At 55.6% G+C, this 68,717-nt stretch overlaps 5 protein-coding genes and 1 pseudogene across 5 annotated transcripts; 5 read left to right on the forward strand and 1 right to left on the reverse strand.

Moving 5' to 3' along the window:
* The first annotated feature begins 611 nt into the window (after positions 1-611).
* LOC134434207 (class I histocompatibility antigen, F10 alpha chain-like) lies at positions 612-5,357 on the forward strand. The gene is made up of 8 exons (XM_063182881.1): positions 612-709; positions 2,256-2,519; positions 3,383-3,658; positions 3,922-4,194; positions 4,280-4,387; positions 4,486-4,521; positions 4,641-4,673; positions 5,127-5,357. The coding sequence occupies exons 1-8, from the start codon at positions 643-645 to the stop codon at positions 5,138-5,140; spliced, it is 1,071 nt and encodes a 356-aa protein (XP_063038951.1). The 5' UTR covers positions 612-642; the 3' UTR covers positions 5,141-5,357.
* Positions 5,358-7,112: 1,755 nt separating this feature from the next.
* On the forward strand, positions 7,113-9,794 carry LOC134434202 (flotillin-1-like). Its single transcript, XM_063182876.1, has 4 exons — positions 7,113-7,300; positions 7,970-8,045; positions 8,132-8,222; positions 9,711-9,794. Exons 1-4 carry the CDS (start codon positions 7,258-7,260, stop codon positions 9,792-9,794), a joined length of 294 nt encoding a protein of 97 aa, XP_063038946.1. The 5' UTR covers positions 7,113-7,257.
* Positions 9,795-20,139: 10,345 nt separating this feature from the next.
* Positions 20,140-24,269, forward strand: LOC134434206 (class I histocompatibility antigen, F10 alpha chain-like; annotated as a pseudogene).
* A 2,678-nt stretch (positions 24,270-26,947) lies between these two features.
* Positions 26,948-39,402, forward strand: LOC134434205 (flotillin-1-like). Its single transcript, XM_063182879.1, has 12 exons — positions 26,948-27,082; positions 27,764-27,839; positions 27,924-28,014; positions 29,512-29,655; positions 30,842-30,961; positions 31,756-31,851; positions 32,809-32,961; positions 34,094-34,275; positions 34,906-34,951; positions 36,405-36,542; positions 37,356-37,511; positions 38,645-39,402. The coding sequence occupies exons 1-12, from the start codon at positions 27,040-27,042 to the stop codon at positions 38,732-38,734; spliced, it is 1,335 nt and encodes a 444-aa protein (XP_063038949.1). The 5' UTR covers positions 26,948-27,039; the 3' UTR covers positions 38,735-39,402.
* Positions 39,403-40,455: 1,053 nt separating this feature from the next.
* Positions 40,456-51,633, reverse strand: LOC134434208 (tubulin beta chain). The gene is made up of 4 exons (XM_063182882.1): positions 51,424-51,633; positions 47,165-47,273; positions 44,853-44,963; positions 40,456-43,085 (listed from the first exon to the last, which is right to left on the reverse strand). The coding sequence occupies exons 1-4, from the start codon at positions 51,478-51,480 to the stop codon at positions 42,028-42,030; spliced, it is 1,335 nt and encodes a 444-aa protein (XP_063038952.1). The 5' UTR covers positions 51,481-51,633; the 3' UTR covers positions 40,456-42,027.
* Positions 51,634-53,024: 1,391 nt separating this feature from the next.
* LOC134434204 (proline-rich protein 36-like) lies at positions 53,025-64,147 on the forward strand. Its single transcript, XM_063182878.1, has 8 exons — positions 53,025-55,900; positions 55,981-56,054; positions 56,299-56,536; positions 56,920-57,195; positions 58,320-58,505; positions 59,356-59,481; positions 60,767-60,877; positions 62,828-64,147. Exons 1-8 carry the CDS (start codon positions 53,276-53,278, stop codon positions 64,145-64,147), a joined length of 4,956 nt encoding a protein of 1,651 aa, XP_063038948.1. The 5' UTR covers positions 53,025-53,275.
* The last annotated feature ends 4,570 nt before the right edge of the window (positions 64,148-68,717 follow it).

The raw sequence follows: 68,717 nt of genomic DNA on the forward strand, positions 1-68,717 counted from the left end.
CACCCCCTTATCCAGCCGCAATGCCCCCCCCGAATCCCTTTCCTGGGCACAGGGACCCCCTGCACCCCCCACTGCCCTCACCCCCCTTACCTTGACATGGGACCCCCTGAACCTCCGTTCCTGGGCATGGGGACACCCTGCACCCCCTAATCCGGTACTGGGACCCCCTCCTGGACCCCCCTCACGTGTTCTGGGACCCCCCGCACCCCTCCCCGGCCCTCCCGTCCTTCCCAGATCCCAGACCCGCCCTTTTCCTTCACCTTTGCACCCCCAGATCTCCCAAATTTCCGGGTCCCCCCAGTTCTCCACTCCGGGCGCTTCCTTAAGGGGGTCCCAGGGGTTCCCAGGTGGTTCTCAGAGGGCTCCAGGGCGGTCGCAGCGGGATCCAGAGGGATCCAGAGGGATTCTCTGCAGTTCCCCCGTCCCCTCCCCGCCCCGCCCTCCTCGGTCCCTTTCGCTTCCGCGTCCCAACCTGCGAGACCGGGATCTGCCCGGCGACCGGTGACGTCACTGGCAGATCGGGCTGCCATTGGCGGGCAGGAAATAGCGGCACCAATGGCGGGGCCGGAGGCTGCTCTGGGGGCGGGGTCAGGGTTGTGGGCGGGGTCAGGTCTGTGGGCGGGGCGTCAGCGGAGCAGCGCCATGGCTGCAGCGCTGGGTCTGGGGCTGCTCTTGGGGCTCCTGGGGGACCCGGGGGGCGCGACCAAAGGTGAGTGGGAACCCCGAAACCGGGAACCCCCTGAACTTCCATTTCCGGGCACCGGGAACCCCCCGAACTTCCATTTCCGGGCACCGGAGCCCTCCTGAACTTCCATTACCGGGCACCGGGAAGCCCCCATAGCCTGTGGGGGGGTTGTGACGCCCACTTGATCCCCTCCCCCAGCACCGGAACCCCCCCTGACCCGCCATTCCCGGGCATCAGAATCCACTGAGCCCCCATTCCTGAGCACAGGGACCCCTTGAGCGCCCATTTCTGGGCACCGGGGACCCCCTGATCCCCCTTCCCCAGCACCGGGACCCCCTGAATCGCCATTTCCCGACACCGAGACCCACTTGAACCCCGAATTCTGGGAAGAGAATCCTCTGAACCCCCATTCCTGGGCAGGGAAAGCTCCTGAGCCCCCATTCCTGGGCACGGGGACCCCCCTGCACCCCCTTGTCAGGGACTGGGACTCGCTGCATCCTTGTCAGTGTTCTGGGACACCCCTGCATCCCCTTTTCGGGCATCCCGCATTTCCCAGACCCTTTGGATCCTTTTGTTGCCCTTTGGATCCTCCCAGATTTCCCAACTTTCTGTGTACTCCACATTTTACACTCCCACCCTTTCCCGAAATGGGGTCCCAGAGGCTCCCAGGGGGGTCGCAGGAGGGATCCAGAAGAGATCCAGATGAACTCCCTGGTGTTTTCCCTTTCCCCCGTCCCCTACCCGCGCATTTCCTCGGTCTCTTTGTCTTTCCTGTCTCCCAAGCTGCGTCCCCGGGATCCGCCCGCCTCTCCCAGCCCCAGACCCCCCTTCCCGTGACCCAGGGACCATCTGAACCCCCATCCCGCCTCTCCCAGTCCCTTCCCTGAACCTTGGACCCTTCCCGGCTCTCCCAGTTCCACTTCCCGATCCGTGGACGCCCCCAGACCCCCCAATCTCTGTGTCCCCCCAGTTCTCCACGCCCTGTGTGTCCTGCTGGGGGATGGGGGGCAGGTTCTTGGGGGTCCAAGAGGGTCCCAGGGGGAATTCTGGGCCCTGAGGCCCCCCTGAATTTTCAGTTTTGGGCACTGGGACCCCACTGCACTCTCTTATCCTGTACCAATCCCCCCCCTGCATCCTCCTTCTCATTCATCCCGCCTTCCCCAGACACCCCTATTCCTTGACCCTGATACCTCTTGGACCCCCATTTTAGCTTTTCTCAGCTCACAACTCCCTTTTCCTCTGCATAAAGGACCCTCAAGACTGCTATTCCCAGGTGCTCCCACCTTTTGACTCCTCATTCCTGGGCACGGGGATTCCCCTGGAACCCCCATCCCGCTTTTCCAGTCCTTGCCCGCCCCCCCCCCTCCCCTTCCATAACCCTGGAACCCCCGAGCCCCCATTTCTGGACACCAGGACCCCCTGCAGGCCCTTTCCTGTCCATCCCACCTCTCCCACCCTGCACACCCTTTCCTTGGCCCCAGGATCCCCAGACCCCTTCCCAGCTCTCCCAGTTCCCCTTTCATTGATCCGTGACCCCCTCAACCCCCCCCAAATCTCCGTGTCCCCCCAGTTCTCCACTCCCTGCATTACCTGCAAGTGGCGGTGTCAGAGCCCAGCCCGGGAATCCCCCAGTACATGGATATTGGGTTTGTGGATGGGATCCCCTTCACGCGCTACAACAGCGAGAGGGGCCAGGAGGAGCCGCTGACACAGTGGATGAAGGATGGAGTCGAGCCGGAATATTGGGAGAGGGAGACCCAGACTAGTGTGAGGAACCAGCACATCAATGCCAGGAGCCTGGAGAACCTGCGGGAGCGGTACAACCAGAGCGGGGGTGAGTGGGGGGAGCTGTGGGGCTGGGATGGGGTGGGATCTGTCGGGCTGGGATGGGGATCCATGGGGCTGAAATGGGATCCATAGGTCTCAGATGTGGACTCACAGGGCTCCAAGGGGCTGAAAATGGGGATCCATTAGGCTGGGATGGGATATTTTGTGATCCACGGGTTGGGATATTGATCCATGGGGCTGGGATGAGATCTCTGGGGCTGGGTTGGGATCTATGGGGTTGGGATGGAATCTGTGGGGCTGGAATGGGATCTGTGGGGCTGGGATTGGATCCATGGGGCTGGGATGTGAAATCATAGGGCTGGGATGGGATCTGTGAGGCTGGGTTGGGATCCATAGGGTTGGGATGGGGATCCATGGGGCTGGAATCGGATCTGTAGGGCTGGGGTGAGGGTCCGTGGAGCTGGGATGGGATCTGTAAGTCTCAGGTGTGGACTCACAGGGTTCCAAGGAGGTGAAATGAGAATTCATTAGGCTGGGATGGAATATCTTGTGATCCATGGGTTGGGATATGAATGCATGAGGCTGGGATGGGATTTGTGGGGCTGGAATAGGAACTGTAGGGCTAGGATGGGATCTATAGGTCTTCAATGTGGACTCGCAGGACTCCAAGGGGCTGAAATTGGGATCCATTAGGCTGGTATGGGATATCTTGTGATACATGGGGCTGGGATGGGATCTGTGGGGCTGGGTTGGGATCCGTGGGGTTGGAATGTGGATCCATGGGGCTCCAAGGGGTTGGGATGAGGCTCTGTGGGTCTCCCTCAGACTCTGGGGGTCCATAGGGCTGGAATGGGGCTCTGTGGGGCTGGGACACAATTCCATGGGTCTCTGTGGGTGCAATTCCCTCAGGTCTCCACACATTGTTGCGAGTTTATGGCTGTGAGCTCCTGTCCGATGGGAGCGTCCGTGGGTCCTGGCAGTATGGCTACGATGGGCGAGATTTCATCTCCTTTGATCTGGAATCCAGGAGATTTGTGCCGGCCGACAGCGCTGCTGAGATCACCAGGAGGCGCTGGGAACAGGATGGGACCATGGCTGAGGGGAGGACGAATTACCTGAAGCACGAATGCCCCGAATGGCTCCAGAAATACATCAGATACGGGCAGAAGGAGCTGGAGCGCAAAGGTGGGAGCAGAATTCCTGTGGGGATTTGGGAATGGAGGACTTGGGAACACAGTAATTCCTGTGGGAATTCTATGGATAGACCTCATCTCCATCCCATTCCTATGAAATTCCGTGGTCAGATTTGACTCCCATCCCATTCCCATGGAATTTCATGGTCAGATCTCCCCTTCATCCCATTCAATTGGGAATTCCAGGGTCAGATCTCACCCCAGTCCCATTCCTATGGAATTCCATGAATGTCTACCACCATTATCCCATTCCAGAGCCCCCTGATGTCCACGTGTCCGGAAGAGAGGAACACGGGACGCTGATCCTGTCCTGCCACGCGTATGGATTCTACCCCAACACCATCGCAGTCAGCTGGATGAAGGGGGGTGAAACCTTGGATCAGGAGACGGAGTGGGGCGGGATCGTTCCCAACAGCGACGGCACCTTCCACACCTGGGCCAGGATCGAGGCGCTGCCGGAGGAGCGGGAGCAGTACCGGTGCAGGGTGGAGCATCCCGGACTGCCGGAGCCCGGGATCTTCGCTTGGGGTGAGGCTGGGAATGTGGGGATTGGGGATTTGGAATTCCCAAATGGGGATTCCCCTCACCCTCCTCACTGTCCCGCGTTTCCCAGAGCCGACATCTGGCAGGAATCTCACTGTGGTGGTTGCTGTGTCCGTCATCGCTGCCATCCTCATCCTCATCGTCCTCATCGGATTCAGCATCTGGAAGCTCCAATCCGGTAACACATGGGATGGGGGTCAGGAGGGGACACGAATCCACCCGGCACTGTTCTGGGAAGCGTGTGCCACTGACACTGATCCCACTTTGTTTCCATAGGGAGGAGGGACAGGAATGGATACAACCCTGCAGCCGGTGAGTTCCAGTGGTGGATCCAGCTCTGGATCCCCTTTGTGCAGATCCCAGGATGGATCCTGGGGTTAATCCCACTGTGTGATCCGTGCTGGAATCTCATGGATATTCTCTTTCTGCAGGAAAAGACGTGGGAGCCAATGGCTTGAGCACAGGTATGGAGCAGGATGAGGGTGAGATTCCAGAGAGGGATCAGGGCAGGATGGATGGACTGGGATTGGGGAGGGATTCTGGATCAGGGCAGAGGTCCAGAGTGGGATCAGGTAGAATTGTAGAGTGGGATTGGGGCTGGATTCTGAAGCAGGATCAGAAGGGATGGATGGAGCAGGATTGGTGTGGGAGGGATGGAGTGGGATCAGGACCAAATTCCAGACAAGAATCAGGTGGGATGGAATGGGGCAGGATCAGGTTGGGGTTCCAGAAAAGGATTGGGGCAGGATGGATGGGGTGGAATGGGGTGGGATGGATGGAGCAAGATTGCAGCAGGCTTGGGGTGGGATCACGTGGGATTCTGTAGCATCTCCTGCTCTCCATGGGCTCCAGCCAGGCCAACCTGTGGAATGGGGACAGGGACAGGGTGACACCATGACCCTCTCTCATCCTGGCAGGAATCGCCGCCTGAGCAATCCATGGAGTTGGATCTGGCCCCTTCCCTCTTCCCTGGAAAGCTGAGAGCTGCCAGCAGAGCTCATCCCGCTGCTCCCACCCACCCCACAGCTCTTGCTAACAGATCCATTTCCCATTTTCCAATGTTTTAAAGGCAAGAACCGCAAATATTCACAATGCTTCGCTTCTGGTGTGAAATTATCCTGCTTTGGGCAATAAATCCAGGTTCCCTCTTCCAGTCTGGCAGTTCATCTGTGGGAGCCAGGAATGGTAATGGGGTCACTGGGACAGAGATGGAGACACTGGGAGCAGGGATGGGGACACCAGGAGCAGGATGGGGAGATCAGGAGCTGGACTGCAACACTAGGAGCAGCCACACCCGGCTCCATCTCCTGGGATTAATTTCCAGCTCCGTGTCCCATGTCTGAGGTGTCCCCAGGAGGGTTTGGCCACGTTGGGCTCCTGGAGGGACAGTCAGATGGGGGGAGGGGTCAGGCCAGGCCTTGTTGTCACCAGTGGTCCTTGAGTGTCCCAAAATCAGGGCTCAGGATCTCAGAGAGGTTCCCTGGCCATGACCACGGCCATGACACGAGCATGAGATGGCCGTGAGAATGACCATGAGTGACACAACCCTGAGATGACCATGACCATGGGATGACCATGACTGTGACCATGACCATGACACAACCACAACTCTGACCATGAGATGATTTGGACCAAGAGATGACCCTGGGTTGGCCATGGCACAACTGTGGGCTTGAGGTGACCCTGATGTGATCATGGCCATGAAGTGACAATGACATGATCATGAGATGACCATTACAGTGAGATACCCTGAGCATGAGATGATGGTGATCAGAAAATGACCATGACCATGTGATGGCCATGAGATGACTGTGATGATGAGATGACCACAATCATGACCCAACCATAGCCCAGAGATGACCATGACAAGATTGTGGCAAATGAGTTGAACATGAGATGATCATAAAATGACCATGACAATGCAGTGACCATGACCGTGACCATGACATAACCATGACCATGGGATGGTCATTACAAAGAGATGACCATGAGCATGTGATTATTCTGACCAAGAGATGACCAAGAGATGATCACAAGACACCATGGCCATGTGTGTTCGTGAGGTGACGGTGAGCTTACCGTTACAGTGAGAACCATGAGCTTAAGATGATGGTCATCAGGAAATGATCATCACCCTGAGGTGGACATGAGATGACTGTTACCATGAGATGATTGCGACCAAGACATGACCACAATGCAACCATGGCTGTGTGGTGATCAAGGCCATAAGATGATCATAACTGTGACCATAATACAACCACAACCATGAAATGATCAAGATCAAGATTCAAGAGCTGACGAAGACATAACGATGACCATGACACAACCACAGATGTAAGATGACCATGATGTGAGTGTGGCTATGAGCTGACCATGAGGTAACAATGAGATGATCCTGACATGACTGTGAGCATGTGATAGCTGAAACCAACAGATGACCATGACGTGACCATGACCATCATGTGATCCTGACCATGAGATGACCATGAGCATGAGACGATGGTGATCAGGAGATGACCATCGCCATGATATGACTGTCACCTTGAGATGATTCTGACCATGACATGACCATGGCTGTGAGATGACCGTAATACGATTATGGCCATGAGTTGACCCTGGGATGACCATGAGATGACCATAAGCTGACCACGACCCGGCCATGGTCTGGAGCTCCCCAGACCCCATCACTGCCCTCAGCTCCAGGTTCATCCCGAGCTGAAATTGTTCATTTCCCATAGATAGTACTAAAATCTGAGCACGGCGCAGCCAATGGAGCGCCGAGAAATCAGGGACGTCACTGGTTGCCAGGCAGAACAGATTTCCCCTTCCCGCCCTTGACGCGACAGCCAATGGGAGGCCGCGTGTTGGGTGACGTCACCGCGCTAATGCGGAAGTGTCGAGCGCGGGGGGTGCCGGGATCGGGGCGGCGGTCGCGGATCGCGGTCGGCTCCGATCGATCCCGATTGATCCCGATTGATCCCCATCGATCCCGATTAATCCCCATCGATCCCGATTGATCCCCATCGATCCCCGGCCCTCCCCGCCGCGATGTTCTTCACCTGCGGCCCCAACGAGGCCATGGTGGTGTCGGGTGACTTCGGGGGGCCCGGGGGCTCCTGAGGTCCCTCAGAACTCCCGGGAAACCCCAAATCCCCTCAGAATTTCCCGGGAACCCTCAGAATTCCCCAAAAACTGCCGAGAAAACCCAGAATCCCCCCAAAATTTCCGTGGACCTCTAAAATTGGTGCAAAACTCCCGAGAACCCCCCGAATTCCCCCCAAAACGCTTCCAGGACCCCCGCCCTTCAATCTCCTGGGAACTCCCGGAATTCCCCAAAACCTCCTGTGAACCCCCAGAATCTCTCCCCTCGAAATCTCCTGGGAACCTGCAAAATCCCCCCAAAACTCTCCAAAGTACCTCCAGAATTATCCCCAAAACTCCTGGGAACGCACCCCAGACCCCCCAAACCCACCCTGGGACCCCTCCCAACTCCCCCAAACCCCTCCAGACACTCCCCAAACCCCTCCCTGAGGGTCCCCCCCATCCACTTCGCCCCCAAGGACTCCTGGCAACACCTCCCAAATTATCCCCCAATTTTGTCCCCCAAATTCCCCCCTTCAAAACCTCTGGGGTCCCCACTGACCCACCCAGCCACCCCAAACCCCTCCTGGGACCCCCTCCAAACCCTCCCGGGGATTCCCGAGGGTGTCCCTGTGTCCCCCTGGGGTTTTGGGGTCCCCCAGCTCTCGGTGCCCCCCAGGTTTCTGCCGCAGCCCCCCGGTGATGGTGGCCGGGGGCCGGGTGTTGGTGATCCCGTGCCTGCAGAAGATCCAGCGGTGAGGAGGGGCCCGGGGGTTTTTTTGGGGTTCGGGGGGTGGGGGGGATCCCCAGAGATTTGGGGTGACCCCCCGGCCCCCCCCAGGATCTCCCTGAACACGCTGACGCTGCCCGTGCGCAGTGAGAAGGTTTACACCCGCCACGGGGTGCCCATCTCCGTCACCGGCATCGCACAGGTACCCCCAGAACACCCAAAACCACTCTGAAAATACCCCCAAAAATCCCCCAAAAAATATCCCAAAACAGCCCCAAAACACAAAAAAAAAAAAAAAATCGCTGCAAAAATCTTCTCCTGGACATCCCAAAATCCCCCATCAAACTGCCAAAAATCCCCTAAAAATCCCCCAAAACTTCCCTCCTGGACTGCCAAAAATACCCTAAAAATTCCCTCCTTGGCCTCTGAAAATTCCCCCTCTGAAGCCCCAAAAATCCCTTCCTGGACTCCCAAAACCCCCTAAGAAATCTCCCATCAAAACCCCAAAAATCCCTTAAAAATCCCCTACTAGATCCCCAAAAATCCTCCATCAGAATCCCCAAAAATACACCCAGGACCCCCCAAAATCCTCCCCGGGATCCCTCAAAATGTCCCTCGGTACCCCCAACCCGCCCCGGTCTCCAACACCCCACTGGGACCCCAAAACCCCCATTCAGAACCCCCCAAAATCTCTTTAGGATTCCCCAATATTCCCCTCTGGACCTTCCAAAATTCCCCCGGGACCCCCCAAACAAACCGCAAATATCCCACGCGGATGCCCCTAAAACCGCACTCTGTACCCCCGAAATCTCCTTGGAACCTCCCAAAAATGCTCCGGGACCCCCAAATTCCCCCCGTGACCCCCCAAAACCCCTCTGGTACGCCCCTGCCCGACCCAACCTGGGTGGCGTTGCCCTTTTAAGTGAGGTTGTGGTGGGGCCTACCTAAGCGCGTTCTTAAAGCGGCGATGGTAGCGGGAAGCGCAAAACAACGCGGGGGGAGGGGAGGAGCCCTATAAAGGGGGTTTGGAGTGGTGGGGCCCATGGGAAGCATTTGTAGGGGTTAAAAACGGTCCTAAAAAGGGCATTTACGGGTGAGGAATCCCTTGAAAGGAGCTCGAAGTTTTGGGGATCCCCAGACCCCTGGGATGGGAGGGGGAATCCTCCTTAAAAGAGGCTTGGAGTGGTGGGGACCCAAAAATTCCTTAAGAGGAGGAAAAACCCTTTAAAAATCCTTAAAAAAAACCCAATAAAAACTTAAAAAAATGTTTAAATTCCCTTTAAAGACTCTATAAAAACGTTAAAAAACAAAAAAGTTTTGTGATGGGGCAGCCTCCCTAAACCTTTCTAAAAGGATTCAAGGTCAGATTCTTGAGGGGCTTGGGGTGGTGGGGACTCCGAAATCCCACTGGAGGGTCTTGACCTCCCTTAAAAGGAGATTTTGTTGGTGGGGACCCCTTTAAGAGGGGTAAGACCTCCCAGAAACGGGCTGGGGCTGGTGGGGACCCCCAAACCCCTTCCAAGAGGATGAGACTCCATAAAAGGGCACTGTCCTGGTGGTCCCCACCCTGTCAAGCAAGCAGCCTCTTAAAAGGACAATGACACACCTACTCCTTAAAGGGGCCACACCAATTTTGGGAGGTCCCAGGGATGGCTGGGGGGGTCCCCAGATGATGCCAGTCCCCCTGTAGGTGAAGATCCAGGGGCAGAACAAGGAGATGCTCGCAGCTGCCTGCCAGATGGGACCCCCCTGTGCCCCTTCGCAACCCCGATAAACCCTGCACCCCCTTATCTGGGGCCTAGAACCCTCTGAACCCCCATTCCGGAGCACCGGGACCCCCTGAACGTCAATTTCTGGGCACTGGAACCCCCCGGAACCCGGGAAGGGAACCCCCCTGAACTCCATTTCCTGGGCACCGGGACCACACTGCATCCCCTTCTGCAGCACTGAGACCCCCTGAAACCCCATTCCTCTGCACCAAGACCGCCGTGCACCCCCATATCCATGAGTAGAAACCTCCCAAACCCTCCATTCTCAGGCACAGGACCCCACCCTTCACCCCCTTATACATCACGGGGATCCCCCTGCACCCCCTAATCCAGCCCCAATGCGCCCCCGAACCCCTTTCCTGGTCACAGGGACCCCCTGCAACCCCACTGCCCTCACCCCCCTTCCCTTGACCTGGGACCCACTGAACCTCTGTTCCTGGGCATGGGGACCCCCCTGGACCCGTTATCCGGGACTGGGACCCTTCTGGACCCCCATCACGTGTTCTGGGACCCCCCTCCCCCCTCCCCGGCCCTCCCGCGCTTCCCAGATCCCAGACCCGCCCTTTTCCTTCCCCTTTGCACCCCCAGATCTCCCAAATTTCCGGGTCCCCCCAGTTCTCCACTCCCGGCGCTTCCTTAAGGGGGTCCCAGGGGTTCCCAGGTGGTTCTCAGAGGGCTCCAGGGCGGTCGCAGCGGGATCCAGAGGGATCCAGAGGGATTCTCTGCAATTCCCCCGGCCCCGCCCCGCCCCGCCCTCCTCGGTCCCTTTCGCTTCCGCGTCCCAACCTGCGAGACCGGGATCTGCCCGGCGACCGGTGACGTCACTGACAGATCGGGCTGCCATTGGCGGGCAGTAAATAGCGGCACCGGAGGCGGCTCTGGGGGCGGGGCCGTGTCTGTGGGCGGGGTCAGGTCTGTGGGCGGGGCCTCAGCCATGGCTGCAGCGCTGGGTCTGGGGCTGCTCTTGGGGCTCCTGGGGGACCCGGGGGGCGCGACCAAAGGTGAGTGGGAACCCCGAAACCGGGAAACCCCTGAACTTCCATTACCGGGCACCGGGAACGCCCTAGACCTCCATTCCTGGGCAGGGGAATTCCCCTGAACCACCATTTTGGGTCTACTGACCCTCCTCCATCCCCTTCCCCAGCACCGGGAGCTCTCTGTACCCCCTCATGTGGCACCGGGACCCCCCTGAACTCCCATTCCTGGGCAGGGAAACCCTCCTGAACCGTCATTCCCGGGCATCAGAATCCACTGAGCCCCCATTCCTGAGCACGGGGACCCCTTGAGCGCCCATTTCTGGGCATAGGGACCCCCTGATCCCCCTTCCCCAGCACCGGGACCCCCTGAATCGCCATTTCCCGACACCGAGACCCACTCGAACCCCGAATTCCGGGAAGAGAATCCTCTGAACCCCCATTCCTGGGCACGGAGACCTCCATGAACGTTCATTTCCTGGCAGTGCGGCTCCCCTGCACTCCCATATCTGGCCCCGGGACCCACCGGATCTCCCATTCCTGGGGTTCAGGATCCCTTTAAAACCCGAATCTCGGCACTGGAACCCCCCTGAACCCCCATTTTTGGGCACGGGGCCACCCCTGAATCTCCATTTCCGGGCACCGGGACCCCCCCCCTGCTCCCCCTTGTTCGGGACTGGGACATCCCGCACTTCCGTCAGTGCTCCGGGAGCCCCCAGCCTCCCTTTTCGGGCATCCCGGTTTTCCCAGAGCCCAGACCCGCCCTTTTCGTAGAACTTTGGATCCCCCAGATCTCCCAACTTTCTCTGTCCCCCCAGTTTTCCACTCCCGTCTCTTCCCGAAACGGGGTCGCAGAGCGTCCTGGGGGTCCCAGGGGGGGTCACACTCGGGTTCAGAGGGATCCAGATGAACGCCCTGGAATTCCCGCTTTGCTTCTGTCCCCTTCCCCCGCGTTCCTTCGGTCTCTTTCCCGTCTCCCAAGCTGCGTCCCCGGGATCCGCCCGCCTCTCCCAGCCCCAGACCCCCCTTTCCGTGACCCAGGGACCCCCTGGAGCCCCATCCCTGCCTTTCCCAGCTCCCAGACCCCCCTGCCCTCAATACCGGGGATCCTTGGACCTGCCCTGTACCCCCTTCCCCAGCCCCGATAAACCCTGCACACTCTTATCTGAAGCATGTAACACCCTGAACCCACATTCCCGGGCTCGGAAACCGCCCTGAACCCCAATTTCTGGGCACCGGGACGCCCCTGAACCTCAATTTTCAGGCATCAGGACCCCTTGAACCTGAGAACCCGGGAAGGGAACCCCCCTGAACCCCATTTCCTGGGTACCATTATCTGACACCGGGCCCCCTGAACCCTCATTTCACTACACCAGGACCCCTCGAGCCCCCCCATTCCTGTGAACAGAGACCCCCTGCAGCCTTTCCACAGCACCAGATCCCAGCTAGGGCATTATCTGGCACAGGGACCTCCCTAAACCCCGATACCCGGGAAGGGACCCTCGCTGAACCCCCATTTCTGGTCCCTGGCATTCCCCGAACTGCAATTTTCGGGCACCGGGACCCCCTAAACCTCCATTCCCGGACAGGGGCACCCCACATAACCCCTATTTTGGGTCCTATGACGCTCCTCAATCGCCTTCCCCATCATCGAGACACCCCTGTACCCCTCATCTGGAACCGGGACCCCCCTGAACTCCCATTTCTCGTCACCAGCGCCCCTGGAAACGCCATTTCGAGCACCTAAACCCCCTCGAACCCCAAATTCCAGGAAGGAAATTCCCCCTGAAACCGCATTGTGCGACATGGAAATCCTCTGAAACCCAATTTTTGGGCACTGGGACCCCTCTGAACCCCCGTTTTTTAGCACTGGGACCCCCCTGCCCCTCCTAATCCGGGACTGGGATCTCCCCGCACCCCCGTCAGTGCTCCGGGAACCCCTGCACCCCCATTCCCGGCCATCCCAGACCCCAGTTCCCCCCTTTTCCTCGGCTTTTGCAGCCCCAGATCTCCCAAATTTCTGCGTCCCCCCAATCTCCATTCCCGGCGCTTCCTGGAAGGGGTTCCAGGGGTCCCGGAGGGTCTCAGCGAGGATCCAGTGGGATCCAGATGAATTCCTTGGAATTCCCCTTTTCCCCGTCTCACTTTTCCGTCTCCCGAGCTGTGTCCCCGGGATCCGCCCGCCTCTCCCAGCCCCAGACCCCCCTTCCTGTGACCCGGTGACCCCCTGAACCCCCATTCCTGCCTTTCCCAGCTCCCAGACCCCACTGCCCTCAACACCGGGGATCATTGGACCCCCTTTGGTGGGCACAGGGACCCCCTGGATCCCCCATCCCGCCTCTCCCAGTCCCTTCCTTGAACCTTGGACCCTTCCCGGCTCTCCCGGTTTCCTTCCCGACCCTTGGACGCCCCCAGACCCCCCAGTCTCTGCGTCCCCCCAGTTCTCCACCCCCTGCGCGTCCTGCGGGGGGTCCGGGCAGGTCCCGGGGGTTTCAGGGGAATTCCCAGGGTTTCCTCTGTCCCCTCCCGCTCCCCGCGCTGCCCCGGTCACTTTCGCGTCTCCCAAGCTGCGGCTCCGGGATCTGCCCGGGGACCGGGGACTGCCCTGGCACCGAGAGCCCCTGACCCACAATTCCCGGGAACGGGCACCCCCCGAACTTCCATTTGCGGGTGAACCCCCATTCCAGGGCACAGAGACCCCCTTGAATGTTCATTTCAGGCTACCGGGACCCCCCTGCACCCCCTTCCCCAGCTTCGATATCCCCTGCACCCCCTTATCTGGAGTCTGGAACCCGCTGAACCCCCATTGCCAGGCACGGAAACCGCCCTGAACCCAAATTTCTGGGCACCGGCTCACCCCCGAACCCCCATTTCTGGACACTGGAACTCTCCTGAATGTCGATTTTCCGGGCACCCGGGAAGGGAACCCTGTCGGGAGTTTAGTTCAAGCATGGCTTAAAGAAAAAGGCCATGAACATGGCTTAAAGAAAAAGGCCATGAAGCCATACAATTGAGAGAAAAGTAACAGGTAGCTGTGAAGCAGTTCCCAGCCTGACTTCTATAAACAATTAGACTCTTTCAGGCATCATTGTATAAACAATAAAGTTCTCAGGCAGTCTTCTCATAACAAGTGTAACACTCTCTCTGGGAAAAGATGGCACCCTGAGAACAGATGTGGAAGTTTTGGGAACCGTTCGCATCACAGTGAGAACACTGGTTTTGTTTTGTGTAAACAATCAACGGTGTAGTAAAACAAAAGGTGTGGTTAGAGTTTTCTCTGTTAGCCTATCATAAACCTGTATTACAGAATATGCATGAAGTTCGTTAACACTATTATTTAAGCTGACTGATCGATCAATAAATTGAGTTCGATGCATCACAGGATGGTCGTTCTCCCCTCATTTCAACAAATGGTGACCACCCGGACGTGATAGCGGACACGACGATCGCGACCACCACGGGGATTGCGAACACCACGAGAAGTGAGGACTGGTTCAGGCTCCGAAGCAGCGGGAGCGGCAAATAAGCGCGAAACCAAGGCGGAGGAAAAAAAAACCGCCGATACGCGCCGTGCCCTGGCGACCATATTAGATGGGTCCAGCTGATACGTGTGGCCGATGTCTGGAAATCGCTGCTAGGTAAAAGTGCGCACTTAAAAGAGGTATGGAAAGGCAAGCCACATATGAACTTTTTATTATGTTTTTGCAAAAAAGGCAAATTAAGGGAATAGACTTACGGAAGGAATTGCAAGGTCTTTTGGCTTATGGTCTGGAATGGGGAGTCTTCGTGAATCCCCACACAGTTTACGAGTTAACGGAATTGCGTGAATTCGGTGATTTATTGTCAGAGGCTGCTTTAGAGAGTGGTAAAACTGCCAAGAAGCTAAGCAGGCCATGGCAAGTGATATATGGTGGACTGTTTTACTATCTCTCTGAGTGCAAGACAGCGGCCGCAGCTCGCGGAGCTTGCGAGTCTGTGCTACTCCGAACTCGGCACGGGCGCTCCGCCATGGCGAGCAGCCGCGGCGAGCGACGCGGGAGCGGAGGCAGTGGCGGGGAGAGCGGAGCCGCCGCCGCGGGAGCCGAGCTGCGCCGCCCCGGGAGAGAGCGAAGCCGCCGCGGGGGGAGCCGCGGGTGCAGCGGTGGCTGCAGCGGAGTCAGCCTGCCGGTGAGTAAGCAAAGAGCCCAGCGCAGCGGGGGGGTTTTCGCCCGCTACGACACACGCACCACGGGACTGGAGCGCTTTTTGCAGCGGGAGCGTTTCTCCCTCCCCCCACAGCCGGCAAAAACTTCAGTTTAAGACCTAACAGCCTAATGGATGTAACTTTTGTCAACAAAAGGAAAAGATCCCTGTTGAAATTAAGAAACAAGTGATGGTAAACAAGGAAAGTTAAAGGCACTTTTGTTCTTCCTGGCAGAGACTATGAAACAGGAATCAGCGTACTGTATGCATGGGTCAAATTTCGGCCGATTTGGCTCGGCATTGGTTATGCTGTCTTGAAATCACCTGCATTAACAAAAACTTTAACATCAGAAGCCCGGATGGTTCAGTCAGTGGAACATCAGACTCTAAAATTATATTTTGAAAAGTTTAAAAATGTTAAGATGTATTGGATTGATTGTATGAGTGAGATTGTATGAGTGTGCCTTTTGGTATAAATGCTGCAGCAGAAACGTGAGAAAGGTTGTTTTGATTTAGTGTTTTGGAGTCAGGCCTGTGGGTGAGTGATAGTGAATGCTATATTTTATGTTTATAGTAAGTTATCTGTTATTAAGTAGTTTAAGTTAAATTATTTATTAAGTGCCGTTCTATTAAGGTTAAGTTTGTTAAGTTTATCTTCTGTTAAGTTCGAGGTCTGTTAAGTTTAAATTGTATATTAGGTTAAGTTAGATTCTGTTAAGTTTGATCTTACATTATTTACAAATAAGTCTGTTATTTAAAGTCAGTTAAGTTTTGTTATAGTAAAGTTTTATTAGAATTAAGAGATTTTACATGTAAGTTCTGTTGATTTAAAAATCTATTAAGTTTAAGTAAAGATAAGTTTAAGTAATGTTAAGATCTATTAAGTTTAAATATTTTAAGTTTAAGTATTTTAAGTATAAGTGCTATTAAGTTTAAGTGATGTTAGATAGATTTATGCTTTTACGATAGGCGTTTATTTTATGGCTTGTGTGCAAAGTGTTGTTGTGAACTTCAGAGAAACCTTGCTAGCTGAAAATACTATTTAATTATTAGAATTGCCTATTCTTATGTTGCAAAGAGTGTAACACAGCTAGCCCATAGAATTTTGAAGCCAGTTAAGTTCTGTTAATTTACAAATAAGTCTGCTAAGTTAAATATTTTAAGTGCTTTAAGTGTATACTATTTTCTCACCACTCCAAATCAACAAAGGACTGAGAATCGCCCAGCTGATGCCATTTCAGCCAAATGACTAAAGGATTACAGACTGTAAAACTGATTTTGAACTTTTCTGAGAGGCCTGGGGAAGGGGTGGATGTGAAAATCTCAAGGACAAAAAGGATTGTTTTCAGACTTGCCGTTCACCTCCTCTCTAGGTTCGCATGAATGAAAACAGCTAACAGCTGTCTTTTCTTAGTCCAATTACCATCTACCTTGCAATGCCTGATAAGGCCGGACATTGTGGCTCAGCTGGGGGTGCGTTTAACCCTTTGGGATAACATGCCGTTGCCGGACGACCAGAGAACTGATTGACATTATTGAATCATTATCATCTTTCCATATAAAAGGACCGGCAAAAGAGAACTGTCTTGAATGTCACAGCCCAAATTGTGCTGCTTGGGTTGCACTGTGTTGTGGGGGTTGTGACAGGACTTTTTGGGTGGATCAGTTGTCACATTTTCGTTTATGGTGTAATACCTGTAGTTATAGACTTACCTGGGAACATAATTGGGAGTGGGCACTATGGAATGAAACAGGACTAAACACTGCCTCAGCTTTAGCTCTTTATGAGTCACATGAGCACAAAATCTTGGCTTATTATCGGTGGGAGATACAGTGTATTTTGAAAAGGATTAAAGCTCAAAGTGCATCATATATTACCTTTGTAAGGTGTAGAAAACTGGTGCCTTTAACACAACATTCCGTTGTAGGGCCTATAAAAGGAGATCCCAATCAGGCATTAGACAACTGCATTAGAAGGCTACAAAGGTGTGGTTTTCAGGTCTCGGGAACAGTAAGGTTAAAAACTGATAAGAAGAAGAAGGTCAAAGTAAAACCAGAAAAATGAGGTTTCCTTTTATTATATTACTTGGTGTAGTGGTAGCTGAAGAATTAAAGGTAACACATTTTAGTCAACCTAGAGATAATGTATGGATAACACTTGCTAGGCAGATTGATCAGTCATCGCTTTGTCTCAGCATTGGAGGAGTTGCTAACCCCTTTCAAACATGTTTAGTAAGATTTCCAGTGTGGTCTCCTCAAGAATTCTGCAGTTTTATTAATAACCGTGCCTTATGTATGCGCAGTATGGTAAATATCAAATTGCCTAAAGGGTATACTGCCAGTCAAAGTGACGGCTATCATCAATGCCTGTTAATTCAATCACTTAATACTCCTTTGCATTCTCCACCTGAGGAGTTGGAGCTTTTTGGGAGTGCAAATGCTAGCATGACCAGCACTTCCGACGGTGGGTGGTTTAGCTTTGATTATTCTAATCCTCAAAAGCTGAATCCACATACACAAACGTGGGCTACCCTGGATTCAGCCCTAAAGCCAAACATAGTGCCTAAACAACTCTACAATCATTGTAAAGGCTCTAGCATCATAACACCTAAGAAATTACCTACGGGTATATTTCTAATTTGCGGAGATAGAGCCTGGAATGGTATACCTGCCCAGCCTCAGGGTGGACCTTGTTATTTAGGCAAGTTATCTTTATTCCACCCTAATATATCTGTGCTAATGCAATTAAGCCATAAGATAAGCAGGCAAAAGCGTAGCTTACATAATTTAGACTGTAGTCAAATAGGAGATCCATGGTTCTGGAGTAAATTTAAACAAGTGATGGTTTCAGCTCTCCTACCATGAGGTGCTGCAAGCAAAGCATTGACTCTAGCAAAGCAAATAGGGTGTTGGGCTAAGGGTGAACTGAATAAAACTTCACAGATATTAGATATGTTAACTTCAGATGTACAAAGTGTTAATCACGCTGTTCTGCAAAATAGAGCTGCTATAGATTTCTTATTATTAGCACAAGGCCATGGGTGTGAAGAGTTTGAAGGAATGTGTTGCATGAACTTATCTGATCATTCTGTATCTATTCATGCTAAGTTAAAAGAGCTACGGCTAAGATTTAACAAACTTAAAGAAGAAGAAAGATTAAGTATTGATGAGTAGCTTAAAAGTTTCAGATTGAGACCCTAACTAAGAAACCTTATAACATATGCTATAAAGATATTAAGAGTACTCTTTTTGCTTTTACTTATATTACCTTGTTTCTGTAGCTGTATCCAAAAGATGGTTAATAGGATGATAGAGAAAACCTGGCAGGCTAACCTCCTTTCTCAAAAAGAAAAAAGCGGGGGAAATGTCGGGAGTTTAGTTCAAGCATGGCTTAAAGAAAAAGGCCATGAACATGGCTTAAAGAAAAAGGCCATGAAGCCATACAATTGAGAGAAAAGTAACAGGTAGCTGTGAAGCAGTTCCCAGCCTGACTTCTATAAACAATTAGACTCTTTCAGGCATCATTGTATAAACAATAAAGTTCTCAGGCAGTCTTCTCATAACAAGTGTAACACTCTCTCTGGGAAAAGATGGCACCCTGAGAACGGATGTGGAAGTTTTGGGAACCGTTCGCATCACAGTGAGAACACTGGTTTTGTTTTGTGTAAACAATCAACGGTGTAGTAAAACAAAAGGTGTGGTTAGAGTTTTCTCTGTTAGCCTATCATAAACCTGTATTACAGAATATGCATGAAGTTCGTTAACACTATTATTTAAGCTGACTGATCGATCAATAAATTGAGTTCGATGCATCACAGGATGGTCGTTCTCCCCTCATTTCAACAGAACCCTCCTGAACCCCATTTCCTGGGCATCCCCTTATCTGGCACCGGGCCCCCTGAACTCCCATTTCACTGCACCAGGACCCCCTCGAGCCCCCCATTCCTGTGAACAGAGACCCCTCGCCCAGCCAGGCCATCATCTGGCACCAGGACCCCCCGAACCCCGATTCGCAGGAAGGGGCTCCCCCTGAACCCCATTTCCCCGGCACCGCCACTCCCAGAACCGCAATTTTTGGCACCGGGACCCCCTAAACCTCCAGTCCTGGAGAGAGAAACCCCATATAGCCCCTTTTTGGGTCCTGTGACCCCCCCTCAGTCCCCTTCCCCAGCATCGAGACACCCCTGTACCCCTCATCTAGCTCCGAGATCCCCCTGTACCCCCATTCCCGAGCACGTGGACCCCCTTGAGCGCCCATTTCCAGCCACCACGACCTCCCTGAGCCCTCCTCGGAACCACTGGGACCCCCCTGAACCCCCATTCCGCTGCACCAAGACCCCTGTGCACCCCCATATCCAGGACTGGAACCCTCCCAAACCCTCCATTCTCAGGCACAGGACCCCACCCTGCACCCCCTTATCCATCACGGGGATCCCCCTGCACCCCCTAATCCAGCCCCAATGCCCCCCCCCCGCACCCCCTTTCCCGGCCCTCCCCCTCTCAGACCCCAGTCCCCGCTTTTCCTTGACCCCGGCACCCCCTGAACCCCCACTCCTGCCTTCCCCAGCCCCCACCCATCACCTTCCCCAACACTGGGGATCTGCCCGTGCACCCCCTTTCCTGGGCACAGGGACCCCCTGCACCCCCCCACTGCCCTCACCCCCCTTCCCCTGACCTGGGACCCCCTGAACCTCCGTTCCAGGGCATGGGGACCGCCTGCACCCCCTTATCCGGGACTGGGACCCCCTCCTGGACCCCCCTCACACCCCTCTGGGACCCCCCGCACCCCTCCCCGGCCCTCCCGCGCTTCCCAGATCCCAGACCCGCCCTTTTCCTTCCCCTTTGCACCCCCAGATCTCCCAAATTTCCGGGTCCCCCCAGTTCTCCCCTCCCGGCGCTTCCTTAAGGGGGTCCCAGGGGTTCCCAGGTGGTTCTCAGAGGGCTCCAGGGCGGTCGCAGCGGGATCCAGAGGGATTCTCTGCAATTCCCCCGTCCCCTCCCCGCCCCGCCCTCCTCGGTCCCTTTCGCTTCCGCGTCCCAACCTGCGAGACCGGGATCTGCCCGGCTACCGATGACGTCACTGACAGATCGGGCTGCCATTGGCGGGCAGTAAACAGCGGCGCCTATGGCGGGGCCGGAGGCTGCTCTGGGGGCGGTGTCACGTCTGGGGCAGGGTCAGGTCTGTGGGCGGGGCATCAGCGGAGCAGCGCCATGGCTGCAGCGCTGGGTCTGGGGCTGCTCTTGGGGCTCCTGGGGGACCCGGGGGGCGCGACCAAAGGTGAGTGGGAACCCCGAAACCGGGAAACCCCTGAACTTCCATTTCCGGGCACCGGGACCCCCCGAACTTCCATTACCGGGTACAGGAACCCCCCATAGCCCCATTTTGGGTCCTGTGACCCTTCTCGTTCCCCTTCCCCAGCACCGGGACCTTCCTGAACGCCCTCATGTGGCATCGGGACCGCCCTGAAGCGCCATTCCCGGGCATCAGAATCCACTGACCCCCCTTCCTGAGCACGGGGACCCCTTGAGCGCCCATTTCTGAGCATAGGGACCCCCCTGATCCCCCTTCCCCAGCACCGGGACCCCCTGAATCGCCATTTCCCGACACCGAGACCCACTCGAACCCCGAATTCTGGGAAGAGAATCCTCTGAACCCCCATTCCTGGGCAGGGAAAGCTCCTGAGCCCCCATTCCTGGGCACTGGGACCCTCCTGAACCCCCTTGTCAGTGACTGGGACTCCCTGCACCCCCGTCAGTGTTCTGGGACCCCCCTGCACCCCTTTTTCGGGCATCCCGCATTTCCCAGACCCTTTGGATCCTTTCGTTGGCCTTTGGATCCCCCCAGATTTCCCAACTTTCTGTGTACCCCACATTTTACACTCCCACCCCTTCCCGAAATGGGGTCCCAGAGGCTCCCAGGGGGGTCGCAGGAGGGACCCAGATGGATCCTGATGAACTCCCTGGAGTTTTCCCTTTCCCCCGTCCCCTCCCCCCGCATTCCCGCGGTCTCTTTCTCTTTCCCGTCTCCCGATCTGCGTCCCCGGGATCCGCCCGCCTCTCCCAGCCCCAGACCCCCCTTCCCGTCACCCAGGGACCATCTGAACCTCCATTCCCGCCTCTCCCAGTCCCTTCCCTGAACCTTGGACCCTTCCCGACTCTCCCAGTTCCACTTCCCGATCCGTGGACGCCCCCAGACCCCCAAATCTCTGTGTCCCCCCAGTTCTCCACCCCCTGTGTGTCCTGCTGGGAAGGGGGGCAGTTCTTGGGGGTCCAAGAGGGTCCCAGGGGGAATTCTGGGCCCTGAGGCCCCCCTGAATTTTCAGTTTTGGGCACTGGGACCCCACTGCACTCCCTTATCCTGTACCAATCCCCCCCCCGCACCCTCTTTCTCATTCATCCCGCCTTCCCCAGTCCCCAGACACCCCTATTCCTTGACCCTGATACCTCTTGGACCCCCATTTCAGCTTTTCTCAGCTCACAGCTCCCTTTTCCTCTGCATAAAGGACCCTCAAGACTGCTATTCCCAGGTGCTCCCACCTTTTGACTCCTCATTCCTGGGCACGGGGATCCCCTGGAACCCCCATCCCACTTTCCCAGTCTCTGCCTCCCCCCTCCCCTTCCATAACCCTGGAACCCCCCGAGCCCCCATTCCTGGACACCAGGACCCCCTGCAGGCCCTTTCCTGTCCATCCCACCTCTCCCACCCTGCACACCCTTTCCTTGGCCCCAGGATCCCCAAACCCCTTCCCAGCTCTCCCAGTTCCCCTTTCATTGATCCGTGACCCCCTCAACCCCCCCAAATCTCCGTGTCCCCCCAGTTCTCCACTCCATGCATTACCTGCAAGTGGCGGTGTCAGAGCCCAGCCCGGGAATCCCCCAGTTCATGGAAATTGGGTTTGTGGATGGGATCCCCTTTGTGCGCTACGACAGTGAGAGGGGCCGGATGGAGCCGCTGACAGAGTGGGTAAAGGATTCAGCTGATCCGGAATATTGGGAGAGGAACACCCAGAACAGTGTGAGGAGCCAGCACGGCAATGCCAGGGGCCTGGAGATACTGCGGGAGCGGTACAACCAGAGCGGGGGTGAGTGGGGGGAGCTGTGGGGCTGGGATGGGATCTGTGGGGTTGAAATGGGAACTCTAGGGCTGGGATGGGATGGGATGGGATCTGTAGGGCTGGGATGGGGATCCATGGGGCTGAAATGGGATCCATAGGTCTTAGATGTGGACTCACTGGGCTCCAAGGGGCTGAAAATGGGGATCCATTCGGCTGGGATGGGATATTTTGTGATCTACGGGTTGGGATATTGATCCATGGGGCTGGGATGAGATCTGTGGGGCTGGGTTGGGATCTATGGGGTTGGGATGGAATCCGTGGGGCTGGAATGGGATCTGTGGGGCTGGGATTGGATCCATGGGGCTGGGATGTGAAATCATAGGGCTGGGATGGGATCTGTGAGGCTGGGTTGGGATCCATAGGGTTGGGATGGGGATCCATGGGGCTGGAATCGGATCTGTAGGGCTGGGGTGAGGGTCCATGGGGCTGGGATGGGATCTATAAGTCTCAGGTGTGGACTCACGGGGTTCCCAGGAGGTGAAATGAGAATTCATTAGGCTGGGATGGAATATCTCGTGATCCATGGGTTGGGATATGAATGCATGAGGCTGGGATGGGATTTGTGGGGCTGGGTTTAGATCCATGGGTTGGGATACAAATCCATGGGGCTAGGATGGGATATGTGAGGCTGGAATAGGAACTGTAGGGCTAGGATGGGATCTGCAGGTCTCCAGTTGTGGACTCTCAGGACTCCAAGGGGCTGAAATTGGGATCCATTAGGCTGGGATGGGATATCTTGTGATCCATGGGGCTGGGATGGGATCTGTGGGGCTGGGTTGGGATCCGTGGGGTTGGGATGTGGATCCATGGGGCTCCAAGGGGCTGGGATGAGGCTCTGTGGGTCTCCCTCAGACTCTGGGGCTCCATGGGGCTGGAATGGGGCTCTGTGGGGCTGGGACACAATTCCATGGGTCTCTGTGGGTACCATCCCCCCAGGTCTCCACACATTCTTGCAAGTTTATGGCTGTGAGCTCCTGTCCGATGGGAGCGTCGGTGGATCCTACCAGATTGGCTACGACGAAAGGAATTTCATCTCCTTTGACCTGGGATCCAGGAGATTTGTGCCGGCCGACAGCGCTGCTGAGATCACCAGGAGGCGCTGGGAAGAGGAAGAGGAGGCTGAGAGGTGGACGAATTACCTGAAGCATGAATGCCCGGAATGGCTCCAGAGGCACATCAGATATGGGCAGAAGGAGCTGGAGCGCAAAGGTGGGAGCAGAATTCCTGTGGGGATTTGGGAATGGAGGACTTGGGAACACAGTAATTCCTGTGGGAATTCTATGGATAGATCTTATCTCCATCCCATTCCCATGGAATTCTATGGCCAGATTTCACTTCCATCCCATTCCCATGGAATTTCATGGGCAGATCTTGCCCACTTCCCATTCCCATGGAATTCCATGGTCAGATCTCCCCTCCATCCCATTCCAGTGGAAATTCCATGGTCAGATCTCACCCCAGACCCATTCCAGTGGGAATTCCATGGATGTCTATCACCATTATCCCATTCCAGAGCCCCCTGATGTCCACGTGTCCGGAAGAGAGGAACACGGGACGCTGATCCTGTCCTGCCACGCATACGGATTCTACCCCAACACCATCGCAGTCAGCTGGATGAAGGGGGGTGAAACCTTGGATCAGGAGACGGAGTGGGGCGGGATCGTTCCCAACAGCGACGGCACCTTCCACACCTGGGCCAGGATCGAGGCGCTGCTGGAGGAGCGGGAGCAGTACCGGTGCAGGGTGGAGCATCCCGGAATGCCAGAGCCCGGGATCTTCGCTTGGGGTGAGGCTGGGAATGTGGGGATTGGGAATTTGGAATTCCTAAATGGGGATTCCCCTCACCCTCCTCACTATCCTGCGTTTCCCAGAGCCGACATCTGACGGGAATCTCACTGTGGTGGTCGCTGTGTCCGTCATCACTGCCATCCTCATCCTCATCGTCCTCGGATTTGGCGTCTGGAAGCTCCAATCCGGTAACACACAATCCGGGATGGGGGTTGGGAAGGGACACGGATCCACCCGGCACCGTTCTGGGAATCCTGTGCTACCAACGCTGATCCCACTTTGTTTCCACAGGGAGGAGGGACAGGAATGGATACAACCCTGCAGCCGGTGAGTTCCAGTGGTGGATCCAGCTCTGGATCCCCTCTGTGCAGATCCCAGGATGGATCCAGGGGTTAATCCCAGTGTGTGATCTGTGCTGGAATCTCATGGATCTTCTCTTTCTGCAGGAAAAGATGTGGGAACCAATGGCTTGAGCACAGGTATGGAGCAGGATCAGGGAGAGATTCCAGAGGGGGATCGGGGCTGGATGGACAGACTGGGATCGGGGAGGGGTTCTGGATCAGAGCAGGGTCCAGAGTGGGATCAGGTGGAATTGTAGAGTGGGATTGGGGCTGTATTCTGAAGTGGGATCAGGAGGGATGGATGGAGCAGGATTGGTGTGGGAGGGATGGAGTGGAATCAGGGCTCGATTCCAGACAAGAATCGGGTGGGATGGAATGGAACAGGATCAGGTTGGGGTTCCAGAGAAGGATTGGGGCAGGATGGATGGGATGGAATGGGGTGGGATGGATGGAGCAGGGTTGTGTCAGAGTGGATGGAGTGGGATCAGGTGGGATCGATGGCACAGGACTGGGACAGGATTGGGGCAGGATCAGGTGGGATAGATGGATGGAGCAGGAATGGGGTGGGATCAGGTGGGATTGTGGAGCAGCTCCTGCTCTCCCATTGGCTCCAGCCAGGTCCATCCTGTGGAATGGGGACAGGGACAGGGTGACACCATGACCCTCTCTCATCCTGGCAGGAATCACTGCCTGAGTGATCCATGGAGCTGGATCTGGCCCCTTTCCTCTTCCCAGGAAAGCTGAGAGCTGCCAGCAGAGCTCATCCCGCTGCTCCCACCCACCCCACAGCTCTTGCTAACAGATCCATTTCCCATTTTCCAATGTTTTAAAGGCAAAAACCGCAAATATTCACAATGCTTTGCTTCTGGTGTGAAACTATCCTGATTTGGGCAATAAATCCAGGTTCTCTCCTCCAGTGTCTGGCAGTTCATCTGTGGGAGCCAGGAATGGGAATGGGGTCACTGGAGCAGGGATGGGGACACCAGGAGCAGGATGGGGAGATCAGGAGCTGGACTGGGACACCAGGAGCAGGATGGGGGCTTGCCAGCCACACCCGGCTCCATCACCCAGGATTAATTTCCCGCTCCGTGTCCCATGTCTGAGGTGTCCTCAGAAGGGTTTGGCCACGCTGGGCTCCTGGAGGGACAGTCAGATGGGGGGAGGGGTCAGGCCAGGCCTTGTTGTCCCCAGAGGTCCTTGAGTGTCCCAAAATCAGGGCTCAGGATCTCAGAGAGGTTCCCTGGCCATGACCACGGCCATGACACGAGCATGAGATGGCCGTGAGAATGACCATGAGTGACACAACCCTGAGATGACCATGACCATGGGATGACCGTGACTGTGACCATGACCATGACACAACCACAACCCTGACCATGAGATGATTTGGACCAAGAGATGACCATGGGTTGGCCATGGCACAACCGTGGCCTTGAGGTGACCCTGATATAATCGTGGCCATGAAGTGACAATGACATGATCATGAGATGACCATTACAGTGAGATACCCTGAGCATAAGATGATGGTGATCAGGAAATGACCATGACCATGTGATGGCCATGAGATGACTGCGATCATGAGATGACCACAATCATGACCCAACCATAGCCCAGAGATGACCATGACAAGATTGTGGCAAATGAGTTGAACATGAGATGATCATAAAATGACCATGACAATGGAGTGACCTTGAACGTGACCATAACACAACCATGATCATGGGATGGTCATTACAAAGAGATGACCATGAGCATGTGATGATTGTGACCAAGAGAAGATCACAAGACAGAATGGCCATGTGTGATCATGAGGTGACTTTGAGCTGACCATTACAGTGAGATAACCATGAGCTTAAGATGATGGTCCTCAGGAAATGACCATCACCCTGAGGTGGACAAGAGATGACTGTGACCATGACACAACCATGATCATAAAGTGACCACTACAGTGAGATACAACTGTGACCATGAGATCCCCAAGAGCATGAGATGATTGTGACCAAGACATGACCACAATGCAACCATGGCCATGTGGTGATCAGGGCCATGACATCGCCGTGACTCTGATCTTAATGCAACCACAACCATGAAATGATCAAGATCATGACAAGATTCTGACCATGAGTTGACCAAGAGATAACCATGACCATGACAGAACCACAGATGTAAGATGACCATGATGTGATTGTGGCCATGAGCTGACCATGAGGTAACAATGAGATGACCATGACCATGACTGTGAGCATGTGATAGCTGTGACCAAGAGATGACAATGACATGACCATGACCATAACATGATCCTGACCATGAGATGACCATGAGCATGAGATGATGGTGATCAGGAGATGACCATCGCCATGATATAACTGTCACCTTGAGATGATTCTGACCATGACACGACCATGGCTGTGAGATGACCGTAATACGATTATGGCCATGAGTTGACCCTGGGATGACCATGAGATGACCATAAGCTGACCACGACCCGGCCGTGGTCTGGAGCTCCCCAGACCCCATCACTGCCCTCAGCTCCAGGCTCATGGCGAGCTGAAATTGTTCATTTCCCACAGATAGTACTAAAATCTGAGCAGGGCGCAGCCAATGGAGGGTCGAGAAATCAGGGACGTCACTGGTTGCCAGGCAGAACAGATTTCCCCTTCCCGCCCTTGGCGCGGCAGCCAATGGGAGGCCGCGTGTTTGGTGACGTCACCGCGCTAATGCGGAAGTGGCGAGCGCGGGGGGTGCCGGGATCAGGGCGGCGGTCGCGGATCGCGATCGATCCCGGTCGGCTCCGATCGATCCCGATTGATCCCGATTGATCCCCATCGATCCCCGGCCCTCCCCGCCGCGATGTTCTTCACCTGCGGCCCCAACGAGGCCATGGTGGTGTCGGGTGAGTTCGGGGGGCCTGGGGGCTCCTGGGATCCCTCAGAACTCCCGGGAACCCTCAAATCCCCTCAGAATTTCCCGGGAACCCTCAGAATTCCCCAAAAACTGCCGAGAAAACCCAGAATCCCCCCAAAATTTCCGTGGACCTCTAAAATTGGTGCAGAACTCCCGGGAACCCCCCGAATTCCCCCCAAAACGCTTCCAGGACCCCCGCCCTTCAATCTCCTGGGAACCCCCGGAATTCCCCAAAACCTCCCGGGAACCCCCAGAATCTCTCCCCTCAAAATCTCCTGGGAACCTGCAAAATCCCCCCAAAACTCTCCAAAGTACCTCCAGAATTATCCCCAAAACTCCTGGGAACCCGCCCCAGACCCCCAACCCCACCCTGGGACTCCTTGGACCCCTCCCAACTCCCCCAAACCCCTCCAGACACTCCCCAAACCCCTCCCTGAGGGTCCCCCCCATCCACTTCGCCCCCAAGGACTCCTGGCAACCCCTCCCAAATTATCCCCCAATTTTGTCCCCCAAATTCCCCCCTTCAAAACCTCTGGGGTTCCCCCCTGACCCACCCAGCCACCCCCAAACTCCTCCTGGGACCCCCCCCCAACCCCTCCCGGGGATTCCCGGGGGTGTCCCTGTGTCCCCCCCGGGGTTTTGGGGTCCCCCAGCTCTCGGTGCCCCCCAGGTTTCTGCCGCAGCCCCCCGGTGATGGTGGCCGGGGGCCGGGTGTTGGTGATCCCGTGCCTGCAGAAGATCCAGCGGTGAGGAGGGGCCCGGGGGGGTTTTTTGGGGTTCGAGGGGGGAAGGGTCCTCACAGATTTGTGGTGACCCCCCGGCCCCCCCAGGATCTCCCTGAACACGCTGACGCTGCCCGTGCGCAGTGAGAAGGTTTACACCCGCCACGGAGTGCCCATCTCTGTCACCGGCATCGCACAGGTACCCCCAGAACACCCAAAACCACTCTGAAAATACCCCCAAAAATACCCCAAAAATCCCCCAAAAAATATCCCAAAACAGCCCCAAAACACAAAAAAAAAAAAAAAAATCGCTGCAAAAATCTTCTCCTGGACATCCCAAAATCCCCCATCAAACTGCCAAAAATCCCCCAAAACTTCCCTCCTGGACTGCCAAAAATACCCTAAAAATCCCCTCCTTGGCCCCTGAAAATTCCCCCTCTGAAGCCCCAAAAATCCCCTCCTGGACTCCCAAAACCCCCTAAGAAATCTCCCATCAAAACCCCAAAAATCCCCTAAAAATCCCCTACTAGATCCCCAAAAATCCTCCATCAGAACCCCCAAAAATGCACCCAGGACCCTCCGAAATCCTCCCCGGGATCTCCAGAGTGCCCCTCGGTACCCCCAAACCTCCCCGGACCCCAACACCCACTGGGACCCCAAAACTCCCATTCAGAATCCCCCAAAATCTCTTTAGGATTCCCCAATATTCCCCTCTGGACCTCTCAAAATTCCCCCGGGACCCCCCAAATTCCCCCAGAAACCCCAAATATCCCACGCCCCTAAAACCGCACTCTGAACCCCCGAAATTTCCGTGGAACCTCCGAAAAATGCTCCGGGACCCCCAAATTCTCCCCGTGATCCCCCAAAACCTCTTTGGTGCGCCCCTGCCCGAACCAACCTGGGTGGCGTTGCCCTTTTAAGTGAAGTTGTGGTAGGGCCTACTTATGCGCGTTCTTAAAGCGGCGATGGTAGCGGGAAGCGCAAAACACCGCGGGGGAGGGGAGGAGCCCTTTAACGGAGGTTTGGAGTGGTGGGGCCCGTCGGAAACATTTGTAGGCGTTAAAAACTGTCCTAAAAAGGGCATTTAGGGGTGAGGAATCCCTTGAAAGGAGCTCGAAGTTTTGGGGATCCCCAGACCCCTGGGATGGGAGGGGGAATCCTCCTTAAAAGAGGCTTGGAGTGGTAGGAACCCAAAAATTCCTTAAAAGAAGGAAAAACCCTTTAAAAATCCTTTAAAAACCCTTAAAAGAAACCCATTAAAAACTTTTAAAAGTGTTTAAATTCCCTTTAAAGACCCTATAAAAACGTTAAAAAACAAAAAAGGTTTGTGATGGGGCAGCCTCCCTAAACCTTTCTTAAAGGGGTCAAGGTCCAATTCTTGAGGGGCTTGGGGTGGTGGGGACCCCGAAATCCCACTGGAGGGTCTTGACCTCCCTTAAAACAAGTTTTTGTTGGTGGGGACCCCTTTAAGAGGGGTAAGACCTCCCAGAAACAGGCTGGGGGTCGTGGAGACCCCAAACCCCTTCCAAGAAAATGAGACTCCATAAAAGGGCACTGTCCTGGTGGTCCCCACCCTGTCGAGCAAGCAGCCTCTTGAAAGGACAATGCCACACCTACTCCTTAAAGGGGCCACACCAATTTTGGGGGGTCCTAGGGATGGCTGGGGGGGTCCCCAGATGATGCCAGACCCCCACAGGTGAAGATCCAGGGGCAGAACAAGGAGATGCTCGCAGCTGCCTGCCAGATGTTCCTGGGCAAGTCGGAGAGCGAGATTGGCCAGATCGCCCTGGAGACGCTGGAGGGTCACCAACGTGCCATCATGGCCCACATGACTGTGGAGGTGGGGCTGGGGGGAGCCACGCCCTCTTTGTGTAAGCCACGCCCCTCCCAGGACAGCCACACTCATTTGGAATCCAACCAATGCCCCCTAGCCCCCCACTTGGGATGGGATGTTCCCCCTTTAAGAAATCTCAGATCTCAGAAGCCACGCCCCTGATGTGGCCATGCCCACCTGGACGAACACACCCCCTCAGGGACAGGTTACTATCCCCCACTGGGTGAGATCCCACAACTTTGGGGTGGAATCTGGCCCTTTAGGAGACTTCTCCCCCATTTGATCCATAAACTATACCCCTAGAAAAGCCACAACCCTGGAGCAGGCCACTGCACTGGTGAAGTCACACCCACAATATGTCACCTTTTTGCTAAAGCCCCGCCCACCAGCACAAGATGCTCCGTCCCTCTAAAGCCGTGCGCACTCCTGCCTCACCTCTACCCTAAGCCCCGCCTTCCTTCTTGACCCTGCCCCAGTATAAGCCCCACCCTATTTCAAAGCCACACCCACCAGACTCCACCTCGTGACTCAAGGCATGCCCCCTGCATCAAGTAATGCTCCTGCCTTAATTGTGGCCCCGCCCCTCAATTTAGGTCACGCCCACTTTGTTCAAGCCACATCCCATCTTAAGCCTGATCTCTTTCTGCTTAAGCCACATCCACAAAACCAAGCCACGCCCCTGAGATTAAAGACACAGCCCCAGGACATCACCTTGCCTACCTAGCACCACCCATTTGTCTCAAGCCACGCCCTCTGGATAAACATGCCCACCAACTCTGTGCATTTCACTACTAACCCCACCTTATTTTCTCACTGCCCCACAAAGCCCCATCCCAGTAAGCCCTGCCCAATTTAAACTCCACCCCCTTGGGCCCCACCCTGCTAAGCCCTGCCCCACAATGTCCCACGCTATTTGAGTCCCACCCTGCTAAACATTGCTCAGTTTGAACCTCTGCTAAGCCCCACCCTGCTAAGCTCCACCTACTTGAGCCTCACTTCTTTAATCCCTGCCCCTTTGAGCCCCACTCTGCTGAGCTGTGCCTAATTTGAGCCCCACCCTACTAAACTTGTCCCTTTTGGCCCCACCCCACTGAGCCCTGCCCAGCTTAAACCCCACTCTCAGGTCCTCCCCAGCCAAGTCCCACCCCCATTTGAGCCCCACCCCCCTAAGCCCCACCCCGGCCCCGTCCAGGAGATCTACAAGGACCGGCAGAAGTTCTCGGATCAGGTTTTCCGCGTGGCCTCGTCCGACCTGGTGAACATGGGCATTTCTGTGGTCAGCTACACCCTCAAGGACGTGCACGACGAGCAGGTGACACACCTGGGCATGGCTGGGGACAGCGGGGGACACACCTGGGCACAGCTGGGCATGGCTGGGGACACCTGGGGACACACTTGGGCACAGCTGGGGACAGCCAAGATACACCTTGGATACACCTGGAGACATCTGGGGACAGCTGGCACATACCTGGGACAGACCTGGGGGGCAGCTGGAGATACCTGGGCACACCTGGGACACACTTGGGACACAACCAAGACACTCAGGAGACACTTGGGACACAACTGAGACGCTCAGGACACACTTGGGACACACTTGGAGATGCCCAGAGACAAGATAGGGACACCTGGGACACACCTGGGCACAGCTGGGACACCTGGGGATGCCTGAGACACACCTGGGATTTGTCTGGGGGGATGGGGTTACACAGGTGGAACAGAGAGGTGACACAGATGTGACAAAGGTCTGACACAAGTGACGGAGGTGACACGGGTGTATCAGGGAGGAGCCACAGGTGTGACAGGTGTGTCCCCATGCAGGATTACCTACGCTCCCTTGGGAAGGGCTGCACAGTGCAGGTCCAGGGATGACACAGGTGTGACAGAGAAGAGACACAGATGTGACATAGGTGACAAGGAGGTGACACAGTTGTGACACAGGTGTGACGCAGCTGACAGGGAGGTGACACAGGTGTGACCGGTGTGATAGGTGTGTCCCTGTGCAGGATTACCTGTGCTCCTTCAGGAAGGGCTGCACGGCGCAAGTCCAGGGACAACACAGGTGTGACAGGGAGGTGACACAGGTGTGATAGGTGTGTCCCCGTGCAGGATTACCTGCGCTCCCTCGGGAAGGGCCGCACGGCGCAGGTGCAGCGCGATGCCCGCGTGGGAGAGGCCGAGGCCAAACGCGATGCTGGGATCCGCGTGAGTGACACCAGGGACACCTGGGGACATTGGGGGCACCTGGAGACACCTGGGGGCAGCTGGGTTACCTTCCTGTCTGTCACCCCCCATTATTTCCAGTGCTCTCCAGTGATCTCCCTGTGGCCCCCAGTTCATCCCAGTGCTCCCAGTACCCCTGATAGCCCCAGTACCCCGTTCCCCAGTGTCCTCCCAGTGCCCTCCCAGTTCTTCTTTTACGTCCTCTTCCAGTCTGTCCCAGTCCCTCCCAGTGCCCCTAGTACCCCGTTCCCCAAACTGCCCCAGTACCCCCAGTGTTCCCAGTACTCTCCCAGTACTCCACTAACCCCACTCCAGCACCTCCCAGTTCTTTTCCAGCTCCTCCCAGTACCCTCAGTACCCCAGTCCCTCCCAGTGCTCCCAGTGCTTTTCTAGTCCCATTCCAGTTCCTCCCAGTCTCTCCCAGTACCTCCAGTACCCCATTCCCCAAACTGCCCCAACACCTCCAATGCACCCAGTATTTCCAGTACCCCATTCCCCAGTCCTTCCTAGTCCAATCCCTGTGCTCTCCCAGTCCCTCCCAGTACTGTCCCAGTACATCCCACTTCCTCCCAGTCCATCCCAGCTCCTTCCATCCCCTTCCACTCCATCCCAGCCCCTCCCAGTCACTCCCAGTCACATCCTGGTCCCTCCTAGTCCATTCCAGCCCCTTCCAGTTCCCTCACAGTCTCTTCCAGTCCATCCCACTCCCATCCCAGTCCCTCCTGGTCCCATCCCCAGCCCCTCCTAGTTCCATCCCAGTCCCTCCCAGCCCCTTCCAGTCCATCCTAGTCCCATCCCAGCCCCTCCAGTCCCTCTCAGGCCATCCCAGTTCACTCCCAGTCCCATCCTAGTCTATCCCAGCCCCTCCCAGTCCCTCCACGTTCCATCCCAGTCCCTCCCAGTCCCTCCCAGTGCCTCCCAGTGCTGCTGTCCCCACAGGAGGCGCGGGCGCGGCAGGAGCAGGTGTCAGCGCAGCTGCTGAGCGAGGAGGCCACGGCGCGAGCCCAACGCGACTTCCAGGTGGCCCAGGCTGAGTGCGATGGAGCCGTCAGCGCCCGCAGGGCCACGGCTGAGCTGGCCTTCCAACTGCAGGTGAGGACACACCTGGACACGGGACACAGCTGGGGCAGGGAACAAACACAGCTGGGACAGGTAATAAATGCACCTGGGACAGGTAACACTTGGGAGTGTCACAGGGCCATGGCCTATCTGGTGTTTCAGTTACAGGTAACTCACACCTCTGGAGATAGGTAACAAACACCTTGTGTGGGGGGGAATGGGGGCTGGGAGCTCACCTGGAGCACCTGGAACACTCCAGAACACCTGGAACCTCCACATCCTGGGGTTACCTCCCAAATTTGGGTCTCTTGGGCCACCTGAGGACACCCCCAGGCTGCCTGAGCTCCCCCTAGAGATACCTGTCCCCCTTGTCCTTCCCTGATGGATTTGTGACCTGTCCCCTGTGTCCCCCATATCCGTGTCCGCTGTGCCCCTATCCCTGGGTCCCTGTGTCACCTGTTCCTTATGTCCCTCCCTTGATGGGTTTGTGAGCCGTCCCTGCGTCCCTTGTCCTTGTGTCCCTTCCCTAATGGATTTGCATCCTGTCCCCTGTCCCTATGTCCCTGTGTCACCTGTTCTCATGTCCCTCTCTGGATGGGTTTGTGACCTGTCCCTGTGTCCCTTGTGTCACCTGTCTCCCTGTCCCCGTGTTTTGCGGAGATAAACAAAACTTCACAACTTTGTGAAAGTTGTAAAGCCGGTATGTTTATTACAGTGCCGAATGCATGTGGAGATTACTCTCCTTAAAAGATGCATACCTCTGGGAACTCCAGGTCCTTTTTTATCCCTCTCTTAGATACATATGCATGCAATTTCACACTAAGTTCATACATATTCATTTTTATGAATTTCGCATGACATTTGCTGCTAGTTCTTCTTTATCAGAAAGAATTCCTAGGTCAGGTTGACCTGCTCTCACAGCAGTCTCTGTCTCTCTTTATCACTCTCTGTCTACCCTCCTTATCTCTGTCCTTCACTGAAGCAGTTTCTCTGAGCCTAGGCTTTTGCAGTCAGGCTAAACAGCAATGTTTTCAAACTGCAGACCAACTCAAAGATGTACATTTCACCTAAATCAAAATGGATTTCTGCTCTGGAGAATTTCTACTCTGTCTCACCCATGTCCCTCCCCTAATGGATTTGTGTCCTGTCCCCCTGTCCCCCGCAGGCAGCGCGTTCCCAGCAGGCCATCGCGGCGCAGCGCGGGGAGGTGGCGCTGGTGGAGCGGGCGCAGCGGGTGCAGCTGCAGGAGCAGGAGGTCGGGCGGCGCCGCCAGGAGCTCGAGGCCACTGTGCGCAAACCGGCCGAGGCTGAACGCTACCGGCTGGAGCGGCTGGCCGAGGCACAACGGTGAGACACTGCCCCTTTAAGGGTGGCCACGCCTCTCTGGGGACGAGCCATGCCCTCCTGTGCTTGGGTGTGGTGGTGTTCTTGGGGGTTCCACCTTTTGCCCTTTTAAGAGAAGTGTTGCTCTTTTAAGAAGCAACACCCTCATTGTGGTGGGTCCCACCAGTTTGGGTCCAGTCATTGCCCCTTTAAGGAGGAGCCATCCCCTCACCCAGAGTAGACCCAGTGGCAGTTTAAGGTGTCCCATCCATTACCCTTTTAAGACAAGTATTGCCCCTTCAAGGAGAAGCCACACTTTCACAGTGGTGGGTCCCACCACCTTTGAAAAGCCGTGGCCCTTTTAAGTGAGCCGTCCCCCTTGAGAGAGAAGCCATGCCTCATCCCAGTCAGCCACCATCACAACTTGGTGGACCCCATCAGTCTGTAGCCATAACCCGTTTAAGATACATGTTGCCCCCTCTTGGTTGCTGTCACTGCCCTTTTAGGTCCCATTGCCCTTTTTAAGATAAGCCATGCCCCTTCAAACAAACCACACCCCACTGGTGGGCCCACTCATATTGCACCATTGCCCCTTTAAGAGCAGCATTGCCCCTTTGAGAGCAGTCCCGCCTCCTGACTTTGCGCCCCCTACAGGACTCAGGTGCTGCTGCAGGCAGAGGCTGAGGCCGAGACCCTCAAGGTGAGTCTGGGGGTCCCAGGGGAATTTGGGGGGTCCCAGATGAGGTTTGGGAGTCACAGGTGAGATTTAGGGGGTCCTGAGGGAATTTTGGTGTTCCCAGTTGGATTTTGTGGCCCCAAATCTGGGAATTTTTGGGTTCTCTGGGAAATTTTGGCTCTCCCAGAATTTCAGGGGGTCCTGATCTTGTTTTGGGGTTCTCAATCCCATTTTCAGGGGTCCTCCCCTCCTTTCCAGGGCCCCTATCCTGTTTTGGGGTTCTTAATCCCATTTCCCAGGTCCCCAATTCTGTTTCAGGTCCCCAATCCTGTTTCATGACTCTGATCCTGTGTTGGTATCCCTGATCCCATTTCCATTGTCCCCAATCCCGTTCCTGGGTCCCCGATCCTGTTTCAGGTCTCCAGTCCCATTTTGGGTCCCTGATCCCCTGCTGGTGTCCCTGATCCCCTTTTGGGCCCTGATCCAATTCCTGGGTTCCTGATCCTGTTCCTGGGTCCCTGGCTCATTTTGAGTCTCTGATCTCATGTTGGGTTCCTGATCCCATTTAGGGTCCCCAATCCCATTTTGGTGTCCCCAACCCTGTTTCATGTCCCCACAGGTGACGGACGCTGTCTGTGCCGTGGACTCTCATGCCCATGCCTGGGTTCCCAATCCCGTTTTGGGTTCCTAATCCCATTTCTGATGTCCCCATTCTCATGTCCATGTCTCCAATCCCATTTCCCATGTCCCCAGTCTCATTTCCCATGTCCCCAAACCCATTTTGGTGTCCCCAATCCCATGTTGTGTCCCTGATTCCGTTTTTGGGGGTTCTGTCCCCATTTCATGTCCCCAGTCCTGTGTCCTTGTCCCAAATCCCATTTCCAATGTCCCCAATCCCATGTTGTGTCCCCGCAGGTGATGGGTGCTGCCCATGCCACAGCTGTGGCCTCTCACGTCCATGCCTGGGTTCCCAATCCTTTTTGGGTTCCCAATCCCCTTTCCCATGTCCCCAACCCCATGTTCATGTCCCCAACCCCATGTCCATGTCCCCAGTCCCATTTTGGTGTCTGCAATCGCATTTTGGTGTCCCCACAGGTGTCAGGTGCTGCGCGTGCCATGGCGTGGCCTCTCCTGCCCATTCCCATGTTCCCAATCCCATTTCCCATGATCCCAATCCCATTTCCAACGTCCCCAGTCCCATTTTGGTGTCCCCAATCCCATGTTGGTGTCCCTGCAGGTGACAGGCGATATCTGCGCCACGGCTGTTGTCTCTCATGCTCGTGTCTGGTTTCCCAATCCCATTTCCAATGTCCCCAATCCCATTTTGGTGCCTTAATCCTGTGTCGTGTCCCTGATCCCATTTTTGGGGGTTCTGTCCCCATTTCGTGTCCCCAGTCTCGTGTTGGTGTCCTCAATCCCATTTTCAATGTCCCCAATCCCGTTTTACATGTCCCCAACCCCATTGGTGTCCCCGCAGGTGACAGGCGCTGCCCGTGCTGCAGCCGTGGCCTCTCGTGCCCGCGCTGAGGCTGCGGCGGCTGCGGCCAAGGCCGAGGCCTTCGGGCAGTTCCAGGACGCAGCCGTGGTGGATCTGGTGCTGCAGAGGCTGCCCCAGGTGGGGACACTGGAGACAGCTGGGGATGGCTGGGGCTGTTTTGGGGACGCATGGGGACACTTTGGGATGTTTTGGGGACACCTGAGGACACGTGGGGACACCTATGGACACTAGGGACACTTTAGAGATGTTTTGGGGTTGTTTTGGGGATGGTTTGGGGACATCTGGGGATGTTTTGGGGGCACTTGGGGACATTTTGGGGACACTTGGAGGACACTTTGGGGATGTTTTGGAGATGTTTTTGGGACACCTAGGGACACTTTGGGGACATTTTCAGGATATTTTGGGGACAGCTGGGGATATTTCGGAAATGTTTTGGCAACACTTTAAGGACTCTTGGGGACATTTTGTGAACATTTAGGGACACTTTGGGGGTGTTTTGGGGACATTTTGGGGACACTGGGGACACCAGGGACACTTTGGGCATGTTTTGGGGACACTTGGGGATGATTTGGGGACACTTTGAGGACACTTGGGGATTCTGGGCTGGGGCTGATTTTGGGGATACCTGAAATGGGGACAGGAATTTGGGGATCCCAGGATTGTTGCTGATTTTGGGGATTTTAGGGGTCCCTGATTTGGGGCTGATTTTGGAATCCCAGATTAGAGGCCGATTTCAGGGCTGATTTGGGGATCCCAGGTTTGGGGTTGATTTTGGGATCCCCAATTTGGGGCTAGTTTCAGGGTTCATTTGAGGATCCCTGGTTTGGGACTGATTTGGGCAGATTTTGGGATCCCTGACCTGGGGCTGATTTTGGGATCCCATTTGGAGCTGATTTTGGGGCTGATTTTGGGATCCCGTGTTTGGGGCAGGTGGCCGAGGCGGTGGCGCAGCCGCTGCTGGGGACGCGCCGGGTGACGCTCGTGGGCGGCTCCGGGGCCGTCGGCGTGGCCAAAATCCCCTCGGAAATCCTGGACTTGGTCACGCGGCTGCCGGGGGCCGTGGGGGCGCTGGCCAGGGGCTCCCAGGTGAGATCAGAGAATGTGGGGAATTTTGGGGTCCCAGAGAGGACCAGGGTGAATTTGGGGGGTGCCAGGTGGATATTTGGCAGATTTTGGGGGTGGCGGGGGGAATTTGGGCTCCCAGGTGAGCTTTAGGGGAACTCGGAGTATTTGGGGGTACCAGGTGGATATTTGGGGGATTTTGGGGGGTCCCAGGAGGGATTTGGGGAATTTTGGGGGGGTCCCAGGTGAGCTTTAGGGGAATTCAGGGAATTTTGGGGTACCAGGGGGGATTTGGGTGGTCCCAGCTCGATATTTGGGGTCCCAGGTGAGCTTTAGGGGGATTTGGGGTCCCAGGGGGGAATTTTGGGGCCCCCAGGTGAGCTCACAGGATTCAGGGGGTTTGGGGGTGAATTGGGGGGTCCCGGGTGGAGTTTGGAGCAGCCCAGGTGAATTTTGGGATGGTTTTGGGGTGAATTTGGGGGATTTTGGATGGTCCTGGATGGGGTTTGGAATTCCCAGGTAAGTCTGGGGAATCCTGGCAGGATTTTGGGGTCACAGGTGGATTTTAGGTGTCCCAGATGAGGTTTGAGGGGAGTTTGGGGAATTTTGGGTGGTCCTGCATGGGGTTTGGGGGTCCCAGGTGAATTTGGGGAATCCTGGAAGAAATCTGGGGGTCCCAGATGGAATTTGGGGTGAATTTGAGAGGTTTAGGGGGTCCTAGGTAGAAACCGGGGTCTCTAGTGGATTTTGGGGGGTCCCAGATGGATATTGGGGAATTTTGGGGGATCCTGGATGGGTGTAAGGAGTCCCAGATGGGGTTTGGGGAAGTCCCAGGTGAGATTTGGGGTGAATTTTGGGGTTCCCAGGTGGATTTTAGGTTGAATTTGGGGTATCTGGGAGCCCAGGGGGATTCTGGGGGGTCCCCGATGGATTCTGGAGGTCCCCCGTGAGTCTGGGGAACCCTGAGAGGATTTTGGGGTCCCAGGGGAGGTTTGGGGGTCCCATTTGGATTTTGGGGTGATTTGGGGGGATTTTGCGGGGTCCTGGATGGGTTTGGGGGTCCCAGGTGATTTTTGGGGTGAATTTGGAGGAATTTTGGGGACCCCTGGGAGGAGGTGACACCCCCAGGTGCCCCCTGTCCCCCCTTGTCCCCTCAGGTGACCCCGACGGAGCCCGAGGGTGGCACCGGAGCCACTGAAACCTCTCAAAATTCCCCCAAAGTGTCCCTGAGTGCCACCCCCCAGTGACACCAATGTGTCCCCAAGTGCCACCACCCCCCCAGAGCCACTGAGACCCCGCTGTGTCCCCAAAGTGCCACCCAAGTGCCACCAGCCCCTGATGCCACTGCTTCCCAAAGTGCCACCGGTGGCTCCTGAGGCCACCAAGATGCCACCGGCCCCCAAGTCCCTTTGTCCCCAGAGTGCCACCATGCCTTGCATGTCCCCAAAGTGCCACTGCTGCAGTGTCAGCATGTCCCCAAACGTCATCATGTCCCCCAGTGTCCCTGTGATGCCACTGTCCCAATGTGCCACCGTCTCTCCTAGCTGTCCCAGAAGTGCCACCACCCTCCGGTGTCACTTTGTCCCTTAAGTGCCATGCCCAAATGTCATCATGTCCCTGAAATGTCCCCAAGGTGCCACCACCCCCTGTGGTGTCCCACAAGTGCCACCCCCGAATGTCAGCACGTTCTCCAAGTGTCCCCACAGTGCCACCACTACCCCTATGTCCTCTGAGTCCCCAGAATGCCACCACTGCCGTGTCACCCTGTCCCAAGTGTCCCCAAGGTGCCACCTTGTCCCTGAAGTGCCACCACTGCAGTGCTAGGTCAATACATGTCCCTACGGTGCCACCACCCTGTGTCCAGAAAGTGCCAGTACCCCCAAGTGTCACTATGTCAATAAAGTGTCCCCAAGGTGCCACCACAGCAGTGTCCCTGTGTCCTTGAAGTGCCACCACACCTGCAGTGTCCCCAAAGTGCCACTGTGTCCTCAAAGCGTCACTCAGGTACCACCATCCTCTTTCATCATGTCCCAAGTGTGTCCCCAAGGTGCCACCACCTCCCAATGTCACCTTGTCTCCAAATGCCACCACCCCTTGCATATCCCTAGTGTCACCCTTGAATGCCATCATGTCCCCACGTCCCCAAAGTGCTGCCACCCCCCCCCATGTCCTCATTCCCTGTAAGTGCCCACCTTGTCCCTTGTCCCCAAGGTGTTCCCAAAGTGCCACCACCCCTGGTGCCACCTGAATGTCCCCAACCAGTGACATTCTCATGTTGCCACCACTGACAATGGACACCCTGTGGGCACTGTGGGGACAGGAGGGGACAGGTGACATCGGGGACCCTCAAGTGACACAGGGACCTCTCAGTGACCCCAGCTGACAATGGGGATCCTGAAGAGGGACGCAGGTGACATTGGGGACCTTCAGGTGGGGACATGGGACCTCCAAGGTGACAATGGGGACCCTAAAATGACCCCAGGAAATCCTAAAATGACTCTGGGACTGTCCTGATGACCCCAAGGTGACACTGGGACCTCGGGGTGACAGAGGTGATAATGGGGACCCTCAGCTGAGGACACGGGGACACCCCGGTGACAGTGAGATCCTCAAGGTGACACAGGGACCCCCAAGATGAACACGGGGACCCCCAGGTGACAGGGACACCCTCAAAGCGACACAAGGACCCCCAAGATGGACATAGGGAACCCCAGGTGAGCGTCAAGTGACACTGGGACCCCCCAGGTGACTCCTAAGTGACCTCAGGACCTCCCATGTGACCCAGAGGTGACACCAAGACCCCTCCCAGTGACCCCAGGGGACACCCAAAGTGACAGTGAGACCCTCCATGTGACCCTAGGACCCTCAGGTGACACTGGGGACCCCCAGGAGGGGACACAGAGACCCCCCAGGTGACCTCAAAGTGACACCAGGACCCTGCAGGTGACACAGGAGGTGACACCCGTGGTGGCTTTTCCATCCCGAGTTTATTCCGGACCCGAGGGCGACTTTTCAATATGAAAAACAAAAGAAACGGGAAAAAAAACAAAAACATCCAAAAATGGGAGAGAGCGACCGGACACCGGGAACGGCGACGGAATCAGGGAGAAACTGAGGGGAAATGGGAAAAATGGATAAAAATGGGAAAAACAAATAAAAATCGGGGAGAAACTGACAAAAATGAGGAAAAATGAACAAAAATTGAGGAAAAAATGAACAAAAATTGAGGAATATGAACCCAAAATGGAGAAAAATGGGTCAAAAACTGACTGAGCAAAAATAGGGGGAAAAAATCAACAAAAAATTGGAAGAAAGGACCCCAAAGTTGGGAAAAAGGAATGGAATTGGGCAGACAGTGAGCAAAAACAGGGGAAAAAAGAGCAAAAATTGGAAAAGACGACTAAAAATTGAGGAAACTGACCAAAACCAAGTAAAATTGTTTGAAAATGATGAAGAATGAGGAGAGACTTAAATGAGAGGGAAATGAACTAAAAAAGGGGGGAAAATGACAAAAAAAAAAGGAAAAAACATTCAAAACTTAGGAAAAATTATAAAAAAATTTGAGAAAATTTGGGAAAAGAGAGCCAGAGTGGGGCGGGGGAGGGGACAGGAGGCCGTGGTGGCAGCGGGGGAGGGGCGGAGGTGATGGTGATGATGATGAAGGTCAGCAACTCTTCCAGGATGAGGCTGAAGGTCAAGAGCTCTTGCAGGCTCTTCCATGATGGAGATTATAATGAAGGTCAAGGCCAACTGACCAGCCCTGATGAAGACCAAGTGCTGAGGATGTTAAAGATTGAAGACTCTGCAAGGACCACGAGCTCCTGGAGGCTCTGTGAGGAGGATGACTATGAACTCTTGGGATTCTTCAAGGATGAAGGTTGGGGACTCTTCAGGGATGATGAAGGCTGGAGGCTCCTTGACAATGATGAACCTTGAGAATCCTTCAATGATGAGGGAATTTGGAAGCTCTGACCATGATCAGGATTGGAGACTCTTCAAGAATGACCATGATGAAGGTTGGGGACTGTGAGGACAATGCTGAAGGCTGGGGACTCTTCAAAGATGATGATGAAGGTTGGGAACTCTTCAATGCTGATGAAAATTGGGAACTTTACAAGGATGAAGAGGACAGAAGTTGGGAGCTCTGACCATGATCAAGACTGGAGACTCTTCAAGGATGACAAAGACCAAGAACTCATTGATGATGATGATGACATTTGGGGACTCTTCATGATAACAATGATGAAGATTAGGAGCTCTTCAAAGATGGTGAAGCCTGGGGACCGTGAGGACAACGCTGAAGGCCGGGGACTCTTCCAGGATGACGATGATGAAGGTTGAAGACCATGAGGACAACGCTGAAGGTCGGGTGGGGACTCCGCTGCTGCCGCCGCCGATGGCCAAGGCCAACACTGACGATGATGAAGGACAATGACGATGACACCGAAGGCGCCGCCCACCGGTTGACGCCTCTCTGGGACAACACACCGGGAAAGGGAGGAGCAACACTGCCAAGGATTGGGACCTCTGGGGAAACCCCTCAGGCCTCTTCTTCGGCCTCCTCGCCGAAATCCTCCTCCTCCTCGGCCGTGGCGTCCTGGTACTGCTGGTACTCGGACACGAGGTCGTTCATGTTGCTCTCGGCCTCGGTGAACTCCATCTCGTCCATGCCCTCGCCCGTGTACCAGTGCAGGAAGGCCTTGCGCCGGAACATGGCCGTGAACTGCTCCGAGATGCGCTTGAAGAGCTCCTGGATGGCCGTGCTGTTGCCGATGAAGGTGACGGCCATCTTGAGGCCGCGCGGCGGGATGTCGCACACGGCCGTCTTCACGTTGTTGGGGATCCACTCCACGAAGTAGGAGCTGTTCTTGTTCTGCACGTTCAGCATCTGCTCGTCCACCTCCTTCATGGACATGCGCCCGCGGAAGACGGCGGCCACGGTGAGGTAGCGGCCGTGCCGCGGGTCGCAGGCGGCCATCATGTTCTTGGCGTCGAAGACCTGCTGGGTGAGCTCGGGCACGGTGAGGGCGCGGTACTGCTGGCTGCCCCGCGAGGTCAGCGGCGCGAAGCCGGGCATGAAGAAGTGCAGCCGCGGGAAGGGCACCATGTTGACGGCCAGCTTGCGCAGGTCGGCGTTGAGCTGGCCGGGGAAGCGCAGGCAGGTGGTGACGCCGCTCATGGTGGCCGACACCAGGTGGTTGAGGTCGCCGTAGGTGGGCGTGGTCAGCTTGAGGGTGCGGAAGCAGATGTCGTAGAGCGCCTCGTTGTCGATGCAGTAGGTCTCGTCCGTGTTCTCCACCAGCTGGTGCACGGACAGCGTGGCGTTGTAGGGCTCCACCACCGTGTCCGACACCTTGGGCGACGGCACCACGCTGAAGGTGTTCATGATGCGGTCGGGGTACTCCTCGCGGATCTTGGAGATGAGCAGCGTGCCCATGCCCGAGCCGGTGCCCCCGCCCAGCGAGTGGGTCAGCTGGAAGCCCTGCAGGCAGTCGCAGCTCTCGGCCTCCTTGCGCACCACGTCCAGCACCGAGTCCACCAGCTCGGCGCCCTCCGTGTAGTGACCCTTGGCCCAGTTGTTGCCAGCACCGCTTTGGCCTGGAAAAGGGGAGGAAGGGTTTGTTGGGGTCTTTAAACCACCTTGGAGAACCTTCAAACCACTTTTGAGAACATTTACACCACGTTTGGAGACCTTTAAACCATCTTTAGGGACTTCAAGAACCTCAAAACCACATTGGGGAGCCTCAAAATCTCCTTTGAGGAACTTTGAACAGGCTTTGAGGATCTTTAGGACCCTCAAACCTGGAGACCCTCTGAGTACCTTTGGGGACCTTAGGTAGCTTCAAACCATCTTTAGGGATTCTCAACTCCACCTTAATGACCTTGACGACCCTTGAATAATCTTTGGGGATGACAAGCACCTCCATTTCCATCTTGAGAATGTTCAAGTAACCTTGGGGACCTTCAAACCATCTCTGGGGACCTTTGAGACACCACTGAGGACCCCTGATCCCCCCCAGCTCAGCCCCTCCCTGTGGTGACCCTTGGCCAGAGGCAGACAAGGACAAGTTGGGTTGTGGTCTTCAAGCTGACTTCAGGGACCCTCAAAACACCTTTGGGAATACTGAAGAATCTTTAATCACATTTGGAAACCTTCAGATTAATGCTGAAGACTTTGGAGACCCTCATTCATTTTAGGGACCTTCAAAGCATTTTTGAGAACCTCTGGAAACTCTTCACCGCCTTGGGGACCTTCCTCCCACTCTTGGGAACCTCAAACACTTCCGTCCCCTCTTTGAGGACCTTCACATCACTCTTTAAGGGACCTCGATCCCACCTGTGGGTACCCTCAGGGACCTTCAACTCCACCCCCTTTGGGGATGTTCAGCCCCAACTTGGGGACCCTCAGGGACCTTGATCCTACCTGTGGGGACCTTTAACTCTACCTTGGGGACACTTGTGATCCTCAACCTTCTCTTTCAGACCTTCACCCTTAAGAACACTTTCAAGCCCACTTTGGGGGGACACATGGGAACCTTAACCTCACTTTGGGGACCTTCATGCTACACTTGGGACCTCCTACCCCAGCCTTGGGACACCTGGAGACCTTGATCTCCCCTTTGGGGCCCTGCCACCCCTTGAGGCCACCCCTGCTGTCCGAGATACGCCCCAGGTGTGCTCCCACATGTCCCCAACAGTCCCAAATATCGCTGTGTGTCCCCAAGTGTATCCCGAAATGAATCTGATGTCCCTTGAGAGTCCCCAGGGTTCCTCAAATACCCAGAGATATCCCTAGTGTCCCTCAGCAACCTCCAGGTGTGCCCAAGGTGCCCTCAGGAGCCTCCAGGTGTCTGCAGATGTCCCCAAGACTCCCAGGCATGTCCCAAAATGTCCCCAGGTGTGTCCCAGGTGTCTGCAGCTGTCCTTGCCATGTGCCAAGAGTCCCCAAATGTCTTGATCATGCCTAGGTGTCCCTCAGGAGCTCCCAGGTGTGTCCCAAGTGTGTTCCAATGTCCCCAGGTGTGTCCCAGATGTGCCCAAGCATGCCCAAGGTGTCCCAGGTGTATCCCAGATGTCCCTGAGTGTGCCTGCAGGTGTTTCCTGATGTCCCACAGGTGTCCTCGATGTCCCCAGGAGCCTCCAGGTGTCGCAGGTGTATCTCCCCAGATGGCCCAGGTGTGTCCCAGATGTCCCCAAGTATGCCACCAGGTGTACCCCAATGTCCCCCAGATGTCTCAGTCGTCCCCAAGCATGTCCAAGGTGTCCTCAGGTATGTCTCAGATGTCCCCGAGCATGTCCCAATGTCCCCCGGCATGCCCAAGGTGTCCCAGATGTGTCCCCAGATGTCCCAAGTGTGTCACTCACCAAAGACAAAGTTGTCAGGCCGGAAGATCTGCCCGAAGGGGCCGGAGCGCACAGAGTCCATCGTGCCGGGCTCCAGATCCACCAGGATGGCCCTGGGCACGTATTTACCCCCTGGGGACAGCAAAAACGTCACCAAAACCCAAAAAATTCACCCCAAAACCACCAGCATGGCCGTAGGCAAAGGATTTACCCCCTGAGAAGTAACCAAACCCCAGAGAATTCAACCCAAAACCACCTGCATGACTGTAGGCAAGGATTTACTCCTTGGGGAGTGACCAAATCCTAGAGAACTGAACATGAAACCACCCAGAATTAACCCGAAACCACCTGAATCACCCTATATACACCCAAATCACCCCATGAACACCTGGAATTACACCAAAACACCTGGAAATAGCCCAAAACAATCCAGTACTATTTAAAACCACCCCAAAACCCCCCAAACCACCAGGAAATACCCCAAAACCAACCCAAATCCACCCAGAATTATCTCAAAACCACCAAAATCACCCCAAACCCACCCAGAACTGCCCCCAAAACGCTGAGTTAACCCAGAAATACCAAAAATTGCCCCAGAAAAAACCAAAATCACTCCTAAAATGTCCCAAACCACCCCATGTGACAGCAAACCACCCAAAATCACCCCTAAACCACCCCCAAATGTTCCAAATCACCCAAAACCACCTTACATGACACCAAAACTCACCCCAAAGAGCCAAAATCACTCCCAAACCACCCAAAATTTCTCCATAAATAACTGGAATAACCTCATAACCACCCCAAATCCACCTAAGTTCACCACCAAACACCCATAACCACACCCAAACAATCCCAAAATTGCCCAAAATCTCCTGGAATCAACTCCAAACCACCCAAATTCACCCCAAAGCCAGGAAAAATCACCCCAAAAATGGCTCTAAATCCACCCAAAATGAACCCCAAAACCCCCCAAATTACTCCAAATTGTTTAAAATCATTCCCAAACCATCTAAAATCACCTCAAACCCACTTTGGAGCAAGCCTAAAATATTCAAAATCACCTAGAAGTATCCAAAAGTGCCCCAGAACACCCCAAAATGACCTAAAAATAACCCAGACCTCCCTAAGACTTAACCCTAAAGGACTTCCAAAACTCAAATTCACCCCAAATCCAGCCCTAATAACCTAAACCTCCCAAAATCACCTCAAAACCACCTCCAAAATCTCCCAAATTCAACCCCAAAACCAACAAATTAATTCCAAACCCTCTCAAAATTACCCCCAAATTATCCCGAACCAACGCCAAAATAACCCCAGCAGTGTCAAATTCACCCCAAATTCCCCAAAGCCACCCCAAAAACTCCCCCAGAGCAACCCAGGATGGGACATGGGGACAGGGAGGAGACAAATGACAATAGACAGGTGACACAGCCACGGGGGGGGGGGGGGGGTGGCGGGATGACAAAGGGGACAGGGTGGCACACGGGTGACAAAGGACAGGTAACACTGGAGGGATGTCAAGGACAGGGTGACATGGTGGGGGGGGTGACAATGGAGGGATATCAGGGACAGGGTGACATGGTGGGGGGGGTGACAATGGACAGGTGACACTGGAGGTATGTTGGGCACAAGATGTGGGTCACAAAGAACGGTGACGGTGGGTGACAGAGGACAGGGTGACACTGGGAAGGGACAGGATTCACTGACACCAGGGGAGTCACAGAGTGACACAGGAGGTGGCAATGGACACCAGGGGATCCCCAGAATTGAAGGTGACAGGGGACAAAAAACACTGCGAGGTGACAATGGACAAGTGACACTGAGCAGTGATGGGACTGGGGGTGACACTGGGAGGTGACAGGACAAGGTGACCCCACTGGTGTGACAAAGAAGGGGACGGCACTCAGGGACACAAGAAATGAGATGACACAGGGCATGAAAAAGGACCAAGTGACACTGGGAAGTGACAGCAGGACAAAGGTGACACGAAGGGAAAAGCATGGGGACACAGTGACATAGGGATGACAAAGTGGTAACACACAGGAAAGTGACATTGGGGGGCTGACAGTGGGGACAGGGTGACACAGGAGTGTGACAAAGCAAGGAGTGGCAATGTGGGGGTGAGGAAGTGACACTGGAAGCGGCAAAGTGACAGCAGAGGAAAGTGACAAACAAAGGAACGTGACAGGGGGACAAGTGACACTGGGGAGAAGACAAATGCCACCAAGTGCCACCCACACTGAGTGACACAATGAGGCGGGGAAGGGCAGAGGAGCCCCGGGGGGGTGTGGGGGCTGTCCCCAAGTGCCACCAGCTGTCCCAGGTGTCCCCACCTGTGGCCTCATTGTAGTAGACGCTGATGCGGTCCAGCTGCAGGTCGCTGTCCCCATGGTAGGTGCCCGTGGGGTCGATGCCGTGCTCGTCACTGATCACCTCCCAGAACTGTGGGGACAAGGGGACAGCTTGGGGACGGCTCAGGGACAGCCCAGGAGCAGGTGAGGGGCAAAAACCGGGAATTTTGGGGAAAAAACCTCAGGGATTATGGGAGGAAAAATGGGGATTTTAGAGAGGAAAAGGGGGACTTGAGGGTTCAAAGGGGTGGGGCTGGTGGAGGAGTGAGATCAGCTGGGCCACGCCCACTTTGTGACAAATGGAACCCAAGTTAGGAGAAAAATAAGGATTTGGAGAAGAAAAAATTGTGATTTTAGGGGGAGAAATGGGGATATTAGGGGAGGAAATGGGGGTTTGGGGGTGTGGTCAGGGTTAAAAGGGGCAGAAGATAAAGAGGGGTATGGTCAGGTGGGCCCGGCCCACCCAGACTCAATTCTGGGGAAAAAATTAGAATTAAAAAAAAAAAAAATCAGAATTTTAAGGTGAGAAATGGGAGTTGGGGGCTAAAAGTGGTTGAGCTTAAGGAGGGGTGAAGGCAGCTGGGCCACACTCACTTTGCTACACCGGGGACCCCATTTTGGGGGAGAAAAGGGGATTTGGAAGTAAAAAAATTCAGGAATTTTAAAAAAGGAAATCTGGATTTTAAGATACGAAATAGCAGTTGAGATGTATCAAAAAATATGGATTTTAAGGAAAAAATTGGGATTTAAAGGAAAATTGATGGCATAGTCTGGGATAGAGGAGCAGAGCTTGTGGAGGAGAGGGGCTACGCCCACTCTGCTAAACCCAGGATTTATTTTGGGTGCAAAAAAGGGGATGTTGGGATCTTATAGAAAGAATGGGATGTAAATCCAGCATCACCCACTGCCCCACGGCAGTGTTTTTGGGGAAAAAAATGAAGGATTTAGGAATTTAAAGGAATTTGGGGTGTAGCCATGTGACAGGCAGGATCCACAAAACCTCCCCCACAACCAGGACCTTTTTCTGGGGTGAAAAATGGGGATTTTGGGGGCTTTTAAAAGAAATATAGGGTGTGCTCAGGTCCTAAAAGGGTATGGCTACAACACACAGCCACTCCACGACCGTTTTTGAGGGTAAAAAGGCGATTTTTAGGATTTTTTTGTGGTTTGGAGGCGCGGGGAAGGGGAGCGGGCGGGGCTCTGTGAGGGAGGGGCGTGGCCAGGGCAGCGCGGTCCCGCTCCCCAGAAAGGGCGGGAACGGGAAAATGGCGGCAATTGTTCAAATTCAAACCAACCCCTCCAAAATCGGCTCCCTGCACCCCACATCGGCTTTTATATCACCCAAAATCAGGTTTTTTACACCCAAATTCGGCCCTGGGGGCTCCAAGTTTTGTATTTGAAGTTGAGATTCCACCAACGTGGGGGTTTGGGGTTAAAATGGGCCGGGGGGCAATGCAGCGTGAGGGGAAAATTAAGTGAAAAATATGATTTTGGGGTTAAAAATTAGAAATGAAGAAAAAAATGGGGATTTGGGGGCTTTGGAGAACAGAATGGCATTACAATATTTATTTGGGGTAAAAGCCTTTAATTTTGAGATTGTTAATTCAAAAAAACAGGTATAAAATGGTGATTTAAGATAAAAATGGCGGTTTGGTGATCATGAGGGGAAAACGTATTTAAAACCCCACAATTTTGGGTAATAGAAGAAAAAAGGGTTTGAAAATAATTTTGGAGTGAAACGGGGATTAAAACCCAGCAATGTAAGGTAAAAAAAACAGGCTTAAAAATGCTAATTTTGGAGATGAAGAAAGGAAGTGGATAAAATCTGGCGTTTTTAGGGGGTTGTGAGCAAAAATGGGTTAAAAAATAGGGATTTTGGGGCTGATGGGACAAATAGGCTAAAAAAGGGCAGTTTAGGGGAATGCAGGAAAGAAATACCTGCAAAAAAAGTTCATTTTGGAAAAAAATGGAGATTTTGGGCAAATGACAAAGAAAATGAGTTTAAAAAGTTCAAATTCGAATAAACAGCATTTCAGAGTAATAAACCCTGCATTTTGGGGCCCTGGGAAACAGTGGATTAAAACTTATGTTTTTTGAGAGAAAATGTGAGTTATGTGCAGCATTAAGTGTTTAGTGACAGGAACATGGATTATGGGGAGAAAAGGATATCTAAAGGCAAAAAATGTGAATTTTGGGGTAAAAAAAGTGGATTTGGGGCTAAAACACAATTTTTGAAAGTAAATTTGACCTGGCAAATACCAGTATTTTCTGTACAGTAAAAACCCTTTTTTGGGCCTCAAAATCGCAATTTGGGTTCAAAACCTCTTTCCCAAAGCTAAAAAAAAAATTTTAAAAATCGCTTTTTAGTGTTAAAAACTCCAATTTGAAACGTTTTGGAGAACAAAGATTTCGGTGTGGGGCAGGAAATGGAAATGTTCATTTCGGGGGCAGGAAATGCGGTCTGGAGACACAAAGACAGGGGGTTGGGGCTGAAAAGGGCGATTTTGCGACAAAAAGTAACATTTAAAAAAGAAAAAAACTAAGAACTATTGGGTTAAAGGAGGCCGTTTTGTGGGTGAAGTGGATATTCAGAGGGAAAAAGGGATTTTTGAAGCAGTAAAAATGACATTTGTGTCTGAAAAATTGCAAATTCCGAGGCCCAAAACAACGCTTTTTTGGGCAAAAATCACCAGTTTGAGGGAAAAAAAAAGAAAAAGAGAAAAATTTAAACAAACCCCGTTAATTTTGGAGAAAAACGGTGATTTTGAGGCTAGAAAAAAGCGGATTTGGAAACACAAAGCTGCGATTCTTCCCCCGACCCTCCATTTTGGGGCTGGAAACCTCCATTTTGGGGCTGGGAGCTCCCTCCGAGCTGCAGAAAATCCCGATTTTAACCCTAATTTCTACTTCTGGAAAATAAATCCAGTCCTTTTTCTCCTCCAAACTCCACGTTTTGGGGATAGACCCAAGATTTTGGACGGAAATGCTGTTTTGCAAAACAAAGATGCTGAGCTGGAGCTCCGAATCTCCATCTTGGGGCTGGGGAAAAAAAATGTATTGGGGCCAAAAAGCTGCATTTTACCAGCAAAAAACCCTTTCATTAATGAAAAAGATCCCTTAAATCCAAAACATTAACATTTTGAGAACTAAAATATACTTTTTTGAAAATTAAGTCATCCATATTTAAACGTAAGAAGGGCATTTCAATTTAAAAAGCTGATTCAAAGTAAAAAACCCATCAATTTTGGAGATTAATATTGCAATTTAAAGACCTTAAATTTACATTAAAGGAATTAAAAAAACCTGCTTTTGTCATAAAATCCCGCAGTCTGAAAGCTTAAAAATCCTGATTTTACAGATAGAACACTCTCATTTTGGAAAAAAAATTAGTAACACACCTCTTATTTAGGGAATAAAATATTTATTGTGGATATTAAGCCGCCTTTTTTTGGGGGGGGGGAAATCCTCCCATTTTCGGGTCTGACCCCTCCGGGCGTCACGCCCCGTTTGGGGGTAAAAAAATCTTAATTTTGTGGCACAAAATCCATATTTTTGATTTTAAATTAGACGGTTTTGCAGTGAAAATAAATTATTTTAGGGGCGAAAATACCTAGTTACGGGGTGAAAACAACCGATTTCAGACTGAAAAAGCAGCATTTAATGTATGGTAATATAAAAACGAAACAAATCACGTTTTAAATTTAATTATAAATATATTATTGTAAAAAAACTCATTTTGAGGTTAAATCCTTTAATTTCGGGGCTCCTCGCCGCCATTTTGGCGCCTTCCCCGCCCATCCTCAGCCAAACCCCCCTGCCCAGATTACGGGCAAAAAGCGCTATTCACGGCCAAATCTTTGAAACTGTCATTTAAACTAAGATAAAATAGTAATATTTTCTTTAAACACCCCCCAAAAAGGCGATTTTGGAGGCGAATTCGCCGCGGTTCGGGGCCGCCGCCCTCAGCCGCCATTTTGCGGCCGCGTGCCGGGGGAGGGGGGGCGTTCAGCCACCGAAAATCCTCATTTAGCGACAGAACCTCCCGATTTTAACCCCAAACCTGCCCCATTCAGCAAATCCCCCTTCCCTCCCAGCCGATTCTGTGGGGGTAAAACGCTGATTTTGGGCTAAAATCGCCCTGGTTTGGGTCACCCTTTGTCTTGGCGCGCGGGGGATGGGGGGGCTCTTAAAGGGGCAACGCCGCCGCGGCGGGGGATGAAGGCGGGGCCCGCCGCGCTCACCTTGGCGCCGATCTGGTTGCCGCATTGGCCCGCCTGGATGTGGACGATCTCCCTCATGGCGGCGGTGGAGTCTGGCGGGGGGGCTCGGGCCCACCCGGACGGCGCGGAGGCGCTGGGAAAACTGAATAAAAAAACGTAAAGAGGCGGCGCGGCCCCTTTAAGCGCGGAGTGAAGGCCCGAGCGCGACGGCGGTGAAAATGGCGGCAGCCGCGGCCCCGCGCGCGCTCATATAGGACAAAGTCGGGGCGCCCATTGGTCGGCACTGCCCGCTTTCCATCCATCTATTGGTTAGTTGCGTTGTCAATCCAGCTTTCTGCGTTTCAATTGGCCTAAACTTCTCTTAAGCTCCTCCCACGGGCGCTCTGGCGCTCTCGGAGGACCACCCCGCCCCGTCCCTCTGATCTATTGATGATCGACACGCACGACAGCCAATGGAAACTGCGGATGGGCGTTGGCGCGCGGAGAGAGCGGCCAATGGGAGCGCGGGGGGCGGGGCCCGGCGGTGAAGGCGCGGGAGGGGTGAGCGGGGGGGGAAGGGAAGCCGGGGCCGCTTTTGGGGTCCCGGAGGGAATTTAGGGGGAGTTTGGAGGTGATTTGGGGTCCGGAGGGGTTCTGGAATAACCTGGAGGGATTTGGAGGTGGTAGAGGGGATTGGAGCGGTCCTTGGTGAGGACTGAGGGCCTCGGGGGCAGTTTTGGGGAGTCCCTGAGGGAGATTGGGGGGGGTCTCTGACGGGGATTTCAGGTTTCTGAGGAAAGTTTGGGGTCTCCGAGGGAAGTTTGTCGGCTTGGTTTGGCAATTTGGGGTTCCGGAGAGAATTTTTGGGGTTTATGAGGGGAGTTGAGACTTGATGATGGAATTTGGCGATCCCTGAGGGAGGTTGGATGTGTCTGAGGGAGGTTTGGGGTCCATGAGGGGAGTTGGAGCTTCCGTGAGGGAATTCAGGGTTCCTGAGGGAACTTTGGGCTCTCTGAGGGGGTTGAAGGGTCCTGAGCGGAGTTTGGGGCGCCGCTGATGTGAGTTGGGGTTTCTGTGAGGGAATTTGGGGTTCCCGAGAGACGTTTGGGTTTCCTGAGGGAAATCTGGGTCCGTGGTAGGGGTTGGTGGTTCTGTGAGAGAATTTGGGGTTCCTGAGGCGCATTGGGGATTCCATGAGAGGAGCTGGGCATTTGATGAGGGAATTTGGGCTCCCTGAGGTGTGTTGTGGATTCTGTAATGGAATCTAGGCTTGGAGGTCCCTGGGGGCATTTTGGGTCATTTGGGTGCAGCTTGGGGGGTCCCTGGGTTTGTTTTGAGTCTTTTTGGGGCAGTTTGGGAGGTCCTGGGCAGGGGTTTGGGGGCTTCTGGGGTGGTTTGGGTCCTTTGGGGGCAGCTTGGGGGTCACTGGTTGATTTTGGGGGGTTCCTTGGAGAATCTGGGGGTGTTTGGAATGGTCTTGGGGCAGTTTAGGGGGATTTTGGTGGGGAGTGGGAGTTCTGGGAGGGGGGGTCCCTGGAACAGTTTGGGGTTTTGGGGGCATTTTGGGGGTTCGGGGGGGGGTGGGGTTGGGGTCCTTGGGGCAATTTGGGGGTGCCTGTGGGGTTTTTTGGGGTATTTGGGGCATTTTTGGAGGGTTTTGGGGCAGTTTGTGTAGTTCTGAAAGGGGCTTTGGGGCTTTTTGGGTTATTTTTGGGATCCTTGGGGGATTTTGGAGGTTCCAAACTCCTGAGCCCCCCCCAATCCCCCTTTGCAGTGCCCTGGAGGATCCAGCTGTGCCCCCAGATGTTGAGGGCCCCCAAAAATACCTTCCCTGCTCCCGAAATGCCCAGATGTGATCGGCGAGGGGCCAGATCCAGATGTTGGGGACCTGAAAATGCCCAAAGTGGCCAAAAACACCTCAGAGGCTCCAGATGTGGCAGCAGAAACCCCAAATCCAGATGTGCTATGGGCCAGAAATGGGCACCGGACACTGCAGGTGGACAGTGACACAGATGTGGAGGAGGAGGGGCCAAACCCAGATGTTGGGCCACAAAAATGGCTTAAAATGACCCAAAATGTGCCTGAAACTCCAGATATGAGGCTAAAACCCCAAAATCCAGGTGTTCCATGGCTTAAAAGTGGGCATGGCACCCTGCTGGTGGAGAGCGACACAGATGTGGAGCAGGAGGAGGCTGATCCAGAAGTGGAGCCCTCAGAACGGCTGAAAATTACCCAGAACGTCCCAGAAACTCCAGATGTTGCAGGAAAGACCCCAAATTCAGATGTTTCAGGCCCAAAAATACGACACAGGATGGAGCTGGTGGACAGTGACACAGATGTGGACGAGGATCCAGATGTGCAGCCCCAGAAAAGGCTTAAAGTGACCCAAAACATGCCTGGAATTCCAGATGTGGAGGTGGAAACCCCAAGTCCAGCTGTGAGGGCGCCCAAAATTGGACACTGGAGAATCCTGATGGACAGTGACACAGATCTGGAGGGGGACGAGGAGAGTCCAGATGTGCAGCCCCAAAAACAACTCAGAATGCCCCAAAATGTGTCCGAAACTCCAGATGTGGCAGCAAAACTCCTGAATCCAGATGTTTCGGGCCCAAAACTCTGTTCCCGGATGCTGCTGGTGGACAGTGATACAGATGTGGAAGACGAAGTGAATCCAGATGTGCAGCCCCCTAAAAGGCTCAAAGGGACCCAAAACGTGCACAGAATTCCAGATGTGGAGGTGGCGACCCCACATCCAGCTGTGGAAAGCCCCAAAATTGGCCATCAGACACTGGTGGAGGACAGCGACACAGATGTGGAGGATGATCCAGATGTGCAGCCCCCAAAAAGGCTCAGAAGGACTCAGCATTTGCCCAAAGCTCCAGTTGTGCGATGGGGGACACAAAATCCAGATGTTTCAGGCCCCACAATCAGGAGTCAGATGCTGCTGGTGGACAGCGACACAGATGTGGAGGAGGATCCAGATGTGCAGCCCCTGAAACAGCTCAGAGCTACCCAAAACGTCCCCGAAACTCCAGATGTGGCTGCGAAGCCCCCAAATCCAGATGTTTCAGGCCCTGAAATCAGGTGCCAGGCATTCCTGGTGGACAGTGACACAGATGTGGAGGAGGAGGAGGTGAGTCCAGATGTTGAGACCCTAAAAAAGCTTGGAATGACCCAAAATGTGCCTGAAAGTCCAGATGTGGTGGCACAGACCCCAAGCCCAGATGTTGGAATGACTCAAAATGGGTGTCAGGCACTGCTGGTGGACAGTGACACAGATGTGGAGGAGGAGGAGGTGAATCCAGATGTTTGTAATTCTAAAAGATGGAAAATGCCTCAAAATGTGCCCCAAACTCCAGATGTGCCCCCACAGCCCCCAAATCCAGCTGTGAAGAGGTCACAGAGGGGTCACGGGGCGCTGCTGGATGACAGCGACACAGATGTGGAAGAGGAGGCAAATCCAGATGTTGGATCCTTAAAAAGATTGAAACCAGCCCCAAATGTGCCTGAAACTCCAGATGTAAGGCTGGAAATGCCAAATCCAGATGTTTCAGGCACAAAAATTGGGTGTGGGACGCTGCTGGTGGACAGCAAGACAGATGTGGAGGAGGATGAGACAGGTCCAGATGTTTGGCCCTCAAAAAGACTGAAAATGACCCAAAATGTGCCGGAAAGTCCAGATGTGCCCACACTGGCCTCAAGTCCAGCTGTTGGAGGCTCTGAATCCAGATGTGGAGCCTTGGTGGGGGAGAGTGACCCAGATGTGGGGGAGGATGAAGCTGATCCAGATGTTCAGCCCTCAGAAAGACAGAAGATTACCCAAAATGTGCCTGGAACTCCAGATGTTAGGCTGAAACCCCCAAATCCAGATGTTGGGAGGCTCCAAGGGACCCAAACTGTGGCCGAGACGCCAGATGCGGAGGGAGAGGAGGAAGAGTGGGATCCAGATGTGGCCACCCAGCTGTTCCTGACCCCAAATCCAGATGTGGGGGAGGCCGAGGTGGACCCAGATGTTGGGAGCCCAGAACGACTCAAAATGACCCAGAAGCCACCGGAAATTCCAGATGTGGAGGAGGAAGAGGAGTCAGATCCAAGTGTGGCCACCCAGCTGTTCCTGCCCTCTCCTGATGTTGGGAGCCCAAAACGACCCAAAATGAGTCAGAACCCTCCCAAAATTCCAGATGTGGAGGAGGAAACCCCAGATCCAGATGAGGAGGAAGAACAGGAGTCAGGTCCAGATGTGGCCACCCAGCTGTTCCTGCCTTCTCCAGATGTTGGGAGCCCAGAAAGCACCAAAATGGCCCCAAAGGACCCCAGAATTCCAGAGGTGGAGGAGAAAGAGGAGTCAGATCCAGATGTGGCCACCCAGTTGTTCCTGACTTCTCCAGATGCTGGGAGCCCAGAAGGACCCAAAACTACCCCAAAGGACCCCAAAATTCCAGATGTAGAGGGGCTGCCTTCTCTGATCCAGATGTGGCCACACAGCTGTTCCTGCCCCCACATCCAGGTGTGGAGGACGGTCTAAATCCAGATGTTCTGGGTCCAAAACAATCCAAAATGGCCTCAAATGACCCCAAAATTCCCATTGTGAGAGTGGAGACCCCAGCTCCAGATGTGGAGGGGGAGGAGGACTTGGATGTGGCCACCCAGCTGTTCCTGCCCCTGATCCAGATGTGGAGGGGGAAGGACCCTCAGAACCAGGTATTGGGTCCCCAAACCCACCCAAAAGTCCCCTAAACCTGCCTGAAATTCCAGATGTGGACATGGAGAGCCCAAATCCAGATATGGAGGGGTCACTGAGGGGCCACAGGTCATTGCTGAGGGATGCTGATCCAGATGTGGAGGAGGCGGGCCCAAATCCAGATGTGGCAGCCTCAAAAAGACCCCAAACAGCCCCGGAAGTCCCTGACATTCCAGATGTGGAGGTGGACACCCCAAGTCCAGATGTGGAAGGGCCGGGGAGCCCTGCCTGAATCCAGATGTGGCCACCCAGCTGTTCCTGCCCCCTGCCCCAGATGTGGAACCCCTGGAAAGCCCCAAAAGGGCCCCGGACGAGCCCCAGGTTCCAGATGTGGAGGAGGCGGCCCCAAATCCAGATGTGGAGGGTCCCCCAAGCCCCGCCCAGGAGGGAGCAGAAGCCCCGCCCACCCCGCAGGTGAATTTGGGGGTCCCGGGGGATTCTGGGGGTCTCTGCTCCATTTGGGAGCCCCCCGGGGATTCAGGGAGGGCTCCAGGTGGATTTTTGGGGGTTCCCCGTGAACTTGGGGGGGTCCCAGGTGGATTTTGGGGTTCCCAGTGGGTTTTGGGAGACCCAGGGTGGTTTGGGGGGGTCTCAGGTGAATTTTTGGGGGTCCTGGGTGAATTTTGGGGGGTCCCAGGTGGAATTTGGGGTGAATTTGGGGATTTTGGGGGTGGCAGGTGGATTTTGGAGGGTCCTGGGAGGGTTTTGGGGATTCCCAGTGGAATTTGGGGTGAACTTGGGGGATTTGTGGGGTTCCCATTGGATTTTGGGGTCCCCACCACAGCCCCTCCCCCCAGGTGCGGCGCAGTCGGCGATTGGCTGTGAGTGGAGGGGGCGGAGCCTCACGTGGCCCCACCCCCACCCTGAATGGGCACGATCAAGGCTCCAAGCCACGCCCCCAGAGGGGGCAGGACCAATCAGCGGCAGTGCTTGGAGAGGCCACACCCTCCGTGCCCATAAAAGGAAACGGGCGGGGCTCAGTCACAGCCCCGCCCCCAGAGGAGGAGGAGCCAACAGAGGGTGCCAAGCGCAGGCTCCGCCCCCGGGCAGCACCAGGCTCCGCCCAGATCCGGGTAAGGACCAGTAGGGACCAATAGGAACCAGTACAAACCAGTGCAGACCAGTAGGGACCAGTGCAGGCCGGTACACAACCGTACAGACCGGTACAGACCAGTACAGACCAGTACCCCCCAATGACTCTAAATTGAGCCCAGTACAGACCAGTGACTCCACCCAGTGCTCCCAGTATAGACCAGTATGGACCAGTATAGAGCACTATGGACCAGTATAGACCAGTAAGGTCAATACGGACCAGTACAGACCAGTATGGACCAGTACAGACCGGTACACACCAGTGCAGACTGGTACAGACCAGTACCCCCAGTGACTCCTAAGTGACCCCAGTATGGACCAGTGACCCCACCCAGTGCTCCCAGTATAGACCAGTATGGACCAGTATGGACCAGTGCAGGCCAGATTAGAGCACTATGGACCAGTACAGACCAGTAAGGGTCAATATGGACCAGTACAGAGCAGTGTGGAACTGCAGTGACCAGTATAGACCAGTGACCCCCCCAGTGACCTCCCAGTATGGACCAGTACAAACCAGGACCCCCCCAGTGCTCCCAGTACAGACCAGTGCCCCCATCCCCCTCCCAGCTGCTGTTCTGGGGCTGGTGGCACCTGGGCATGTCCCCACAGTGTCCCCAAGGGGTCTCAGAGTCCCTCAGGATGTCCCCCAAGCTGTCCCCAATGTGTCCCAGTGTCCCCAGTTGCTGTTCCTGGGGATGGTGGCACCTGGGGATGTCCCCAAGGTGTCCCCGAATCCCCCAGGGATGTCCCTGCTGTGTCCCCAACCTGTCCCAAACCTGTCCCAGTGTCCCCAACTCCTCAGGGATGTCCCCACAGTGTCCCTGACTCTCTTAGGGATGTCCCCAATGTGTCCTCAATGTGTCCCCAACCTGTCCCAGTGTCCCCCAGATGTCCCCACCCCCCAGTGAGGTCCCCACTGTCCCCAGGTGCTTTTCACAGGTCTGGTGGCACTCAGGGATGTACCCAGTGATGTCCCCAATGATGTCCCCAGGTGCTGTCCCGAGGCCTGGTGGCACTCAGGGATGTCCCCCTGATGTCCCCAGGTGCTGTTCACAGGCCTGGTGGCACTCAGGGATGTCCCCAATGATGTCCCCACTGTCCCCAGGTGCTGTTCACAGGCCTGGTGGCCTCCCCGGCGCTGCGGGTGGCCCTGGGGACGCTGGGTGGCACCGAGGCCACGTCAGTGCACGACTGCAGCCACCTGGTGACCGATGGCATCCGCCGGACACTGAAGTTCCTGTGTGCCCTGGGCAGGGGCGTCCCCATTGTCACCCCCCAGTGGCTGCTCGAGGTGACATCGGGGACATTGGGGACAATCAGGGGGCTGGGGGGATTGGGGATGATGGGAGGACATTGGGGGACTGGGGACATTGGGGACAATCAGGGATTGGGGATATTTGGGACATTGTGGACATTGGGGACAATCAGGGATTTGGGGACATGGGGGATTGGGGACATTGGGGGACTTTGGGGACTGGAGACAGTCAGGAGGATTGGGAACACTGGGGACATCAGGGACATCAGGGGATGTTGGGACATTGGGGACATCAGGGACACCGAAGTTCCTCTGTGCCATCACCAGGGGTGTCCCCATTGTCATCCCCCAATGGCTGCTGCAGGTGACATCAGGGACAGTGGGGGGTTGGGGACAACTGGGGGACTTGGTGACAATGAGGGGAGTTTGGGGACAAGGAGAAGGATTTGAGGACATTGGGGACAGGGGGTGGCACTGGAGACTTTGGGGGGCATTTGGGGACATTGGGTGACCTTGGGGACAATGGGGATCTCGAGAACATTGGGGACACCTGGAGTGGCCTTGGGGACAAGGGGACACTGGGGACATGGTGGCAAGGGGGATTGGTCCTGGGGACATTTAGGGGTGGGTGGGTGACCTTGGGGACAGGGGGAACTCGGGGACAATGGGAGGGGATTTGGGGACAGTGGGGGTGGCCTTGGGGACAGTGGGGGTGGCCTTGGAGACTTTGGAGCCTTGGGGACCGGGGGCGGCCTTGGGGACAGAGGGGCTTTGGGTGCCAAGGGAGGGTGACCTTGGGGTCAAGGGGAAGGACTTGGGGACAATCAAAGGGACTCTGGGTGGCTCTGGTGGCCGTGTGTGACCCCCGTGTCCCCGCTGTCCCCAGAGCTCCCACAGTGGCCGCCCGCTGTCCCCAGGTCCCTTCCTGCCCCGGGACCCCCCCTGTGAGCGGCGCTTCGGCTTCCGCCTGCGCCCGGCGCTGGCCCGGGCCCGAGAGCGGCCCCTGCTGCAGGTGACACTGCCCCACGTGTCCCCACGTGTCCCCAAATGTCACCTAACCCATCCCTGAGCCAGCCCCAGGCACGGCAACAGCCCCTGCTGCAGGTGACACTGCCCCACGTGTCCCCACATGTCCCCAAATGTCACCTCATGTCACCTAACCCATCCCTGAGCCAACCCCAGGCCCGGCAACAGCCCCTGATGCAGGTGACAGTGACAGCAGTGTCCCCAATGTCCCCGGGCTCAGGAATGGCCCCTGCTGCAGGTGACACTGCCCCACCTGTCCCTAAATGCCACCTAACCCATCCCTGAGCCAGCCCCAGGTATGGCAATGGCCCCTGCTGCAGGTGACACTGCCCCACGTGTCCCCACATGTCCCCAAATGCCACCTCATGTCCCCACATGCCACCTAACCCATCCCTGAGCCAGCCCCAGGCACGGCAACAGCCCCTGCAGCAGGTGACACTGCCCCACATGTCCCCACATGTCCCCACATGTCCCCACATGCCACCTAACCCATCCCTGAGCCAGCCCCAGGCACGGCAATGGCCCCTGCTGCAGGTGACAGTGACAGCAGTGTCCCCAATGTCCCCGGGCCCAGGAATGGCCCCTGCTGCAGGTGACACTGCCCCACATGTCCCCACATGCCACCTAACCCATCCCTGAGCCAGCCCCAGGCACAGCAATGGCTCCTGCTGCAGGTGACAGTGACAGCAGTGTCCCCAAATGTTACCCCATCCATGTGCCAACCCCGGGCCCAGGTATGGCCCCTGCTGCAGGTGACGCTGTCCCCAAATGTCCTCAAATGTCACCTCATGTCACCTAAACCCATCCCCAAGCCAGCCCCAGGCATGGCAATGGCCCCTGTTGCAGGAGACAGTCACAGCAGTGTCCTCAACGTCCCCAAATGTCACCTAAATCCAGCCTTGAGCCAGGACACAGGGCCTGCTGCAGGTGACAGTGACAGCAGTGTCCTCAGTGTCCCCAGGCCCAGGAATGGCCCCTGCTGCAGGTGACACTGTCCCCACATGTCCCCAAATGTCACCTAACCCATCCCTGAGCCAGCCCCGGGCATGGTGGCACCCCGTCCTGCAGGTGATGATGACGTTAATGTCCCCAACTGTCCCCAGCTTCTCCAATGTCCCCAATGCCCCAATCTCCTGAATCCCTCAATGTCCCCAACCTGCTTAATGTCCTCTGTGTCCCCAATGTCCCCAATACCCCAATCTCCTGAACCCCTCAATGTCCCCAGCCCCTGAATGTCCCCAATGTCCCCCTGATGTCCCCTCTGTCCCCAGGGCTACCAGGTGCACGTCACCCCCAGTGTCCAGCCGTGCCCCGAGGACATGCGGGACATTGTCACCTGCTGTGGTGGCACCTTCCTGCCACAGCTGCCCCAGGAATACGCGGTGAGGGGACAGCGGGGACAGGGGACACTGGGGACATGGAGGGGGATTGGGGACATTGGGGGCAGCGGGGGATTGGGGACGTTGGGACATCAGGGACACTGGGGACACTGGGGACATTGGGGGGATTTTGGGGTTTCTCCTGGGGTATTTCAGGGGGCTTGGGGGGTACTTGGGGTTTCTCATTCAGTTTTTGGAGGTTTTGGGGTTTCTCATTGGGTTTTTTGGGGTTCTTAGGGGCTTCTCACTTCATTTGGGGGATTTCTCACTGGGTTTTGGGGGGTTGGTGTTTTTTGGGGGGCCCTCACTGGGTTCTGGGGTATTTGGGGGTTTTGGGGATCCCAGGTTGTGCTCTGGGGGGAGAACCCCATTGGGGGTTTTAGGGGATTTCTTTGGGTCAGAGGGTTCCTATTGGGGTTTTGGGGATTTCTCACTGGGGGTTTTGGGGGTCTTTTTTGGGTATTTGGGGTTCTTTTGGGGTGTTTGGTGTTTCTGATCGGAGTCTTGGGTTGTTTGGGGTTTTTGGTGTTTCTAGCGGGGTTTTGGGGGTTTCTCACTGAGGTTTTGGGGCTATTTGGGGTTTCTCACTGGGTTTTGGGGAATCTCACTGAGGTTTTGGGGGTATTTGGGGTTTCTCTCTGGATTTTGGGGTTTCTGATGGGATTCTGGGGTCCTGACCCATTTCCCCCAGCTCTGGGTGCTGGTGATCTCGTGTCCCCAGGACCGGGCTGGGTGGGGTTTGGTTTTCTCTCTGGGTTATTTGGGGTTCCTGATGGGGTATTTGGGGTTCCTGATGGGGTATTTGGGGTTTTTGATGGGTGATATGGGGCTCCTGATGGTGTATTTGGGGTGCCTGACAGGTTTTTTGGGGTTTCTCTCTGTGTTATTTGGGATTCCTCACTGTGGTTTTGGGGTTTTCCCCCCAAGCCTCATGTCCTGCTGATCTCGTGTCCCCAGGACCGGGCTGTGTTTGTTATTTGGGGTTTCTCTCTGGGCCATTTGGGGTTTGTGACTGGGTTATTTGGGGTTCCTGATGGGGTATTTGGAGTTTCTCACTGGGTTATTTGGGGTTCATCACTGTGGATTTGGGGTTTTTCCACCAGCCCCGTGTCCTGGTGATCTCGTGTCCCCAGGACCGGGCTGGATGGGGTATTTGGGGTTTCTCACTGGGCTTTGGGGGTTTTCAATGGGTTATTTGGGATTTCTCGCTGGGTTATTTGGGGTCTTTGATGGGGCATTTGGGGTTCCTCTCTGGGTTATTTGGGATTTCTCACTGGGTTATTTGGGGTTTCTGATGGGGTTTTTCCCCAGCCCTGTGTCATGGTGATCTCATGTCCCCCAGATGGGGCTGTGTGGGTTATTTGGGGTTTCTCACTGGGTTTTTGGGGTTTCTCACTGGGTTTTTAAGGTTTCTCACTGGGTTATTTGGGGTTCCTAATTGTGGTTTTGGTGTTGCCAGCCCCATGTCCTGGTGATCTCATGACCCCAGGACTGGGCTGTGTGGGTTATTTGGGGTTCCTGACTGTGTTTTGGGTCCCCAGCCCTGTGTCCTGGTGATCTCGTGTCCCCAGCACCGGGCTCTGTTATTTGGGGTTTCTCGCTGGGTTATTTGGGGTTTCTGGCTGGGTTTTTGGGGTTTCTGGCTGTATTTTTGGGATTCCTGATGGGGTTTTTGGGGTTGCTGATGGTGTTTTTGGGGTTCCTGACTGTGTTTTTGGGGTTCCTGTGTTTTTCGGGGTTCTGATGGGGTTTTTTGGGGTTGCTAATGGGGTTTTGGGGGTTCCTGACTGTGTTTTTGGGGTTCCTGACTGTGTTTTTGGGGTTCCTGATGTGTTTTTTGGGGTTGCTAATGGGGTTTTTGGGGTTGCTGATGGGGTTTTGGGGTTCCTGATGGGGTTTTTGGGGTTCTTGACTGTGTTTTTGGGGTTCCTGACTGTGTTTTTGTGTCCCCAGCCCCGTGTCCTGGTGATCTCGTGTCCCCAGGACCGCAGGCTGTGGCCCCCGGCCGTGGCCGCGCGGCTCCCGCTGCTCTCGGCCGAGCTGCTGCTCTCGGGGGTGCTGCAGCAGCGCCTGGAGCTGGCACCGTTCCTACTGAGCCCCTGGCAGCCCCCCGAACACACCCCTGAGCCTCCCCAAAACACCCCAAATCCCACCCAAAACCAAACAAATCCCACCCAAAACAAAAAAAATCCCACCCAAAACCAAACAAATCCCACCCAAAACACCCCAAATCCCACCCAGAATACCCCAAATCCCACCCAAAAACACCCAAATCCCATCCAGAATAGCCCAGAGCCCACCCAAACCCCAAAAAATCCCGCCCCAAAACCCCCAAAACCCACCCAAAAAACCCCAAATCCCGCCCAGAAACGGAAAAATCCCCCCCGAAAAACCTCAAATCCTCCCCCAGAAACCCCAGATCCCACCCCAAAAACCCCAAATCCCCCCCAAAACCAAAAGAATCCCACCCAGAAACGCCCAAATCCCGCCCAAAGTACTCCAGACCCACCTCGAAAAACCCCAAATCCCCCCCAAAACCAAAAAAATCCTCCCCAAAAAACCCCAAATCGCCCCCAGAAACGCCCAAATCCCACCTTAAATTCCCCAATCCCACCCCAAACCCAGTCCCGGCCCCATTTGAGGGGCTCCACCCCTCCCCCGAGCCCCCCCAGGACCCGGAGTGGGCGGAGACCCCCCCAAAATCCCCCCCTGAAAACCCCAAATTCACGCACCCACCAAAAAACCCCAAATCCACCCAAAAAATCCCCAAATCCATCCCAAAAAACCCCAAATCCACCCCAAAAAACCCCCAAACGGCCCCGGAGTCACTCAGAGGGTCCCGACCCCGATTTTGGGGTCCCAGACCCCCCACAGGAGCCCCCCAGGACCCGGAGCCGTCAGGGACCCCCCCAAAATCCCCCTCGGGACCCCCCAAATTCAGGGACATCCAAAAAAACCCCAAATCCAACCCCAAAAACCCCAAACCCGCCCCAAAAAACCCCCAAACAGCCCCGGGGTCCCCCTGAGGGTCCCAGCCCCAATTCTGGGGTCCCAAATCCCCCCCTGGAGCCCCCCCGGACCCGGAGCGGGCGCAGACCCCCCCCCAAATGCAGGGAACCCCCCAAAAACCCCAAACCGGCCCCAAAAAGCCCCAAATCCCACCCCAAAACGCACCCGGGGTCCCCCGAGGGTCCCGCCCCCAATTTTGGGGTCCCCGAGCCCCCCCCGAGCCCCCCCCGGACCCGGAGCCGCCGGGGGGCCCCAATAAAGTGAATTTGGGCAGCGGAATTTGGGATTTTGGGGGTTTTTAGGGTCAAAAATGCCAAAATTTGGGGGGGAGGAACTGTGGAGGTTTGGGGACATCCCAGGGACAGCCCTGAGGTGGCCGTGGGGGGGTTGGGGACACAATGGGGACACTTTTGGGGACATCAGAGAACCCTTGGGGACACCAGGGATCCCCTTAGGGACCCCGTGGAGACATTGGGGACCCCCCCTGGGGTGGCCATGGGGGGTTGGGGACATCAGAGAGCCCTTGGGGACACCAGGGACTGTCTCGGGGACACTTTGGAGACACCAAGTACCCTTTTGGGGACCCCCCGGGATTGTCATGGTGGCCTTGGGGACATCAGGGACCCCCGTGGAGACACTTTGAGGACACCGGGGCCCTTCTGGGGATATCGGGGCCCCCCTTGGGGACACCAAGGACCCTTTTGGGGACTCCTTGGGGACATTGGGGACACCCTGAGTTGGTCGTGGTGGCCTTGGGGATATCGGGAATCCTTTTGGGGACACCAGGGACCCTCTTGGGGACGTCGAGGACCCCGTGGGTTGGTCATGCGGGGGTGGGGGGCATCAAAGGTCCCTTTGGGGACACTTGGGGACCCTTTTGGGGACTGATTTGCATTTAGCCCCGCCCCCTCAATCATCAGCCAATCAGCGCTCTTGTAGCATGGGACTGCAGCCAATGGCAGCGCAGGATGGGCGGGAATTTCGCTACCATGGAAACGCCCGAGCCGGGTCACCATGGTAACGAGCTAGGACGCTTCCGGGTTCCTTCCCCGCCCCCTGCCGCTCTTAGCCAATCAGCACTCGCGGAGGGGAACAGCCAATGGCGATGCAGAAGGGGCGGGAACAGCGTTGCCATGGCAACAGGGCGGCCGGGACTGCGGCGGGAAAAGCGAGAAAAGGTAAAAAAGGGAATAAAAAGGGAAAAAACGGGAATAAAACCCGGGATTGGTGTGGGGCGGGAGAGACTGGGGGGGCTGGGGGCCAGCGGGACCCCTCGAGGATGGGCGTGGGCTGTTCGGGGACCCTGACTGACCCTGCCAGGACCCCATTCCCCCCTCAGGATCCTGACTGACCCTGCCAGGACCCCACTCCTCCCTCAGGACTCTGATTTACCCTGCCAGGACCCATTCCCCCCTCAGGACTCTGATTTACCCTGCCAGGACCCCATTCCTCCTTCAGGACTCTGATTGACCCTGCCAGGACCCCACTGCCCCCTCAGGACCCTGATTTGCCCTGCCAGGACCCCGTCTCCCCTCAGGACCCCAATTTACCCTTTCAGACCCTCATCTACCCTTCCATAGATCCCCGGACCGCATTAACCCCGCCCAAAGGCTGCACTTTCAGGACCCCATTTCCCCTCCTAAGACCCCATTTCCCCTTCCAGGACCCGATCCCCTCCTAGCCCCGCCCATCTCTCCAGATCCGCCCTCCCATTGGTCGGAGGGGGAGGCGGGATCCGGGAGCCGCCGCATCTGATTGGCTGAGACGGGAGCGCGGGAAACCGGCGGCGGGGGCGCCTTCCCGGCGTGCACCGCGCGGGGGAACTGGGAGAGACTGGGCGGGGAACTGGAAGGTACTGGGGGGAACTGGGAGGGACTGGGAGCGTGGGGAGGGGGAACTGGGAGCAACTGGGAGGGGCTGGGAAGGGCTGGGAGCGTGGGGAGGGGCTGGGAGGTGAGTGGGACTGGGGACAGGCTATACTGGTCCATACTGGAAACTGTCCCCCCACAGGTCGCCGATGGCCGAGCCCCGCCCGGGCCCTCCCAGTGCTCCCAGTGCCTCCCAATACTCCCAGTTCTCCCCTCCCAGTGCTCCCAGTGCCCCCCAATGCTCCCAGTTGCCCCCTCCCAGTGCCCCCCAGTGCTCCCAGTTCCCACTCCCAGTGCTCCCCAGTGCTCCCAGTTGCCCCCTCCCAGTCTGGAGGGCCTCATTCCCCCCTCCCACTTTGTGCTGCGCCCCAGGTGAGGCTCCCAGTGCTCCCAGTGACCTCTCAGTAACTCCCAGTGACCTCCCAGTGACCTCCCAGTGCTCTGAGTAACCTCCCAGTAACCCCAATAACTTCCCAGTAACCTCCCAGTAATCCCAGTTCCCCCTCCCCGTGCTCCCAGTAACCCCAGTCCCCCTCACAGGTCCCTGGGGGTGGAGCTTGAGGCAGAAAGGGGGCGTGTCCATGAGTTGGAGGTGGAGCTGAACGCACTGAAGGGCCGGAGCCAGCACCTGGAGGCGGAGCTTGAGGCAGAAAAGGGGCGGAGCCATCGGCTGGAGGCGGAGCTTGAGGCAGAAAAGGGGCGGAGCCAACAGCTGGAGGCGGAGCTTGAGGCAGAAAAGGGGCGGAGCCAAGCGCTGAGGGTGGAACTCGATGCGCTGAGGGGGCGTGGCCAGCGATTGCAGGCAGAGCTGGATGCAGAAAAGGGGCGGAGCCAAATCCTGGAGTTGGAGCTGGAGACCCTCAGGGGGCGGGGCCTCAGCCCAGAGGGGGCGGAGCCAAGCCCAGAACAGGTGAGGCCTCGGTGCTCCCACTGATTCCCAGTAACTCCCAGTGCTCCCAGTGACTCCCAGTAACTCCCAGTTACTCTCAGTAGCTCCCAGTGCTTCCCAGTAACTCCCAGTAGCTCCCAGTAACTCCCAGTAACTCTCAGTCTCAGCTGTCCCAGGTGTTCTGGGTTTGTCTCAGGGCTGGAGCCACCCCGGGAGGGACCGGGGACACCTGGGGGGACCTGGAGACACACCTGAACACACCTGGGGGGACTTGATATACACCTGAGGACATTGGGGACACACCTGGGGACATTGGGGGCACACCTGGGGACATTGGGGGCACACCTGGGGGCACACCTGGGCCACACCTGTGGATACTGGGGACACCTGGAGGCTCCTGGGTGCATCTGGGACATCTGAGCACATGTGAGGGACATTGGGGACACACCTGGGGACGTTAGGGACACACCCTGAGGTGCCCCAGGTGTGTTTGGGGTGTCTCAAGTACATTTGAGGCGGTTCAGGTGGGGTTTTTGGGGTTCTCCAAGTGAGTTTGAGGTGCCTCAGGTGAGTTTGGAGTGCCCCAGGTGAGTTTTGGGGGTCTCAGGTGAGTTTATGGGATCTCTCAGGTGTGTTTGGGGTGTCTCAGGTGAGTTTCAGGTCTCTCACATGTATTTGGGATCTCAGGTGAGTTTGGGGTCTCAGCTGTGTTTTTGGGATCACTCAAGTGAATTTTGGGGTGTCCCAGGTGAGTTTCTGGGTTCCCTAGGTGTGTTTGGGGTCTCTCAGGTGTGTTTGGGTCTTGGGTGTGCATTTGGGGTCTCTCAGGTGTGTTTGGGGGTGCCCTGGGTGTATTTGGGGTCCCAGGTGAGCTCTCTCTCCCCAGGTGCTGCTGGGCCGCTGGCGCCAGAAGGTTTTCCAGCTGCTGCTGCAGGTGAGCCTGCAACGGGGCCAGGAGCTGCGGCTGCAGGGACAGGTGAGGGGACACGGGAGGGGACAGGTGAGGGGACAGGGGAGGGGACAGGGGAGAGCACACCTGGTACCAGTGAGGGGACACAGGGACAGGTGAGAGCACACCTGAGACAGGTGAGAGGACACAGGGGACACACCTGGGACAGGTGAGGGGACAGGTGAGGGCCTCGCATGCCTGGGACAGGTGAGGGGACACACCTGGGAAAGGTGAGGTGACACAGGGACACCCCACACCTGGGGCAGGTGACACCCTGGACAGGTGAGACCCTACAGGTGGGACCAACCCCACATCTGGGGGGGACCCTCTGGGGTCACCTGTGTCCCTTTGGGGTCACCTGGGCACACCTGTGTCCTTCTGGGAGGGTCTGGCGGTCACCTGGGCAGGTCACCTGTGTCCCTCAGGGATGTCACCTGTGTCACACCTGTGTCCCCTGTCCCCTCACCTGTGCGTTCCCTCGGTGCTGTAAGGATGTCACACCCGTGTCACACCCGTGTCACACCCGTGTCACACCTGTGTCCCTGTCCCAGGTGCGCTCCCTGGGTGCTGCAGTGGCCGCCGGGTCCCGCCAGGTGTCGCTGTTGGAGCTGCGGCTGCGCCAGGGGGAGCAGGAGAGACAGGTGAGGGACACCTGGGGACACACCTGGGACATTGGGGACACACCTGGGACAGGGGAGGGACACCTGGGGACACACCTGGGACATTGGGGACACACCTGGGACAGGGGAGGGACACCTGGGGACACACCTGGGACATTGGGGACACACCTGGGACAGGGGAGGGACACCTGGGGACGCACCTGGGACAGGGGAGGGACACCTGGGGCCATTGAGGACACACCTGGGACATTGGGGACACACCTGGGACAGGTGAGGGACACCTGGGGACACACCTGGGACAGGGGAGGGACACCTGGGGACGCACCTGGGACAGGGGAGGGACACCTGGGGCCATTGAGGACACACCTGGGACATTGGGGACACACCTGGGACAGGTGAGGGGAACAACCTGGGGACACACCTGGGACAGGGGAGGGACACCTGGGGACGCACCTGGGACAGGGGAGGGACACCTGGGGCCATTGAGGACACACCTGGGACATTGGGG

This window comes from Melospiza melodia, unplaced genomic scaffold, assembly GCF_035770615.1.
Source record: "Melospiza melodia melodia isolate bMelMel2 unplaced genomic scaffold, bMelMel2.pri scaffold_322, whole genome shotgun sequence".
Lineage (NCBI taxonomy): Eukaryota > Metazoa > Chordata > Aves > Passeriformes > Passerellidae > Melospiza > Melospiza melodia.

Excerpts from the sequence above, each read along its gene's own strand:
- LOC134434202 (XM_063182876.1), top strand. The coding sequence starts at position 7,258 with ATGTTCTTCACCTGCGGCCCCAACGAGGCCATGGTGGTGTCGG. Across the intron at positions 7,301-7,969 it reads CGAGGCCATGGTGGTGTCGG|GTTTCTGCCGCAGCCCCCCG; the intron begins GTGACTTCGGGG and ends GGTGCCCCCCAG. Across the intron at positions 8,046-8,131 it reads TGCCTGCAGAAGATCCAGCG|GATCTCCCTGAACACGCTGA; the intron begins GTGAGGAGGGGC and ends GGCCCCCCCCAG.
- LOC134434208 (XM_063182882.1), bottom strand. The coding sequence starts at position 51,480 with ATGAGGGAGATCGTCCACATCCAGGCGGGCCAATGCGGCAACCAGATC. Across the intron at positions 44,964-47,164 it reads CTACTACAATGAGGCCACAG|GGGGTAAATACGTGCCCAGG; the intron begins GTGGGGACACCT and ends TGCTGTCCCCAG. Across the intron at positions 43,086-44,852 it reads GCCTGACAACTTTGTCTTTG|GCCAAAGCGGTGCTGGCAAC; the intron begins GTGAGTGACACA and ends CCCCTTTTCCAG.
- LOC134434207 (XM_063182881.1), top strand. The coding sequence starts at position 643 with ATGGCTGCAGCGCTGGGTCTGGGGCTGCTCTTGGGGCTCCTGGGGGAC. Across the intron at positions 4,388-4,485 it reads CATCTGGAAGCTCCAATCCG|GGAGGAGGGACAGGAATGGA; the intron begins GTAACACATGGG and ends TTGTTTCCATAG. Across the intron at positions 4,522-4,640 it reads TGGATACAACCCTGCAGCCG|GAAAAGACGTGGGAGCCAAT; the intron begins GTGAGTTCCAGT and ends CTCTTTCTGCAG.
- LOC134434204 (XM_063182878.1), top strand. The coding sequence starts at position 53,276 with ATGCCCAAAGTGGCCAAAAACACCTCAGAGGCTCCAGATGTGGCAGCA. Across the intron at positions 57,196-58,319 it reads CAGGCTCCGCCCAGATCCGG|GTGCTGTTCACAGGCCTGGT; the intron begins GTAAGGACCAGT and ends CACTGTCCCCAG. Across the intron at positions 60,878-62,827 it reads AGCTGCCCCAGGAATACGCG|CCCCGTGTCCTGGTGATCTC; the intron begins GTGAGGGGACAG and ends TTGTGTCCCCAG.
- LOC134434205 (XM_063182879.1), top strand. The coding sequence starts at position 27,040 with ATGTTCTTCACCTGCGGCCCCAACGAGGCCATGGTGGTGTCGG. Across the intron at positions 27,083-27,763 it reads CGAGGCCATGGTGGTGTCGG|GTTTCTGCCGCAGCCCCCCG; the intron begins GTGAGTTCGGGG and ends GGTGCCCCCCAG. Across the intron at positions 28,015-29,511 it reads CTGTCACCGGCATCGCACAG|GTGAAGATCCAGGGGCAGAA; the intron begins GTACCCCCAGAA and ends AGACCCCCACAG.